Source organism: Sabethes cyaneus, chromosome 3, assembly GCF_943734655.1.
Source record: "Sabethes cyaneus chromosome 3, idSabCyanKW18_F2, whole genome shotgun sequence".
NCBI lineage: Eukaryota > Metazoa > Arthropoda > Insecta > Diptera > Culicidae > Sabethes > Sabethes cyaneus.
Window position 1 is genome coordinate 7781101 of NC_071355.1, and position 72089 is coordinate 7853189.

General features: G+C 38.9%; 1 protein-coding gene across 1 annotated transcript; it reads right to left on the reverse strand.

Moving 5' to 3' along the window:
* Positions 1-9851: 9851 nt before the first annotated feature.
* Positions 9852-32436, reverse strand: LOC128744451 (uncharacterized). Its single transcript, XM_053841480.1, has 3 exons — positions 28414-32436; positions 27749-28042; positions 9852-10073 (listed from the first exon to the last, which is right to left on the reverse strand). Exons 1-3 carry the CDS (start codon positions 32434-32436, stop codon positions 9852-9854), a joined length of 4539 nt encoding a protein of 1512 aa, XP_053697455.1.
* Positions 32437-72089: the final 39653 nt, after the last annotated feature.

The window sequence follows — 72089 nt, forward strand, 5'->3', positions numbered from 1 at the left end:
TTAATTGAATATAATAATTTTGAATATACAATAATCTGGTTGCCTGTATAATTGTGCGTCTCATTACGCATAATTGTTTCGCACGGATCTTTCCGCGCCTACATTGTTCTTTTGTTAGTTTCCGGCCATGCCATCCGGTATCCTGTTGATTTTCCCCTCCCCTAAATTCATTTTTTTTCCATATTCTATATTGGTCAATGATGTTTAATTCTTGTTACATTAATTCACCCGAACCATTATTTTCCAGTTCGTCGGTTGTCGTTAATTCTAGTGCTACGACCCGAGTTACCAATATGTGTTTTGTCAAGTCAGCGGTCGTTGCCCCTGTATAATATTGATCGGAACGAATTTACTTTCCATACTTTGTACATTGTCTGGTACTCATATTACCGTGGGCACTTCGTTCTGATTTTCTTCAACCATATTTCCCACGTTCCAGCGTTAGTATAGTGGCTATAATTGATTAATTGGCAACTTTTTAGTTGGCGATTTTAAGTTCTCGATTTGTAGCTTACCTCGAGCCATTCAGTTCGAATTCGGACACCTTGCTGCTTGGACGTTTCCTTTTGGTAAGTAGCGCCGTTATATTATTAATCTCCCCTCTTTCATATTATGTATATTGTTAATTTTTTTTTTTTTTTTTTTTTTTTTGTTTCCAGAGCCGTTTTTTTTTCTTCGCCCAACCATGTACGCTACCCTTAGTGCTTCCAACATCCCGCTGTCCGACGCTACAGTGAGCGTACCCCTAAATACCCGCTGGCTGGAGCGCGTGGAATCCAGCATCTGGCTTGTCAACAGCCAGAGGCGCGGGGCGATGACGCTGGCGCACATGAATCTTGCCGCGCCTTCGTCTTATATGGCGAGTTATCGCCTCCTGGTTCTAACCCTTTTGGGTTATCTTCGTGGGTTCGTCCCAGATATCCAGGAAGAATTATTTTCGTGGCACCTACTATAAGATCGATAGAGTGGTCTCGTTCTAACCTAAGATAGCTAGCAGGAGTGTATTACATAAAACGAGTCAATCAGCCGCAGTTTGGCTTCATAGCATTTTGCCATATGGACTTTTCGTGCGCGTACCGTTGCGTGTTTAACAAATAGCATAACGGTCTGAAGTCAGAGAGAAACAAAGTCCATGCGCTATAGCGGCAGCACGGCCAGCAAGCGGCATCGCGGCTAGCAGAAGGTCAAAAACAAAACAAGGAAGGAGTAGGTCGCTTATGCAACCTGAGACAGTTTGGGTCTAAACCAAACAATAAATATTAATGCAGTGTGAATAATCTAGGTTAACCCAGAAGTGGTTCACTCAAGAATGTGACATGGTTTTGGAAATGTTCTGTTTAGTTTCAAATGTTGATCGTGGGAAATCTTCGTTCGAAGTTTGAGAACGAAAACTAACTAATGTGAAACATCTGTGCGTATGTTTGCAAGTGTCATTTGCGATTACTGCTTTGAGCGTGGGAGATTGCTCTAGCGTGGGATATTATGTGAAGATGACAACTTTCGTATTACGCTTGATAATTCAATGAATCGAACGCATTTTAATTAGTGAAGGTAGGATATACTACATCCTCCTCCTAAAGGGAGAATGATATAACGGAGTTGTAACGTAGTGAAATCATTCTTACTCTTTCCAGCTATCTTTTATAATTATCACTATAAATTTGTCAATATAATGTGAATAAAATTGTTTGATTATGATTTTTCTTGTTATGTGTTATGCAATGATCCGATTTTTGTGCACTAATAAGGTGTTATCCGTTTGTATGTCTTTGATATTGCAATTTGGATCTTGTATTTCTATTATCTGGTAAGGTCCATTGTATATTTGATCTAGCTTTTTTCGGTTTTCGTTTGTAGACAGTGTCTCCTATTTGAATTTGAATTGGGTTACTTTTTGTTACACTTGTCTGATTTCGGTTTGTTTTGTGCCTTATTAGATCTCATTTGTCCTCTGAATTTTGTGCTTTAGTTCGTAGACGTAATCATCGAAGTTGTATACTGGTTCTATTCCTTTTTGACAAATTTCCTGTAGTAATTGAGATTTTCGTCCAAAGATTAATTCATATGGTGTAAAGCCATGTTCTGTGTGTGTGGTTGTGTTGTCTGTGAAACTGTAAAATTTCATCCACTCGTCCCAATCAGACTTCTGATCATTAACGAATGATCTCAGATATTCATTTAAACATCTGTGATTTCTCTCCAATGATCCGATAGTTTGTGGGTGGTAGGCTGTAGCAAATGATTGTCTTATTCCTAATAGTTTACATATTTGATCTAACACTTCATTTTTGTATTCCGTGCCTTGATCAGATCTTAATTCTACAAAAGTTCCATAAGTGAGTATAAAATTTTCAACTAATGCTTTGGCTATAGTTGTTGCATCCTTAGATTTAATTGGGATTAAGATTATATACTTTGTTAGGTCACATTGTATACTTATCGCATACCTGTTACCATTGGCACTGATTGGTAATGGTCCAACAGTGTCTATTGAGATTATCTCAAAAGGTGAGGATGGTGTTGATGTAACTACCATACTCTCCTTTGTGTGTCTTATTACTTTGTTCTTTTTGCACGTTTCGCAGGTCTTTACAAAACGGGAAATTGAACCTTTCATATCTTTCCATGTATATATCTCGCGGAGTTTCAGGTACAAACGATGTTGTCCGATGTGTCCTCCGGTTGGTGTATTATGGTAATCTTTTAATATTTGTTGTATTTCGTCTTTGTTTGTTAGGAATTTTGGTTGCCGATATATAATTATTTGCATGTTTGTTGCTGTATTGTTAACTGTCCTCTTGAACTGGTTCAAGGGTACTATATCGCGATTTTTTTGGCATTAAATTTTTCTACTTGATTTTCAATTATTGGAAGAGCAAACTCTAATATTTGACTTCCATTTTCGTTTCTCTGTTGCACTTGTGCTACGATTACCTCTTTGTTTCCTTTATTTAGTGTAAAAGTCCATAGTTTCTTTTCAATATTCGTGCGTAATTTCCATAGTTTTCTCGTTTCAGAAGGATTCTCGGTTACGTAAGTAAAGAGGTGATCAATCTCTAAGTTACTTGTGTTACCGTTATTCTCTTCTTTTACTTCCATTGTATGGGTTTTTTCTTGTGGTCGTTGATTTGCTTTGTTTCTAGTTATGGATCTTGTGTTTACTATTAGCATGTCGTTTGATTTTAGCTCATCTGATGTTATCGTGATGCGTGATAATGCATCAGCTCCAGTGTTGCTTTTACCACTGATAAATTCTATAGTAAAATCAAATTCTTCCAGATCGAGACGCATTCTTGTTAACTTGGAGCTTGGATTTTTCATTCCAAACAAGTAAACAAGCGGTCGGGGATCTGTTCTCACTTTAAATTTTCTACCATATAAATATGGTTTAAAATATTGTATTGCCCAATGTATGGCTGTTAGTTCCTTCAGTATAATGGCTTTGTTTTTTTCTCCGGGTGTAAATGATTTACTAGCATATGCTATAGGCAAGTCGTTCCCGTCTATTTTCTGTGATAGTACAGCGCCACATCCGACGTTTGATGCGTCTGTAGTTAATATGAATTCGCTAGTAAAGTCTGGGTACTGTAAGATTGCGGGTGACATTAGTAGTTGTCGTAGTGTATCGAATGCTTTCTGACATTCGCGTGTCCAGATGAATTGTGTATTTTTCCTCAATGTTTGATTCAACGGGTGTGCGAGTGTGGCAAAGTTCGGTACAAACTTGCGGTAATAATTACAAAATGCGACGAACCTTCGCGCTTCGTCAGCATTGGTTGCCAGCATTAATCGCGATCCCGTGCTAATTGTCCATTGATAACATTTGTTGTAAACTGTTATTTGTTCAAGTTCATTGTTTACACTATGTGGAAACCTCTGTGGCTTCGGAATTTTTATAAAAACAAACGATTTTTGACTTGTCGCTTCTGCGACTAAAATCTGAATCTTTATTACTAAAACAAATCCCTAATGGAGAAGGCTCTAATTCTTAATCATTACATCATAAGTGGGGGAAGCCTGAGTGTTCTAAACTCTATTACCTAATCATATGATTTTAGTACGATCGGCGAACAGCTGATCAAAACAAGCAAAGAAATATTTGGCCCTAACACCAATGTACCGCATCGATCGGGACTCTACCGAACGCATCGACTAGGCGACATAAAAAATTAATGACGTCGTCACTTGCTCGCAGTGCATTCATGCAAGCATATGGGAATGTTGTCGACGCACATTGATTGTATCGAATGGGCGCCGATCATGAATCGAACAATTGTTCACATTGAAAATACTTATTGCTGTTGATGCAATTTCGGATATGGGAAAATTTATGAGTTTGAAGTGTGGGAAAGGAATTTGGATATACTTTTAATTCGGAATGTCAACTCGAAATTCGGGACACGATCAGCATGATCAGCGTCTATCAAATAATAGAATACTTTGTGTGACAAAGTTGTTTGTTCACTGGAAGGTTTTATGAATTTAGGGTTTTATGATATGGCCTGAAACTTTGTAACCCTTTTGGGATAAATTATGGATGATTATTAAGTCTAATTATTGTTCATACTACAACTTGACCCAGTGAGGCAACTGACATTCTAGCCTTTTTGAATGCCTTTATGGTAGCCGCGTGTTGCCATTTGAAAAGAACACACTCGCGTGAACCGAGTAGACTTACTTCGAGGTTGGAGTACTGGTTATTTGTGATATCGATATGAATCAAAATTAGACGAAATATAGATATACATGTAGCTGATTATTAAAGGTCCGATGGGGGATTTCTCTCTGGTGTCCGGGGTGTCTGCGTGCAGATCCCAGATCAAATCGAAGTGTCCGCCCTGGTCGGTTCTATAATTCTGCTCGATTTATTGGTTGAAAGTTGCCCTTTTATACGGGATTTTCCCTTAGCTAGCACAATCGGTCAAATACCAATACTTAATACTATTGCCTCCAAAATATTCAATGTTTATCAACATTGGCAGCTATTGTACTGAATCGTACTTTGTTTTTGTTTTGGGCCGCGCCTCGCCTGTGTGATGCCAGCGGCGCGTGCCGGTTCGGAGCTGGAGCAAATGCGCACCAGCAGCGATGAGTCACATCGTCATCGCTGCGAGTGGCGTCGTTCACTCCGCATCATAAGCGCACATGCAGCATAACGCGGCTACATGCATCACACAGCAGCGGGCGTAAACCACTCGTAAATAAATAGCGGTTTACTGTGTACTGTTTATAGTACACGGAGAGTGCGTATAGCACACCTCCCCTCTTAAAAAGAATGATGTATAGAATAGGAATCATTCCAATAGCTGTCCATGTTTTACAATTTTGATTGATCTCTATTGTGTTGTATGTAATGTTTCTATTTCTTTTCTTCTTGTTTAGTAAATATGATAGTAATACATAGTTTTACAAAATTTGAATTCTCTTCCAATAGTATTTGTAACATCTAACACTTCATAACAAAAAAACTTTTTTTTTCTTCACTTCTTAGCTTAACACTTCTTAGTCTACTTGTAACTTTCATTTCACAAATTATTACTGTATTTTTAGCTTAATTTGGTTTCAAATAACTTGATGGGAAAACAATTTTTTTTTGTTTTGTAACTATTTAATCTATCGAATCATATACATATCTCAAAGGAATTTTTGTAAAATTTAGCTGTAATATAATTTCTTCCATCTTGTTGAAATTTTTTTTTTATATATATATTCTCTTATTTCATTTGTTCTTATGGATTTCTATAAAATTTGTGTTTTGGTTTTTTCGTTTTCCTTAATATATATTTGGTATTTTGTTGGTCTCTTAAAAAAAAATTTCTTGATTATTAGATTTTGCTCTTAATGATACTTTGAAAGGGATGCTTTTAAAGGGCTACTTTAGAGGATGCTTTCAAAGGATTACTTTTGAAGGATGACTTGTAAAGGATGCTTCCAAAGGATTGCTTTTGAAGGTTGATTTGTAGAGGATTACTTTTAAAGGATTGAGCAGTCCTTCTGCTTCTTTTGCTATAAATTTATTTGCTGTTTGTTATTTGCTATAAAAGATTGAAAAATTGAAGTTATATTTTCTCTCGTCATTAATATTTCTGACGGATTCGAACCATTAAAACATTTTTACTTATTATTCTTGAATTCATTATTCTTAACTCAATATACATTGTAATTCTGTAATATTTATTGTCGAGTATAATTATGCTACATGGAAAATAATTTTAGTAACATATGGTGTTAACTATAGTTTCGAACTGTGATTAAGGTAACTGTCTGTTTGTATTCTCTTTTTTTTTTGTAATATATGCAAAATTCTATATATATATTTTTTTTGTATTTTAGTAATTGTCTATTGAATGGAAATGTTCATTTGGTTAGGTTGGTTAGGTATTGGTTGAAATAATTAATGAGTTATGGTTAGTTGACTGATTTTTGATTGTTGGATTATTGATCAGGGTATGTTTTAAATATGGCAGTAATGTGTTTTGTAATGTGTTAGAAAATTGTAGTTGTTTCTTTAAACTGAAAAAGTGTTATTTTATGATTTTTGTTATGGTTGTTATGGATGAATGTTGTTTTATGGGTTTAATTTAATTGGTAATAATTCGTTAAAATATGAGAAAATATGGTGATAATTCGTTAAAATATGAGAATAGTAGGAAAAATTTGTATCGAAATTTTTTTTTTTTTGTTATTTATCTATGGTAGATATATTTCTTAGAGTAGTACTCGCAATATATCGTAAGTTCATACTTTTTAAATGTCTATTTTTAGTACAGGTAAAAATATACATTTTCAAACTGAAATCAAAATATTGATTTGTATTTTAATCAAAGTTTTGTGTGTGAAATCTTGTTTATACCTTATTTGGTAAAAAAAAATTTTTTTTCTGTACTTAATTTTTAAAACTTCATTGAGTTTCATAAGGCTTTATTCATAGCTAACTTTACTAGACTAAAAGTAGTCTACAATTCAATTCAATTCAGCATTTATAACATGCTATGATATCTAGAAGAGCAAACGGTTTAATGTTTGACTTCCATTTTTATTGTATGAAGTGATACATTCTCACATTCACACCGTACATTATCTCTCTTTCATACTGTAACATCTGGAAGAGCAAAACTTTTTAGATTTTGACTTCCACTATATTGTCACTTTACATCATACATTCGTTCTCGTATTAAATTTCATGCATATAGTTTAAAATGATATGCACATATAAAAAATTTCTGCGTATACTGATAAAAAAATACGCTTTTGAGAAAAATTGTGCATACTTATTGTACACATCTCTTTAACGTGACACAACAATGCGTTGTTAAATGTTGTGTGTAACTTTTATGTGGTGGGATTTCTTCTTTTCATATTACTTCTCTTTTCATTTTTATTCACTTTATTTTGTGTTTATTGACGTCCTTCTGGTCTTCTTATGAGCAGGCAACCGGGTAAAATATAATATTCAGCTAATAGATTCTAGTATCTATGCCTACTTCTTGTACTGCTTCGATCCAGACGCTTGAGTCTGCGCAGACAACTTACACCTCCCGGGCATCCGATAACCTTTATTTTGGTTCGGGCATCTGGGGCTAATATAACATATATATATATAACTTTTAATAGGTGCAGGCCTGCTTTCCTAATTTCAAAATAAAATGCTCCCAGGAATATAATTATTTCATTTTTCTTCTTTATCTTTCTTCTTATATTCTATACCTTACTACGAATTTCAAGTATGTGAAAGACTTATGACTAAGGCCTCACAAGACAAGCCTAGCTTAACGCTATGCTCTTTATTATTTGTCAGCAGATGGGATAAATGGATAGGGGATAAAAATTTGTTGTATAGTAATTGTGACAAAATTTGGCATAGTTGGATAGTTTTGGAATATTGTTACTTCGAAGGTTTGGGAAAGTTATTACAAAGTAACTAGGAAAGTAGCACACCATGGTGATCAGTCATGTGTACTAAAGTAAGGAATTAATAGGATATTGGTGGTGTTTTGAGGATAATTGCTTCATTTTTATATTTTATCTTCACTTTCTCTTTTCATAAACAAGGTCAATTTGCCTTAAATTGTACGCGTTTTAAAAATTATATGTATTCTTTTTGGTAATTATAACAATGTTGATTTATTGTTAACACATATAGGTTTTTATGTGCTATAATTCAGAATTTTATTTAATGTATTTTCATTAAGAGTTATTTTAAATTAAGGTATATTAAGAGATATTTTAAAAATATTTTAGTTTATAAGTAAATTTAATTTTTAAATTAAGTTGTTGGTAAAAGAAAATTTAATATCAAAAGAAAATTCAACATGTATTCATAACCTTTGTCGAAAAATAATCGCTTTAGTATGCGAACGCAACTACTCTTCCTCCTACATTTAATTCTAACGCCTCCTCGTGCGTCAATATGCCTGTAATAATAATTGTGTTAAGCCTCTAATAATAAATGCGTCAAACATCCAAAGGCATATTGTAAATAATATGGATGTAATGGATTTTGATACTGCGCGCATCAATTGCACTATATCTTTAGCCCTCACATTAAAATTGTCCACAGTTTCAATATACTGTAGAACCTTATTTTTGATCGCATAATGATCACCTCTTTTACTTAAGATTGCAATCATCTGTCGGTTTTCTAAAATTTCCAGAACACTCTTTTCCACTGAATTTCTAACCTGCAATGTTATTGCTGGACTCTCTACTTTTTGACCAATTATCCGACGCAAATCGTCAGCCAATAAATTAGCCATGATTAATTGAACAATTTAGCTTCTGTTGTTCAAAAAATATAGTCGTTTAACTATAATTTATAAGTAATACTCTGGATTGGTTAGAGTACTCTTGATATCAGCATTCGTTCGTTCAATCTTCGTTCGATGATAAATTTTATATCATAAATGAGTTTTAAAATGACAGTAAAAAGTTATTTTAAGCTGTATGTTTTAAGTATGTATTAATTGAGTTATTATTATTTTAATATTGTTTAAGTGATTAATATTAGTTAATTAGTAAGGCAAAATTCGTGAAGTATTTAGTATTAGTGAATTTTTTAATATAAATGCTATTTAAGTTTGATTTTTATTTTAATTAGTAAAAAAAAATTGTTCAGTTATAAATTATTGGTACTGAAACTCAAATTAAATTTTAAGGAAAAAATGATTTTAATTGTAAGTATTTTTTTATATACAAATGGAAAATTTAAAATGGTAATTGTTTTTAGGTAAAATTTAAACTATGAAATGATGGTTTAGTTTTGTAATTTGATAGTAAAAAAATTAATCTAAAATTAAAAGGAATAACCTTAATTTGACTATTTAATTATTTTTGGTAGTGGTAACTTTAAAGGAAAGGTCACTATAGTTAATTCTAATTTTCGTTTGAAGTTAATATTTGAGGAAAAAAAAATTTTTTTTTTTTTGAACAAAATAGTAAAACGTTTTTCTTCTTTTCAATAAGTTTTGGTTTTACCTTGGAATTATTCCTGATATTCCTCCATAGCGGTTATTGTCGATAATCTCCAATGTCCCTTCGTCTGCTGGTTGTGGCTCCTCCTGCTGGATATAAGTTTGATATTCCCATTCCTCGTAGGCTTGTTGAAACAGGTCATTCGCCTCCTCCCTGGTCATTGGCGTGCCTTCCGTAGCTGGCTCTACTGGATTCCACTCTGACGGCTGGAATTCCTCCTCTTCTCGCGCTTCCTCTCTGGCGGTCTCGATAAGCTCTTTTCTGTAGTTGGCTTCTAAGCAAGGGTTACACTCGTGCCCTAGTTCATTGCATAATATGCATTTATAAATGACGAAATAGCTATCAATGGATCCCATTGTGTGGTGCTTACTACGTGTTTTCTACAGCTCCCATTCATTTACGTATCGTCGAGCAAACGTAGTGTGCCTTACTACCAGATCTCCTCTGTAGAAAAATGAGATCGGTACTCGTATATACTCTTGTTGTCCATGGAATTTTTCTGGCAGCAGTTCCTGATCCCGTCTTATAGCCGAGTCCCAGACTTGATAATACTCCAGGATGCTATCGAAATCATCCCACAAATCTGCCATTCCTTTGCGTAGCTGTAATTGTTATCTTCTCTCTTTTTTGTCACTGTTTACCGCTTCCATGGGCGAGGTAGTTGCCCTTCTTTATTTTACACTTAAAGTCACTTTTTGTTCATGCTATTGTCAATATTAACTTGTGGTATTAGCAGGTGTTTACTTCACTTGGTCCGCTTGGTTCACTTGGCATTGTTATTATTATATATATATTTTTCTTCTTATTGACGCTTCTTGAAATCGCGTGGATGGCTCACTGCACGTTGTTGTGCCACTGCCAATAGTTCCTATGATGTCTTGTAAAAGCCACTAACTATTCCCTTTTCATGGTAATATCATTTTGAATACTCTCCGGCGCACATAAGAAGGACTCCATATAAAGTAGCGGCCAAAATTGCCTAATGTAAAATTTCACATTTTAGCACATGCTTAAACGCGGTTTTGTAGTAAATTGTTTTTTCGCGAATTCTCCAAACACTGCACTGCACGGTATCGTGCCACTGTCAATAGGTCGCCATATGATATATGTTGGTTCCATATACCTGATTCACCCGTTTAAGGCAAATCGAAATTCGAGACACGATCAGCGTCTATCAAATAATAGAATGCTTTGTGCAACAAAGTGGTTTCTCCACTGGAAGGTTTTATGATTTTAGGGCTCTATGATATGGCTGTATGCTTTGTAACCTTTTTGGGATGATTATTAAATTTAATTATTGTTTATACCACATAGGGACTCGAATTGTGTCTTGCCATGGTTGATGGTGCTCAGATGGTGTAGGATATCATCTATGCATGGCAAGGGGAACTTGTCCGCTAAAATCTTTTTGTTTAGTTGTCTTAAAATCTACATATCAGCTATCTAAAAGCATACAGGTAGTGGCTCTAGTAAGAGGTGCTTGTAGACTCTATTCTCTATCTGTGGTATAAGAATGATTAGGTAAATTTTTGAACCTTTGTTTAAAGCTTTGATTCCTAAACAGTCGTATGCTTGGTCTGTGCTCAATAAAGTTAAGTTCTGCGCCTGGAGTCTTTCTGTAATAAAATTTAGTTCATTTGCTTCTAGAAAATGTTTTGGAATTATGTTGAGTTTTGCTAGCTGAACAGTTTCGAAAGTTGTGTCGAGGTGATTTTCAATGAATTCTTTATGATGACTCACTATTGGTGAGAGCGGTGAAATTTTGATTCGTCTGCATGTGAACTAGCATGTTCTCTCTAGCTTTGATTATTTGTTTGGCTATTAAGCTTTGCTTTTCATTCATGTGTCTTATGATTATGTTCATTCTTTCTTGAAGTTGCATGTTAATTTGGACTTGTTGGTTGTTCTGTCTAACTAGTTTTCAATTACTTGCTGTTAGGTGGATCTGTATGAGATCTTGTTCGTCTAAGTTGCCTGTAATAAACTTTATCCCAGAACCTAAGAAATTTAGCAATCCTCTTCTCTACCTCTTTTTTGGATAAAGGTTATTATACAGATTAGTTTCTGTTGTGAGTTTTTCTTGTAGGAGGTCTGTCATGTCTTTGAAGTTCTGGCATATTTTCAGTTCGTCAATGATTGTTTTACCGGTATTGGGTAGTATTTATCTAGGTCAACTTCATGGTAGATTTTGTGATGTCCGTTTTTGATTAGACTGTTTCCGGTTTGGAGTGTGAGTAGACCAGGGTTTCGGGCCAGGTCATGAATTTGAATGTTTTGGGCATTGGATAGCGCAATGAATAGGGTGACGAATGGTAGAATCGCTGCCATGGTCCTGTGAAACAAAAATAAGAATGTTTAAATCTTTTAATGTTTTCTTTGTGTAAATATCGGTCTCTGTTTCCGATGGCTGTAACCGGCAGATATTATTCTTTTGTTTTCTTTTTGATTCCTTGTACTCTGTTGAAGACAGTTTGATCCTCTTCTATAATTGGTGGGATTGTCTATTTTTATTACGCTACTTCAAATCTCTCTTTTTGAATTTCTCAAGTTGAAGTATTATTTCGTCGTAAAATTTGTTTCGGTCTTCTAGCATTTTTACGACGTCCAGGTTTCTTTCGGTCCCGTCTTTAAGACCATTAAATATTTCGCGTGATTTTAACTTCGTAGCGGAGTGAATGGTATTATTATACAGCGAGCAAGCTATTCGAAATTTTTCTTTTTTACTTAACCCTGAATAGTTATCTTGAATGCATCGAAAGATTTCTGCTACTGTAGAGTGGAATCTTGAGAACTGTCCCGTTCCTTTCACTGTGGTTTGGAGGATGGTAATGTACCTCGATGTTCAAATTCTGCAGAAGACCTCTTATTTCTAATGATTCCAGTGCCGGTTCGTTATAGCACACTATAAGACTTGAAGTGCCGTGCAAGGAATAATTTTAGTAAGTCCTTTTCGAATGTTGTTTATCGTTCTAGGTTTTGTAGGAACGAGAATTCCAAATTTTGAAAACTTATCGACTGCTGATAGAAACAAATCGAAAGCGATTGGTTTGTCGCTACCAATTTGTCCCTGTGATAAAACGGCGCCAACGGCATAGTTTGATGCATCCGTTGTCAAGATGAAAGGCTTTGCGAAATCGGGATATTGAAGGATATCGCTTCCTGTTAAAATATTTATACATTTTACATACACATTACAGATATACATCTACAAACTCTTTAGAGTGGCTAATTTTTTCTCCTTTCCCAAATGCTTTAGTTAAGGGTTTGGCAATCGTTGCAAAATCTCTAATAAATTTTCGATAATAGCCAACCAGGTACCAAGGAACCCTCGTAATTCTTTCTCACGCCGGTGGCTTTCGTAATTTGATTATATCAATGATGATCGACTCTTTATATTTGTTGCCTATTTAATTCAGCCTAGGACTGCATCTCGTGTTTTTCCTATCGTGTCGTTCCTCTGATATACTAGCTTTAAGTCACGAGTAAAAGCGCGAAAAAAAAACAAAAAAGTTTCACAGACTTGTTTGATGACTCTCATACTATAATAATAATAATCCAAAGTCGTAGGTCGACTTTATAAACATATTTTAAATCCTTATGAAAAGAAAAAAAAACATTTATAGCAAAGCAGTAAGAATAATACAAGAGATTATATTCACTTATAAACACCAATTTATGTCGTTTTTTCAAACTGTCTGACTGTCTGTTAGTAATAGGTTATTGTAATAAGCTATTTCTAAATTAATACGAAAAATGCAAACTAAATGCGTCGAAACAATTTCCATCAAGAAGTTACTTTAGAGAATTTTTATCCTTAATTTAAGTACAAAAGCGTCAAATTAAACTAAAATAAAAATAATTAGAATGATATATCTTAAGGAGTATTGTCATTGATGAAAATATAAACGAAATTTCATGAAAGAGTAAAAATATATTAGATATTTGTAACTGTCGGCAACTTATTTTTTACTGAAAGAAACCACTTATTATTTTAAAATCCACCTATTGAGGTGTTAAAATACCATTGACTGTTTCTAATGATTTATGTGTATCGAAGCATAAAAATATCACAGTTTTTATTCGAGGTCTCTTGAATAATACAGAAGATGACGGCCCGGAAAACAGCAAATATCCGAAAGAATAGTGTTTAGTTATTTGCGATAATCTTGTTGCTTATTTGGTGTCATGTGTCTTGTATGCTGTCCAATCATGTCAGATGACCATTTAAAACCAAATAAAAATCGAGAGACAATACGCAATTGGTACAAACCCAATATTTGTTTATTATTACCGATACAGTTTTGAACCGGCAGATACAGAATACAGTTTATGCATTTGTACAGAAAATTTCTCTTCCAAAAGTTCCAAATCCAAATCCAAAAGTTTAAAAGAAAAATTCTAAAACTGAACAAAAATAAATTGTTAAAAAACCCTGAAGTCCAACTGTCCAAACATCTACTAATCTAAACTGAAACTTTCAAAGGCCCAGAAACATAAAAGCTTAAAAATTCGAAAACCCAAAGGTTTAAGTCTAAATATATTTAGGTAGGTACCAATGTAAAAAAATGGAAAATCAAATAATTTTAATGGTCCAAAAGTTTAAAGTTTTGTTAAACTTGTTACAATCCATAACTACAATACTTTTGAAGTACAAAAATCCAGAATCCGAAAGTCCAACTTCAAGGTTCTAAAGTTCAAAAATGCTAGGATGAGGCCCTGCTTTTTTCCGAGGAGTTAGATTCTTCAAACCTCAATGATGACTGGAGCTGAATACTACAGAGACTATAGATTAGAGAAGCGACAAGGCACTCAAAAATCGCAAAATTTTTTATCATAACGGAGAGTTACTTTTGTTTGTGATGGTACTCTGCGTTTTCATTCAAAATTTGGCGATTTTTGAGTGCCTTGTCGCCTCTGTAACCTATAGTCTCTGTACTGAATATGCACGGCCATCGCTGTCGAAGAGTACTGGCAGCATTCTGCAGAGCCTCGGAGATTACAAAACGATTGGTTTGATGGGAAATGCCCACTAGCGGTGGAGAGAACGAAAATTGCTTGGAAAAATTATCTGAGTATTTACACTAAGGAGAACTTGGTCAATTACTGACGAGCAAGGAACCAGCTGACCACGATCTGCCAAAAGTGCCAAAAGGAGAACAAATATCAAGAAGAATTAGAACAACTATTTCGAGCTGAAGGTGAACCGGTCTTGTAAGAGTTATACACCGAAAGCTGGTCTGGGACGGGGGAAGGGAATCTAATCACAAATGAGCGCGAGGTAGTCGATAGAACTGCGTCCATTCTTCGAAGAACACCTCAATGGGGAAGTTGCAGAAGCAGGCGAAATCGAAGTTAACCTAGAGGTGCCCATGGAAGATATTAATGTGCCAACACCTGATCTCCATGATGCCAAACAAGAAATCCGTGGTTACTGAAGACCAACAAAGCCTACCGGCAAAATTTTATAAACATGACCGAGAAACGCTGGTAATGGCTCTAAACTGGGTATTTTCCAAGATTTGGGAGGAGGAGAAGCTACCAGAGGAATAGATGGAAGGAGTGGTCTGTCCCATGTACGAAAAGGGTGTTCGCCTCGACTGCGGCAACTAACGCGGTATAATGCTGGTAAACGCCACCTACAAGGCACTCTCCCAGGTCCTCTTACGCCAGCTGTCACCGCGGTAGCACAAGGTTTCGTAGGAAAATATTAGGATTCATGGAGGCTCGCGCCGCTACGGACCAAATTTTTACCAAAATTTCAGATCTTGCAGAAATGTCTGGAGTATATCGTGCACACGCATCACATTTTTATTGATTTCAAAGCAGCATACGATACAGTTGGTCGAGACCTGCTATGGCAGATAATGCACGAGCACGCTTTCTTTGATAAACTGACTGCTCAAGGCGGATCGAGTGATGTGTTCCGTGTGCATCTTGGGGATACTCTCGAGACCCTATGAGGCGGCGACGGTTGAGAAAAGGTAACGGCTTATTCTGCGGAATCTAGGAGGATTGGGCTAAAAAAAATACGTCGAAGACCAAATACATAAAAGGAAGAGGCTCAAATGAAACAAACCCGTGGGATCGCGGACAACAACAATACTTTGCCCTTCGCAAAACGTTACGATCTAGAAGCACCAAACGCTGTCGTACCTGCGCAAAACCCTTATCAGATTGGTAGTTCTTTATGGACTGTGCGGTGAAGCTGTATGTTATTTAATATCGCTATTGAAGGTGTGATCCAGCGAGCGGGCATCGAAACGAGAGGAACAATCTTCAGCAACAATAGCTAACTCCTAGCCTTTGCAGACGACCTCGACATCATTACTAGAAACCGTGGGACGGCGGAGGCAATCTATGCCAGACTAAAAGCGGAGGCTAGGAGGATAGGGTTACAAATTAATGAGTCGAAAACCAAATATATTGTAGGAAGAGGCTCCCGAGAAAGTAACGTTTACCTCCCATGGACAGTGACTATTGACGGCGATGAACTCGAAGTGGTTGATGAGTTCGTATATGGGTCATTCCATCTCAAACGTACACAAGGTTTGGATTCGACCATCAGCGATTTTAACCAAAGTCGGCATAATTGTTCATTCCGACCCCACAACCAATTTCCCAAAGTATTATGCCGATTGATCAATCCCCCTAGCAGTGGCGCTACTTCCTTTTTTACAGATTTTCAAAAAAAATCATTTTTCTGATTTAAATATCGCGGAAACAGTTTGATGTGAAGACATGCCAATATACTTTTTCTATGGGTTTTTGGCCGCGCAATCGAATGATGTAATCAGTTTTATTTTATCAGCTGGCAGGCCGTTTCTGAATTCCATTCGTTTTTGGGCTAGTTTTTCCCGTCGACATAACAATGCATTATATTGCTCAAATAACTAGCACACTTAAATAATAAAACTATAAAAATTTGTTCGAAATTGTTACTTTTATTTAAATATATACAAAAGTATCCAGAACATCAAAATTTATTACGCCGATTCTATGTTGAAAATGCATCTTTTTCATTAAAGTACATTATTTAGTCATGAAAATGTCCGGAAACTTCAGGTAGACGAGCTTAAAAGTTCTTTCACTAACAATTCAGATAGAATTACGCATGCCCCAGATATTAAAAACGCCATATCTCCCAAACTACCAATATTGTTTTTTTCTAGTTAAGTGATTCTTATGTAGAATTTTCTGGCGAAATTTTGAGCATTTTTATTTGAAAATAAAATTGGGGGTGTTTTGAGATACTCGCATTTTTTATTTTAAATTGCAATAAAATGAATGATGTTAGCAATTTAAATATAAACTGATAACATCATTCGATTGCGCGGCCAAAAACCCATAGAAAAAGTATATTGGCATGTCTTCACATCAAACCGTTTCAGAGATATTTAAATCAGAAAAATGACTTCTGTAGTCTGTAAAAAAAAAGGAAGTAGCGTCACTGCTAGGGGGATTGATCAATCGGCATAATACTTTGGGAAATTGGTTGTGGGGTTGTAATGAACAGTTATGCCGACTTTGGTTAAAATCGCTGATGGTCGGATCCAATTTTTCCGATTTTTGTGTACGTTTGAGTTGGAATGACCCATATTTGCGATCTCTGATCACCGCCGACAATAACACAAGTAACGAGATCCAACGACGCATTCAAGCTGGAAATCGAGCCTACTTTTCCCTCCGCAAGTCGTTTCGATCTAGGAGCATACGCCGCCGCACAAAGCTGACGATGTACAAAACTAGCTAATAAGGTCGGTAGTCCTCTACGGACTTGAAACGGTAACTTTGCTTACGGAAGACATACATGCACTTGCCGTTTTTGAACGAAAGCTGTTGCGGACTATTTCTGGCGGAGTGCAAACAGAAAGCGGAGAGTGGCGGAGACGTATGAATCACGAGCTACAGGCACTGCTTGGAGGGATTCCCATCGTACACCTGGCGAAAGTTGGGAGACTACGGCTGGCCGGCCACGTCGTAAGGATACCGGACGACTGTGTAGTGAAATCCGTTCTCTTCAAGAACCCCACCGGCACCAGGAATAGAGGGGCTCAACGTGCACGATGGCTCGACCAGGTTGAAACCGACTTGCGTATGTCGAGACGCGCAGCGAATTGGCGACGAGTAGCCCAGGACCGAGTACAATGGAGAGGAATTCTTGATACGGCAAGAGCCAGCCCGGCTCTCGGCTGAATAAGTAAGTAATAAGTAAGGTGAAGCTGCAATGCTGAGCATACGCGCCCTTGCCGTGTTTGAGCGAAAGGTGCTGCGGACGATATTTGGTGGAGCACAAACTGAAAGCGGAGAGTGACGGAGGCATATAAACCACGAGCTGCAGGTACTGCTTGGCGATAATCGCATCCTACATCTGGCGAAAGTCGGTATTTCTTTTGCGTGGATATTATCATTACGACCAGCATTTTGATCTATTGTGATCTTATCCAGGGGTTGTCCCGCACTTCGTTATTATATGTTATTGCAGTATCGGTATAGAGTGAGCGAACTGCTTATTATCCGTGCTTAAGGTTTCGGTGTGTTTTTACCCCTTTTTCCCTCTACGCTTCTTACTACTTTTCAACCAATCTAGCTCTAGAGCCAGGAAGTGCGGAGACTAGTTACAATTTGTCCTTGGACAAGAGGCTTCGTTCGCACCTCGAGCAAGTATCATTCTTATAACCAGTCCCGGCTAAAGGCTTCAAAGGTCGGTAAAGCAGAGTTAAGCACAGAGTGAGGGTGTGTATGTGTGAATGTATGTGTTCCTTATGCATTACCAATCTCGTTCCTAGAACCAGGAAGCGGAATAAGCTATAATTTGCCCTTGAACAAGAAGCTTCATTCGCACCTCAAGCAAGTATCACTCTTACAATAACTTGCCCTGGCAAGAGGCTTTCATTGTTAGTAAATGCAGAATACAGTAGAAAGGATGTGGAGGGGCCTGAGAATAAACCCATGCTAAAGTCACTTAACATCGAATGGCCTGATTCTACTAAGAGTCGAACCCACGACCATTCGCTTGTCATGGCAACTCGGTAACCTTGCGGCTACAGGGCTACAGGGCGAAAGTCGTAGGCTACGGTGAGCCAGATTCGTCGAAAGGCTGCCGAATGACAGTGCGACGAAAACAGTTCTCTTCAACAACCCCCCCGGCACCCAGAACAGAGAGCCTCAACGTGCAAGATGGCTCGCCCAGGTCGAAAGTAATTTGCGCTTTCTGAGACGACCGACAAATTGGCGACGAGTGCCCCAAAATCGAATTGAATGAAGAGGACTGTTTGAAACAGCACGAGCCACCCTGGCTCTAAATGGCTGACGACGATGATAACGTGGTAATTATTTTTTTAGTGTGTCAAAAATATGAAAAAAGGTTTTTGGTTTATCAAACTGGCGAAATATGACTGCAATCCTCTACTCTATTTGTTTCTTATTAAATCCATCCATTGTTAAATCAATGTTTTTATTTGCAGGAGAATCACTTTTTTTCTCGGAGTGTTGTTCGAGTTTCACTTATGATCCAACAATAACGTTACAATACTTAATATTTTTACAGATACTCAACAATTAACAATTAGCTTACTTTTGAATTTTAACTTGAACAAAACCACATTATATTTTATATCATAATACGTTATAAAATAAAACACCGTTCACAATCACCGGCGCACACTTCGTTTTTCTTCTGGCTTGCAAGCAATAATAAAGTTTTATATTACGGATTAGCCTTTCTAAAACTTTTTAAGTTTAAAAGCTTCCCGATTATAAACAGCCCTCTAAGCGACCGCTCCTTCTGTGAACGTGGAGTGCTATCACCCATACAGATGACGGTATGCCGTCTCGATAAAGCCATCCCGCATGCGTGACCGCTTCGTCCAAAAGATTTGGAGTATTATCACTCACACAGTTGATAGCTTATCCGGAGCTGGTTGCTAGCAATGAACGATGTCCATTTCAGTGAAAACTTTCCTTGTAAGTCCAAAGTTTCCTGAGTCCAAAGAAGACAGCTTACTCAGAGGTGGAATAAGGGTTTTAGGATTAAGGAAATTCGAGCAGATTGAGATCTTAGATTTTTTTGTTAGATTATAGTCACTTTAACAGCTTATGTCATTCGTGACTTCTGCGGGGCTGGGATTTAAACCCGAGTCCGCGGCGTGAGAGGTGTGAATGCTAACCACTTCGCCGGGACTGACACCCAGATCTTAAATTGGCAAAGCTAATTGCAAATAATATTTGTAACCAAAAGGCTACACATGTTTTGTTTATTTAATTTTTTTTGAAAACTAAGAATTTTTTACATTAAATATTAACAATTCTGTAATACATTACTTTTATTTTCTAAGATATATTTTTTAAAGAAATAAAGCTGCTTGCTATGTAGACGCATGGTGTTTTGTTTCCATTGGCGTAGCTAGAGGGGGTGCCTGGGGTACCAGGCCCCCTCCAGAATTCTGCAGGCCCCCTCCAGAAATTTTCCTCATTAGAATCGGAAACCTGGAAAATACTCAGTGTATATGTTCCCGCTTTAGATATTTTCTTTTTCACTAGGCATCGTAAAAGCGTAGTTGTCGTCGTCGTGAGTAGCTTAGTAGCCACTCCGGCTCTAGCTGTTTCAAGCGTTCTTCTCCATTGAACTACATCTTGGACCACTCGTATCAAATTTCCCAGTCACAGAAGTCGCAAATCACTTTCAACCTGGTCGAGCCATCTTGCACGTTGAGCATCCCTGTTCCTGATACTGGTCCAGTTGTTAAAGAGAACTGTTTTCGTCGCACTGTAGTCTACTGACTTTCGCCAGATGACGATGACAATCTCTCCAAACAGTGCTTGTAACTTTCAGTTTGTACTCCGCCAAATATCGTCCGAGTATCTCCCGCTCGAACATAGCGTATGCTTAGCGTATGCAAAGGAAGCCTAATTTCCCGCTTAAATGCCCAACACGATCCCCTTACTAGTATTGTTGTCCGTGTGCACCAGCAATCCCAAATACACGAACCCATCTGCCACTTCTAGTTCGTCGCCATCAACAGTTACCGTCCGCGAGAGACACGCGTTTGTTTCCTTTGAGTATTTGGTCTTGGCCGCATTTATGTTTGGAACACTCGTCCTAGATTCTGATTTCGTCGGATCACCCCTTCAAGTGCAATGTTGAATAATATGCAAAATAAGCCGTCACCTTGTCCCAACTTTCGCCGCGTCTCAAAGTAACTCGAAAGTATCCCCGAGATGCACACGAAACACAACACTCTCTCCAATGCAGCTCCGCTCAGTTGCGCCAGTTTATTCGGAAAACCGTGTTCGTGCATTATCTGCCATATAGTTGGTCTCGATCGACTGCATCGTATATTGCTTTGAAATCAATAAAGATGTGATGTGCGGACAGGTTGTACTCCCAACATTTCTGGTAATTGCGCGGACCCTCATCAAGCCCGCCTGGTATTTACCTGCAAAACCTTGTGCTATCGGTGACAGCCAGAGTAACAAGATCATAATCAAAATTTTTTTTGGAAGGCACCCCCTAGGCCCCCTCCAGGGAAATTTCTAAGCTACGCCAATGTTTGTTTCTACTTTTTAGTGCAACGGAAACGGTTTGTCTAATGCTCAAAAGTTCAAACGACAATAATCCAATAGTTCAAAACGTTAGAAGTTCAACAATGTTGAAAGATTTCTAGATTTTTGTACATTTGACGCTTGGTATTTTTGGATTTCTGACGTTTTGATTTTTGACGTTTTCTAACTGAGCCTTATTGTTAGTCAAACCAGACAAACTAAAAATATTCAAGTGTTCAAAATTCCGAAACTCCAATAGTCCATAAGTTTACGTTCGCAAAGGTCTCAATGCCCAAAAGTCAAAAAGTTTAAAAATCTAAATTGAACAGCTCTTAAACTGAAAACAGCTAAAAAATACAAAACAGTTTAGAAACCCAAAAATCTGGAAACACAAAAGTTCGTCGAAAATCCACAAGACCTGAAGTTTAAAAATACAAAATTCCGTTAAAATGGTAAATTAAATTAACATATTGTAATGCATTAATTACCAATGAATTGAACTTGACAGTTTAAAAAATTTTATCAAAATACTTGAGCAATTGTTTATAGGTTTCGAAGTGTGGTTAATATTTTTTCAAAGCATTGGAATATTTTTTAAATAGCGCTTCTGTGTCCTTGGCATAACAGCCCTTTCAACGGCAGGCAAATTATGCCGATGTCAGCTCATCAAAACAACCCCAAGTCTCTTAATTTCCCTTCAGATTCCTAAACCTGCAGTGATTGTTTTGTCTAAAAAAGGAGCACGAAATACCATCGAACCTTTACTTGGAAATTTAATATTGATGCATCCTGTGCTCGCCGGCCGCAGGCCGTGAGTGTTCGCAGGCATTTTTTGTTTAGATCAGCCGTCTTCTAATTGGTGCAGAACGTTCTCCTGGTGTGTGTTGTTTACATAAATATGCGGAATTCGCGCGTGTCGCAGTCATGGTCCGGAGTATATTAAAAATACAAGAAAAAAATCCATTCGCTAGGACATAACGGGGTTGATCGTTGGTCACTGTAGCTCGAACTTATACAAGTAGGAGTGGAGACATGATCTTGTGTTTAGTATTTACTTTCAGCCCGGGCCCTTACGATTGCCGATGACCGTACGAGCCGGTAGGTTCATTCAAGTCCCAGACGTGAACAGTTATGGTCGAGGTGGTCCGAAACGTGTCCGGTGGTGTTTCCAGAATTTTGTTTTAATGTGTTAAAATCAATCGTTTGTTCCTAAATGAAAAATTGTTCTGAAATATTGTACTGTCTAATTGTTGGATAAGTTTTATAGTTCGGATGGAGTGAAGATCGAATTATGGCGCATAACAAGTGGAAAGAATACAAATGACTATCGTTATCGGTAAGTTCCAAATTTCTTTCGCTCTAAAACCTCTTCTTTGGATTTCTTGCCTTTAACTAATAATTTATAATTGAAAAATGATTTTGCGATACGGACTATGTGGCTTTAGTTTTTCCACTTAAACAAGACAAACCAGATTGTTGTTTTAAAGTGTGCATTAAAGCATGTTTTTATGGTGATTTAGTTTTAAGACTTGCTTTGTGTTAGTTTTTGGTGTTAGGCGTAGATGAACTTTTTCACATTTAGTTGAATTGTTATTGAGTCGGAGACCTCTTGCTGTACAGATATTTAACGATTTTGGCAGTAAGGTGTAAAACTAATTTTTGTCACAACGAGCTTTGGCAAATATAAACAAGATAATAAGTCTGTATCAAGTATGTTTATTTGTAAATGTATCAAAAATAGGTATAGCCATCAACGGATGTTTCCAAAATCGGAAAGACGGGAAAATTCCTCAATGAATTTGCTCAATCCGTTGCAGATTGTATTTTAAACTCTATACTTTCATTATATTGTCTATATTTTATGCATAACATATTTATTACCGCGAACTCCCATTTCCAAACACCCATTTTCAGGATATTTCTACGGCAATTTCCCCGTACATTACTGGAATGGAGGAAAACAAGTAGAAAACTGGGCACAATATAACTTTGAATCCAGGTTTCGCGGTAAGGAAAAGCAGAATCGCTGGCTTGAGAACTGGAATATCCGTTAAAGTATGTGCTTTTGAAATAATTACCTTTTTAAGTCCCTTAAACAGTAGATTGCAAGAAACACACACGACATATTTGTTTCAAATTGAGCGATTTAGAAGATGTCAGCTAAATTATTTCCTTTTATTTAAAAAGGTATTTTTGGGAATTTATTATTCCACTCCACAAGTTTAAACTTGGGTGTTTATTTCACAGAGCAGTTGAGAGGAACAAAGCCCTGAGGCAATTTCCGATGCTCTGCGGATGAAAAAAGAGTTCAAAATGTTCAACGTCTATTCAGGATTTGCTGCAAAACTGATTACCAAAAGATAAGAATCTGCGTGATGTTGAGAAAAATACTGTATGCAGTCAATGCTGAAAACAGATGTAAGTACAAATTATAAAAGATTAGAATTATATCTAACTTTTGTTCGTTTCCCTTAAAGGCTATTTTTGCTTGCTTCAACAATTGTTCCTGCTGTTGGCTGCTGCTTATCGCGCGAGAAATTGGAAGCTGCCAGAAATTGGAATTTGCATACAAATACAAGTAACTCTAGTTATAAGATATGGTGGTAAGAGCAAAGTCGTGGTTTCGGATTTCTGCTTAAATGCAATTTCGATTTTGAGTTCGATAAAAAAGCGCTGACAATGTTTATTTAAGATTTCCTAGCATGTTTAGAAGCATAAATAAGAATTAGGTAGCTATAATGTAAACAATGAAATGGTTTACACTGCCCAGTATTGAACCAATGAACCAATCATGATATTGATTTACAGTTTATGCAGTGGATAGTAGATAAAAAGTTTAAGTTTATCGCTTTGAATATTAACTATTTGAGCATGAGTTAACTATTAGTATATGCTTTTTTGCGAATTTATAAGCATCACACGAGTAAATCTAATATATAATCACCCTAATGGCATCAGTAGCGAAACAAAAACGGAAGTTGAAAAATGGTCTGGAACAAAACCGTTTACCCAAAAAAAAACCTGAACACTTAATCTTTCCGGGTTGCAACTTGCAACATGGTCGCATTGTCAGCGGAGTAATTAGCAGCAGTTATTTATCATGAATCGTTGCTTCTTAGTGACCGAAATTATCATAAATTTTTGTTGTATTTTACAATATTTTGACAAAATTTTACCGTGAAATCTCGTTTGCTCCGTATTAAGAACTATTTTCCGCTACTCGTGACTTAACTAGTTCTTAGAATTAGGCACAGTTGTGGCCGGGTCACCCTTTGGAGGACCTTCACTTGGTTTAATTCACTCAGTCTGATGATTCCTGCTAATGGAAGGTAGTTAAGGAGCAATCAGAGCCGGCGTTACAACGCGCGAGGCCCTGTGCAAATTACGCAGCGAGGCTTTTTTGTATGCTACAAGGGCATTGAATTAAAAGGCCACTGTGATAGTCTTAAGGATCATCTTTTGGGGCAGGCTCCGATTGCTCTACACAGTGCTCATACCCACTGAAGAACTTAATATAGATAGTTATAATCTTGTACCCCAATTCTACATCTGTTATTAAAATGACCTTTTGGGATTTGGACTCTAGGAAGGAAACTTCCGAAGAATGTTATGCCTAGCTAAAGCAAGAGCCCCGTAGTTGCAGAGCAGATGCGCTGAACTTTCTAGTTCAGAAAGCGCCAGTTTTCGGCTTCTCTCGATATTCTTTAAATGATAAAGAGCAGTGTTCAGTTTGGAGTCCCGTGATTCCCATGAAGTTGAATCAACCCTTTATTTGATTCCAACGGGATGCTTTCTTAGCAACATAATCTAGGCGGGCAGCCCAGTTAAGTTTTTCATCCAGAATTACTCCGAGAAGTTTGACTTCATTGGTGAAGTTCAACCTGCAACCTGTAGGGAGGAAGTAATGGCATGTTTTCTTCACCGAATGAATAATATAACGACTGCTCTTATGGGGTTTATATTAAGTTCGTCTTGTAAGCATCACAATATGGTAGTGTTTATAGCTCCTAACAAACAACTTGATATACAGTACTGCGTCGACGATAAGTTCTATGTCGACGGCTTATGCAATGGCTTCATAAGCAAGCTGCGATATTTTGTGAGGGAGTGCGTCGACTACCAGTGTCCAAGGCAAGGAGGAGAGAACTCCCTGTGGACATTCTTTGATCGTGACCGATGTATCTCCCAATGATTCTATGGGTTTCTCTGCTTGAAAACATTGCTTGAATCTAGTTCATTGTATTGTAGTTGATTCCGTTTTGAAAAAAAGCCATAATAATTAAAACGAAAGACGTGTAATCGAAAGCTTCTTCAATGTCATGGAAAGCACAAAGTGTCGTCTCCTGATATTTTTTTTTGCTGGGCTTTTTGAACTTTTCAAAAGAAAATTTGACCGCCATCCACATTTTTTAGAAATCTAAAAAAATTATATTATTTATACAAAAAAATGCTCTTGAAAACTTTTTCGTTTTTTTACTGTGATATTCGCATCACAGGAAGGAATAAACTGCGAAAAATGAAATTCACTCTAGACGCCATTATTGATTCAACATGGCGTCTAATGATCTGAAAATTTGCCAAAATGTTCCCCAGGCCAAGTACTTTGTTTGAATCATTCCATAATGTAATTAGGTTCGGGGGCATTTTTTGTATGGAAAACTGGCTAGTCCCTTTATTATGAAAATCTAAATTTAAATCTTCCATCTTTGACCCTATCTATCTATTTTTAACTCATATTAATTCTCTAATATTCTTAACAAATTTTAAACTTTTGCTGAAACTGCTAGGCAGCGTGGAAAAGTATCAAAAGTTTGCTGAAAAGAAAACAAAGAAGCCAGTTATCAGGTCCTGTTCTAGGTCTTAACTAGTTGTTCTAAAGCCTTAGGCCTAGAGGCACCTTCGATAGATGAAACATTTAGTTTTCCTGTGCTGGATTTGTTAGTACTGTAGGTTATGCTGCCTTGATAAAGCAATCATGATAGCATTAGCACTACTTACGTCTTTGATCAGGACTTTAAAAGTCCACTCCCAAGGTGTTTTTGTCACACATTCTTGTCAGCCTTTCTGTTTTAAGTAAGGAATAGCTTAAAGGTCTTCTGGTATATTTGCTTGATAACGTTTACATTTGTAACACTTTGTGTGCCTATAATGACACAAACAGCTGCTACATCTGCACGAGACTCCAGCAAGAACTGCCCTCCATTCTGAGCACTACAATTGATGATTCTGCTTATGTCTTCTTTGCTCCATCCCTTTAAAGCGAACTCTTGCATATGCTTGTTGTCAGTTTCTCCAGGGAAAATTGCTCCCCCAACGGGTTGAAAACGACAATGTCCATTATATACAAGGGATATGATGGCTGTGCCTACTTCACTGTGAGGCTAATGAGCCCATCTGCAAAGACTGGTTGTGTCATAGGTGATGTTGAGCTTTTGTAAGTGCTGATGTGGAAAGTGCCGATCATTTGATACACATCTGCTAATGCTTCATGGCTTTTTATATAAGACAGAGTGTAATCCAAACGACTTTTAATGTGCGTAGATAAGCTTGCCTCTATTTGACTAACTTTCACAGTACTTACTGGGTCATGACATCGTAGAAGCCATTTGTCGGAGCCGTGCCAGGCTCACGGGGGATGAAACAAAATCGCTTCCTAGCCTTGTTGCGGCATAAGCAACATGTCTTGACAAGACCGAACAGGAACGTTGCCGCTCAAGCTAGGAGCCGTCAGGAAAACGAGTGTTCTGTTCAAGCACTTGCGGATAACAATTTACTCTTCTTTCTAATCCTGAATAGGACGGGTTTGGTCCGCAAGTCCATCGACAGCTAGCACTCAACCAGTGGGGGGCTGCATTTGTGTTCTGCATAGGCACCGGCGGATAACAGGATGGAGAAAATAAACCTTTCTTGTCCTTAAAAGGACGATTTGGTCCGCAAGCCTGCTGCAGCAACACTAAGCCAGTGGAGTGGACTGTATATACATCTGCTACTTCCCAGGACGTCTTCAGAGGATGTGAAGGAAGCACTAGTTTACTCTAAAAACTACTCCATTTATTCTTCTTGATGTTAACAGATTGAAATGTGGAAAAATACTGAATGCCGCGCTAGTGCGCGGACTGGTTATATAGCGTAAAAATCTTCTTCTTCCCTGTTGCTGCTGCTGCTGCTCGCCTCGTACGTAACATGTGAAATGGCAGAACGCGAAAAAAAGGTGTGGCTAATTTCGCAGCGGTGGTTCGATGTCTTGATGCTGTTGTTGTTATTGTTGGTGCCTGTGGTGATTCGCGCTTGCGCGTGAACATTCTCCCTCGGGCTGAGAAGCATTCTCGGAACAATTCTCGAATAGTTGAATATTATCCTCGATGGGAAGCACTGCAATCCTTGATACTGGTCGCTTGTAAACAGTGTTACCCACCATGACGTCGACTGTACGAACCAGTCCATCGGAACCTGGATATGTCCGCATAATCCTTCCCAATTTCCAGCTCATTGGTGGCAAATTTTGGTCTTCCAGAAGCACTATCATTCCTGGCTGTAGATTATTCTTCCTTATTTGGTCCTTGGTTCGTTGTTGTAAAGTTTGCAAGTAGTTATTTTTCCATTTCTTCCAAAATTCGTCTCGTAGTCTTTGTACAAACTGCCAACGATCAAGACGGTTGACAGGAACATTCTGGTAACTTGGTTCCGGGATGGCGGTAATCGCTCGTCCAAGTAAAATGTGTCCAGGTGTACATACCTCGGGGGCGTCAGCATCAGGTGACGTAGCATAAAGTGGTCGGGAATTCAATATAGCCTCAACCTGTGTCAAAACTGTCACGTATTCCTCGAAAGTCAAATGAGTATCTTTCAAAGTTCGCTTCAAGTGATATTTAGCACTCTTTACGGCCGCCTCCCAAAGACCACCAAAGTTCGTAGCCTCAGGAGGAATAAAATACCAAGCTATCTCCTTTGGTTGACAAAAACCCTCAATTTTATCGACACTATGAGATCGAAACATTCTGTACAGCTCGTTCAGTTCCGCTTTAGCACCCTGAAAATTGGAACCATCGACTTCCGTTGGCCTTTCTTGACATATATGGGGCCTGCGTAATCCACTCCAGTCACTTCAAATGGAAATGCAGGTGTCACGCGACAAGATGGCAAATTCCCCATTTGTTGGCTTGCCTTTGTTGGTTTGGCACGAAAACAGGTGACGCAACTCCTGGTGATTTTCCTTACAGCAGATCTACCTTCCAGTAACCAATACCGTCCTCGAATTATTACTAGTAGACTCGATGGTCCAACGTGTAAGTTTTCAATATGGTAAGCGCGTATTAACAGATCGACAATCGGGTGCCTCGGCAAAATGTATGGATGTTTGGCCATGATTGATATAGACGATTTTTTTAGTCTACCACCTACTCTGAGCAGTCCGTCCTGGTACACTGGGTTCAGCGAACCAATTCTTTTACACGGTTCGTTGTTTTCAATACGGCTAATTTCGTCTCCTAAGATTTCATGCTGCACCACCTTGATGATCACAATCATCGATTCTCGGAATTCAGAAACAGTGAGGTGACGTTTCAGATTGCGGAGATTACAATTCTTAATTTTGCAGTTAGAGATGAAACGTAGAACATATGCGATTACCCTTTGCAGTTTACGAAAGGAGCTAAATTTGGCGAAAACGGGAAGATCATCAACATTATAGGTGACTGCAGAAATAAAGGCAGTCGTTTTCATCTCAGGCAATTCATCATCCGATATCGGATCAGGAGATTCAATTTCGTAGTTTATTGATTGCAAGAAAAGAGGACCCTTCCACCACAAATCATTGGATAGTAAGGCTTTAGGCAACGATCCTCTTGACACAATATCCGCGGGATTTTCCTTAGTCGGAACATATTTCCAAGTGTAATTCTGTGTTTCATTGATAATCTCAGTCACTCGGTTGCGAACAAACACTTGGAGGGTTGGTAATGGTTTGCGTAACCAAGCTAGCACAATCTGGCTATCAGACCAGAGAACAACGTCGTCGAAATTTACCTTTATGGTATCGATTACCTTCACCATCAGTCTGGATAACAGGCGAGCTGCTAACAACTCTTTGCGAGGAATACTTAATTCTGCTATTGGGGCGACTTTCGATTTACTACATAACAGTCGCAATGCGGCGCTTCCATCGGAAAAAATACTTCGAACATATAAAACCGCTCCGCACGCAGCAATCGAGGCATCCGAAAATCCATGGATCTCCATAGTAACGAAGTTGGGAAAAATAACACGTCGAGGGACCGTCATTTCATTCATTTGTGGCAGAGTATCTCGAAACTTCAACCAGGAAACAAGCAGTTCTCCTTCAAGATTCTTATCCCAGGATAGGCCAGCGGTCCACAATTTTTGCATAAGAATCTTTGCCACTACTACGATGGGAGAGACTAAACCCAACGGATCGAACAACCTTCCAATTTCCGAAAATACCTTTCTCTTGGTGAATAATTCATGTGGGTCGGCCGAGGTCTTCGTAACGAAAAGAAATTCATCTGATTGTGGACTCCAGGTGAGTCCCAGGGTTTTGATTACTTCGCTGTTGGTTGGACAATCCAGTCGTACTAATTTCTCCCTATTTTCTTCAGGGACTTGGCTCAGCAATTTCGAACAATTTGAACTCCACTTGTGGATGGGAAATCCACCAAGCTGAAGCATCTCTTGCAACTGACGCTGTGCTTCTACGGCTTCTTCGACGCTCGTGGATCCAGAAAGGATATCGTCGACATAACAATCTTCTAAGATAATTTTGGACGCAAGCGGAAATCGATCACCCTCATCGTTGCACAACTGGACCAGGCTTCTGGTGGCAAGAAAGGGGGCTGAAGCTGTCCCGTACGTCACAGTCTGCAGCTCCAAAACTCGTAATCGCTGGTTGGATTCCGTGCGCCAAAAAATCCTTTGGAATGGAGTATGACATGCAGCAACTAATACCTGCCGATACATTTTGGCTATGTCAGCGGTAAACACGACGACATGTAAGCGAAATCGGAGAAGGATACTGAATATATCGCTTTGAACAACACCACCGACATGAAGGACCTCATTTAAAGACTTGGCTGCTTGATAGGGCTTGGCTGAAGCATTAAACACTACCCTTAACTTCGTTGTCGAACTGGTTGGTCGCAGTACTGCATGGTGAGGCAAATAATAACGCCCTTGAGAAGGATCATCATTGGCTTCATCTACTTCTTGACAATGACCTAATGCCTCGTACTCAGCAATAAACTCTGAATAAAGTTTTTTCAAGGTAGAATCCCTTTTGAATCGTCTTTCAAGCATCAGAAAACGGCGAAGAGCGACAGATCGGTTGTCCTGCAGCATGGAAATATCTTCATGGAAAGGGAGCGTGACTATGTATCGTCCGGTTGACGTACGCCGATGGGTAGACCGAAAAATTTCCTCACACGTATCTAATTCATCTTTCTCCTTTGTAGGCAGCGAAATATCCTCAACTTCCCAAAAACGACTAATTGTATCATTAAGAGTACCTAGTGATGCAGTGTGAGCTAAAACAGCATTGGAGGTTTCTGTGTGGAATTCGCCAGAGAAAACCCAACCCAGATGAGTTTCATGGAGCTCGGGAAGACCATCATCAAGAAAAATTTGACCGGATTTCAACAGTGTGAAAAACTTCGAAGCACCGATCAACATGTCGATTTTACTAGGCACATGGAAGGTGGGATCTGCCAACTGCAATCCAGCGGGAATTGGCCACGACGAAACATCTATCTTAACGGAAGGAATAATACTGGTTACTTTTGGTACCACAAGGCATTCCACATCAGTAGAAAAATTGGAACACCGAGAGTAGATTTTTACTGTTAGCTTTTCCCTTGCATAAATCTTCGCTCCACCAATTCCGGTAATAGGCACGTACACCGGCTCACGGGAAATCATCAATCGGTTGGCAATCGCTTCAGACAGAAAGGAGACTTGAGAGCCGCTATCTAACATCACTCGACAAGGAATTGATTGACTATCGGCACTCTCGAGGCTCACAACGGCAGTTAACAGCATCGCGGTTTTTACAGTATGTGAATGATTGCAGGAACATGGCGTGGCGCTTGTTGAAGGAAAAACATTGGGACTTGCACTAGCTTCGGCGACGATACTACAAGATTCCTTTTCAGAAAGGGTTTCCGTCTCGGAGGGTTTTGCTTGGAAATCTTCGTGAAGGAGGGTATGGTGTCGTCTTTGACATTTCGAACAAGTACGCTTGGAAGAACAATCTTTGGCACAGTGGCCCGGTCGGAGGCAATTAAAACAAATTCTTAATTGCTTTACTTTGGTTTTGCGGTCTGAAACATGCATCTTGGCAAAAACGGGGCACTCAAAATGACGATGCATTTCACCACAAATCTTACATTGACTTTCAGAATTAGAGGACGTGACAGTATGGACCTTTTGATTCACAGGCTTCATTGGCTTAGAAGAAGGCTCCTTCGCCGCCACAGGATGACGAGAATTTTGAAAACGCTCAAGAATTTGGCACTCACCTTTTAAAAACAGCAACGTATCGTCATACTTTGGTAACTCACCATGGGCTTGGTTCCGTTCCCACAGCTGTAGAGTGCGATCGTCCAAACGGGAGATTAGCAGCTTCGTAATGATAACACCAGACAATTCATCCACTGCCAGACCCTGGTACTGCAACGCTGCAACATGCCGTTCACATGACTTTGTTAACTCCAACAGGTCCTTGAAGTTGCCTTTCGCCATCGGTTTCAGCTGGATCAAACCTTCAACGTGTGTATCCACAATGACACGTTTGTTCTCAAACTGCTCTTTTAACTGTTTCCAAACTTGGCTGAAGTTGTTATCTTGTATCATCTTGGCGTTAATTAAGCCGGCCGCATCACCTACCAGAGCTTTGTCAAGGTAATGCAGTTTGACGGCATCTGAATCGCCACTTTTCATCACAAGATCCTCAAACATGGCCTTGAATTTCGGCCAATTTTCCACTCGACCGTCGAAAGAAGGTACCGGTGGTCGCAAAGGATGATTTTGCACGATCACCGGGGCAGCACCACTAGTGAGAGCAACCGTAGGAACAGGTTTGGCAAAACTCTCCACTAGACGCTCTAGCCGATCGAGCGCTTCGGTATGAAGAACATCAAACTCATCCAGCTTTTCGTCTTGTTCTTCTATTCTAGTTGGTGGGATTTTTTCCATCACTTCACGATGGACTACTGTGTACTCGGCATAATGTGTTTCCAATTTCTTGCCGTACACTTTTAGTAGCGATACACTAATTAACGACGGATCATCTTCCGCGTTTTCCAAATTGTTGTTAATTTTTGTCACTTTGCCTTTTATCTGGCCGCGCTGGTGAATGAGCAGCTGCAGCTCATCGCTGTCCGTGTTGGACCTCTTGGGTGTACGGGAGACAGACATTATGGCGAATTAACCTTTCACTATGCACTTTCTTCTTTACTTTCCACTCAAATGTCTAATTTAAATTGTTCGATTCACACAAATTTGTTTAACTTTTCGGTTTTCACTAATCACTATCAACTTTTGCTACTAGCCTTCCCTCCACATCCTCATCATACTCCGTTTTTAGTAGCGCGCAAACGGTCCCTTCGATCCGGCTCGAAGGACCATGTCGGAGCCGTGCCAGGCTCACGGGGGATGAAACAAAATCGCTTCCTAGCCTTGTTGCGGCATAAGCAACATGTCTTGACAAGACCGAACAGGAACGTTGCCGCTCAAGCTAGGAGCCGTCAGGAAAACGAGTGTTCTGTTCAAGCACTTGCGGATAACAATTTACTCTTCTTTCTAATCCTGAATAGGACGGGTTTGGTCCGCAAGTCCATCGACAGCTAGCACTCAACCAGTGGGGGGCTGCATTTGTGTTCTGCATAGGCACCGGCGGATAACAGGATGGAGAAAATAAACCTTTCTTGTCCTTAAAAGGACGATTTGGTCCGCAAGCCTGCTGCAGCAACACTAAGCCAGTGGAGTGGACTGTATATACATCTGCTACTTCCCAGGACGTCTTCAGAGGATGTGAAGGAAGCACTAGTTTACTCTAAAAACTACTCCATTTATTCTTCTTGATGTTAACAGATTGAAATGTGGAAAAATACTGAATGCCGCGCTAGTGCGCGGACTGGTTATATAGCGTAAAAATCTTCTTCTTCCCTGTTGCTGCTGCTGCTGCTCGCCTCGTACGTAACATGTGAAATGGCAGAACGCGAAAAAAAGGTGTGGCTAATTTCGCAGCGGTGGTTCGATGTCTTGATGCTGTTGTTGTTATTTTTGGTGCCTGTGGTGATTCGCGCTTGCGCGTGAACACCATTGCCAATGCCATTGTCTTTCTGTGCTTGTAGTTGTAATTTTCTCTACTTAGCATCTCTAGATTTACCACTAGTAAATTGTACATCACGGATGCACCGCATTTAGGCACTCTACAGAATTAAACTCCAGCCAAAAACTGAAGCTGAAAAATTTTATGAAGTTTTCAAATTATCGGGGAATGAAATAATTCGATTATCGGTAAATTTTATTGATAGTAACATGCTGGCACGGAGCTGCTTCTTCTGTGTAACATTTAGTAGCGCATCTAAGCATCTGGAGATAGTTAGTTTGTCGGCTGACCCATCATAACCAAGGCCGTTGCCATTTTGAGGTCGTTTTAAAGTCCCCTCGTTTGCCATTGTTGTTGCGTTCTGAATTTATCGCAATCGCAATATTGGATATTTAGTTAATGGTTGACCAGTTCGGTGGTTGATTATCAGCAACAGGGAATAAATCACCCGAAATGGATTTGACTTCCTTAGCTAATCTTTCCCAAGCCCCTCCAAAATGAGGAACTACTGAACCGCTTGAATTGCAATCGATCCAATTGTGCTATTCTCCTTTTGATGATTAAAAACGCTTTAGTGCTTTATTTACAACCAAATTACCTGTTTTTTGGTAATTTAATAGAACACCGTGCTACAACAATTTATAAACCTCAGAATTCCGTCTGAAGGAAAAAAGGAGATAAATTTAAAATGTGACTATTCCTTCCACCAAATTGACTGATAATATTCGAGAATAATCTCCTGTAGCTAAAATTAGAATAGCGCGTTCATAGAACAATGTTCATTGTGGCATCGGTGCATTCTGCCAACCTATGAGCAACCAATTTTTCATCTCTTCCAGTAGACTCCAGGAACTCCTGCTTTAGGTGGCACATTTGCTCTGATATCAAGTTCCTTAACGGAGTGACTTTCTCCTCCTCTTGTCTCTACCTTTTCAATTTTCTCTACGTTAAACAGCTGTACTGCTGTACTGTGACGCGGGCGTACGCTAGTTCGACTATTTCTGCTGCATTAATGCATTACTTTGGCGGGATATATACTCATAATCATCACCTTGATGTTCGTCGTCCTCCATCTTCTCACTATAATTTTTTAAATGTCTTCCGTGAAGAAATAATTTGGCTATTGTCTCGAAGAGGCTTAGTACAAAGGCCCAGCAAAAATCGATCACTCGGGATGTGACTCGAATGAATGTAAAGATAAGATTTCCAGATTAATGCGACGCAAAAAACGAATTCGACCCTACTCCAGGGTCTGAGAGCAAACTTGGAGAATCAATCCCACTATCCGGAGACCCTTTGGGGCCGTGCACTAATTACGTAAGGCATAATGGCGGGAGGGGGTGTTCCGCGAAATCTTACAAAATCTTATTGGGGGGGAGGGGGGTTTAATCATTTCTTACGAAAGATTTTCACACTCAAAAAAATTATGCAAAATTCACATTTTCAATAGCAACCCATATTACTTGTTACTAAAAATTTCAAATAGATAAGTTTTGAAGTGTCGAAATCCTTCATACTGCAAGGAAAGGCACAGCAACCTGCTGAGTATTTTAGCCTTGCCCACTCAGGGAAAAACAGTTGGGCTACTTGTTCTTGAGCCATCTGATGTCATCGGTTTATGCTATCCAGCTTTCCACGAGCGATGAGGGTGGCTGATGGGTACAACTTTCTGAAGGGCACAGCTCGGTTTTGACATTCAATGCAGGAGCGGTTACTGCGGTTACTATGGAAACCACTACGGTTGTTTGCTGGTTGAGTGGAAAAATGTAAACATTGTTTAGTTTTCGCAGACCAGCCGAAAAGGAATTTAGTTATACGGAAGCGCAGTTTTGTAACTATTCTTTGCTGAAATATTGTCACATTGACCCAATGCCATTGCAATGCAAGACTATTTCACAAAATGATAGCCAAGAAAGTACAAAAATTCGATTCTCTTCAACTAAATTCCTAAACAATGTTTACCAATCACCAAACAACCGTAGTGGCTTGCATAGTAACCGAAATAACCGCTCCTGCATTGAATGTCATAACCTAACTACGCCCTTCAGAAAGTTGTACCCATCAGCCGTCATTATCGCTCGTGGAAAGCTGGATTATTCCAACATATTTCGTTGCAATTGCTTATCTCAATTCCGCAAGGCAGTCGCAAAATCCCTTATGCTATCACGAGAAACATTTTTGTTTAAAAGTAGCTTATTCAACTAATGTATAGCTGTACCAATGGAACTAGTGCTAAGCGACTATAAAACAAAAATGTTTCTTGGGATGTATTGTTCTTCTGCTCCTATAGATCTTGAATGCCGCATGTGACCAGAGTAGGGTCAGTATTTTGCTTCAAAGGAAACCGCGGGTGATCATTACAGATCTGTGCACGGAGACGCAACGGAGTGCCAATTCCAACATAAGACCATGCCGCGTGTCATCTAGAAGAGGCAAAGAAGTTCTTTGTACGCTACTTGACGAGGACACGTGTTTAGACGATTTAGAGTGGATCAATGCGAATTAAGTGAACGCTAGTGAGTTTTTGAGCATACACCAACATTTATTGACAACCTCAATGCTGAAATACGTTCTGTTCGTGAGTGGCCCATAAAGGGATTTACAACAGATAAGGGGCCGTGCACTAATTACGTAAGGCATAATGGGGGGAGGGGGGGTTCCGCGAAATCTTACAAAATCTTATTTGGGGGGGAGGGGGGTTTAATCATTTCTTACGTAAGATTTTCACACGCGAAAAAATTATGAAAAAGTCACATTTTTAATAGCAGCTCATGTTATTTGTTACAAATTTTTTTAAATTGATGAGTTAAGTTGTGAAGTATCGAAATCTTTCATGCTGCAAGGAAATGCGTAGCAACCTGCTGAGTACTTTAGGCTTGCCCACTCAAGGAAACAGCAGTTGGCCTACTTGTTCCAGAGCCTCTGTCATCGGTTTATGCAATTATTCCAACATATTTCGTTGCAATTGCCTATCCCAATCCCGCAAGGCAGTCGCAATCCCTTATGATATCATGATTTTGTTTAAAAGTAGCTTACTCAACTAATGTATAGCTGCACCAATGGAACAAGTGCTTGATAAGCTACTATACAACAAAAATATTTCTTGGGATGTATTGTTCTTCTGTTCCCAAAGATCTTGCCTGCCGCATCTGACCAGAGTGGGGTCAGTATTTTGCTTCAAAGGAAATCGCGGATGGGCATTACAGATCTATATATTAGACGCAACGCAGTGCCAATTCCAACATAAGACCATGTCGCGTGTCATCTAGAAGAGGCAAAGAAGTTCACTACTTGACGAGGACACGTGTTCAGACGATTTAGATTGGATCAATGCGAATTAAGTGAACGCTAGTGAGTTTCTGAGCATTCACCAACATTTATTGACAACCTCAATGCTGAAATACGCTCTGTTCGTGAGTGAGCCATAAAGGGATTTACAACAGATAATTGATATTGTTTGTTTTTTTATGAATATGTTTGAATTTTGGATTTTATGAACTTGTTTGAACTTTGTTAGCTGTTTCAATATTCTTTCAATGTCTAGCTTTTTAAATAAAACTTGAATTTTGATGTTTCAAAAAATCTTACTAAGATTTTTAAGGGGGGGAGGGGGGATTGGCCAAAATCTTACAAAATCTTATATAGGGGGGAGGGGGGGTTCAAAAATGAGGAAAAAGACCTTACGTAATTATTGCACGGACCCTATGACTAAATAAAATCATCGTTCATGTGATTTTTTTCTCCAACTGAAACTCTACTATCGTGTTTTGTTGCTACTTTACGTTATGCCTCTCTGTTTTTCTTATAACAAAATTTAGGCGGTTTATTATAATTCTCTAATGCACTGTATCAAGCATTTGGAGCTGTCCAGCTTAAAAGTAATAATAGTAAGCAAAATCCTCGTCGAACATCCCACCGCTGTCACCATAAATGTAACGTTACTAATCGATTATGAAGCGAAACGTAACCAACTGTGCAGTTATCGGGAACAAGGAACAAACGAAGTCATTCCACCAAAAGCTAAACCCGGACTCCCAGAATCTTTATCACGTTAATTATTTCTAACCTAACATAGCAAAAGCCTACAAAATGCTTTGAACTCTACGAAAATCCAATCTCTTTTTGGCATTTGACAAAATTGATGCTGTATGTTTCTGCTAATTCCAGTGTAACGTGTAACAAGACCGGGCATCTGAGAGCCATGTAACTATTCCGCATTACTATTCGTCTCGTTTCACCGTGTCTCAATTGGTGCGTGTCTCTCGGACAACCGTTACTTAGAGGACTCGGGTACTTGTGATAAAGTAAGAGTGATAACAAGCGCTTATGGCTTGGCTGGTTAGTCGAGTGTGCTAATGTTAAGCTTATGTGGGGAGTCGGTAGCGCATGTACACTGCTTAGTCAGTGCCAGTGGTTTGCTTCCCATCAGATATGCACATCCCAAGCAACACAGCTTGCTATAGAACAGTATAATATTACATATATCAGATCTTTTCTATTACCTGAAAAGCGCAAAAAATTGAGTCTAATGAAACAAGCATTGAAAGAAGTATGTATAAGGTTATTTCATGCCAATTTAAAATGTTATTATAACAACTACAACTTGTTCTTCCAGTAGTTTAAATTTAGTAACGGAGACATAATAAAAACTTCGTGTTGACATGTTGACAAAACAAACATTATTTATTTGATGTGATCTATCAAATAAATTCATGTTATCCCAAAACATCTCAAAACCTTAATGATAACGACATATGTTCTCAAAGTACGTTTATAGTACTCTTAAACGACCACTTTCCACGAATATTATTATTTTCTAATTTGTGTTGTGTGTTACTTGGGATGCATCATAAGGTATTTACATGGAAGCGGACGTAAGGCACTGCTTGAACCAGTGATTTAGCGTGCATTCAATATTTTCTTACGGACGCAAGTGCGTATAGCACACCTCCCCCCTTGAAACGAATGATGTAGAGAATCGAAATTATTCCGATAGCTGTCCTTATTTTTACCATATGTATCTTATTTTTATTTTCTAATGATTTTGATTCTATTGTTTGATTTTTCGCAAATAAATACGTACTATGGAAATGTGCTTTGTGTTTTATCTTGTTTTCTTTGTTTATATATTGTGTTGCATTTTTGTAGTATTCCATAGAGTTTATTCTAACACTTCTTAATCTATTAATGAATTTGTTTACCATAGTCATAACACTTCTTAATCTAAGTTTTGTATGATTTGAATTTTAAGCTTCGATTAATCTGTTTTTTTGAACACTAATTGGATTGGTATTGGAATTGCATTGTTTTATTTTACAATTTGGGTTGCAAAGTTCTTTCTTTTTTTTAACTCAACGTATTTCGTATTTTTTTCTCGAAACAGGAAATTTCTTTTCTCTATGTTATGGAAAGGAGCAGAAAGCAAAAATTCGATATAGAATTTTATTAGCACCTATTTGTTAGCACCTTTAGCACAAGTAGCATTTTTTATAGTGATTTCTTTTGCAACATCTTGCACTCATATTGATTAAAGAACGTGTTTCCTCTACATGCGAACTTACTGTTCATGATAGATGAACATGTCTATTTTTTTACTGATTTAATATTTCTAGAAAAAATGGTTTACTTTTTTACAACTTTGTGAATAAGATTGGTATCTCATTGGTAATAATTAACCTAAATATTATGTCACCTCTCTTAATAGGGTATATGACACTATGTGTCCTGTTGCTTTTTGTTTCTATTCGAGTTCAGCCCTAAATTTCCAGCAAGTGTTACCACCTCCTGAATCCATTCACCCTTGGTCTTTCTACTTGCAGAGATATCCTTCTATTAGATTCACTAAAGCTGTATCTTTATCCACTGATGTCTTGTAATCAAATAACGTTAAGACGAACAGCCTAACAATAGCCATCTCTAACGGCAATTTTTGTGGTAGCAAAAAGTAACGCTTCGTCTGAAAAATCTATTTCTGCCCCTTGGTCCGGTGTAATCTTTTAACTACTGTGGGGGGATGGGGGGGGATTTGGTAACATGTGGTTTCGTGTGCCACACCATCTCCCTACGAAGAATGTTCATAAAATGGCTCCAAGGACATCTCACAGCGTTTTCTTTGTACATGTCTATGATAAGTCTTTTGTAATACGTTATGCTCCTATTCCCTAAAAAAGTTTAGTTTTTAAATTGTACAAGTCCTGATTTGTGCGTTTTTACTTTGTTTGTTGACTATTGTAACATTGGATGTATCCACGTTGATCACTTCATAAGGTCGTTGGAAGCTATTAAGGCTTACCTGATCTAACCTGATCAGAAGTCTATTGAATTCGTAGTGTCCACTTTCTGCGATGAACGCTGTAAACCTTTTCCATTGCCATTGTAATGAGATTTGGTGAAATTCGGACATCAGATCTAGTGTTGAAAATTTTTTCGCTCAACCTAACTAGTCCAGTATTTTATCAATTCTGGGTAGGGGAAATTTTTCGGGTACGATTTGTTTGTTTAGCTGTCGGAAATCGATTAGCAATCTCCATTTTTTGTCTCCGTTATTATTCTATTTCGCTCATCAGGCACGTGAGGGGTAACCCTCTAGCGCCTAGAACGTGTCTCGTCGGTTCGCAATATACACCGAAACTTGATCACGTTGTGCAATCCTTCGTGTATAATTTCGTGTATAATTTCGATTTTTGTTCACGCGAAATGTTCGCATTCTTGGAAATGTTTTTCATAATAATATGTACCGATGTTGACCGTTCTACATTCGGTTGAATGCGGCTAGAAAGCTTGCCGTAATTTTATCTTCCGGATTCAGGTAAGATCTGCATAAGGTTGAGTAACGTGCAGGGTCGCTACACTACTGTCTAATAATGACAAAACAAGAAACACTCGACTGAAGTAGTCATCAAGGAGTCTGCCAAGGGTTATGTCTCTATAATCATCCATCAATTTGACCTCTACGTTGCAACATAACCAACCATCAGCAATCGAAGATCCCCTTCGATCGGTACTGGGTCAATGAGTGCGTGGTCACGGTGGGTACATTCACCACATGCCCTGTCTTATTAAAATAAAAAAATTACTCTACTGTAAAATTACTCAAAGTTCATTTGTTACTATATGTAGCGGGTGTTCCATACCCACCCCTTATTCTGTTAGATAAATCTTCTTACCCTACGTTTTTCGTACAATATCCTTCTAATTTTTGGTATTGATTTTGACATTCTCTTCATATCTGTCCCGACCTTAAATAGTCCTTTATACATAGTTTCTAATTTGCAAGCCGCTTTCGTTCTTTACCGGTATCAAATCGCTTGGTTCAAGTACGATTTTTGTCACACGTCTAACAACCTTTCTTTTGCCTCTTAGTGGGCAATTTGTAAGTTTACCTGCAGTCTTCTGCGTAATCGTCCAGATTATACATATTATATTCTCCTACTTGTTTCAAATGTGACTGCACATTGTACAATTCTCCATATAAAAGCTGAAATGACTTAAATTCAGCAGGAAAATTATATTCTCTTGCATTGTATGCGTGGATAGTTTCCCAGTACTTTACGCAAATTCTCTAGTATTCCTGTTTAACCATGTTAAAGCTTAACTTTTAGATTTTCAAAAAAAGCAAATGTTATAAAGAGGTCAGAGGCTGACTCGGGCTATGCGCTATGCTTGCGAAGTCAAGCATGGCACGGCCAAAGTACCTTTGTGCTTTTGGGAAGAACTTGCACTATGCTTGCATTTATATAAGTAATCCAATGCTGGAATCACTTGCAAGTGATTTATGAGGCGAATCGGCTTGGATCTTTTTCTATGTAGAACGTGTCTTCCGACTCTACCCGATCTCGTTTGTTCATAGGTACTCGAACCGTTAATTCAAAATGTTGCTTTTGACCTTATGAATGAGGTTACCGACACTCCTCTTGAGATCATGTCTGCCGGATAGTCTTTTACTGCTCTGGTTCTGTGTATTCGCGAATTCTCTGTAAACGAACTTTCGATAGGGTGACCGTTGAGTCGCACTAGTGATCCGCGATCCTCAAATACGATTTTTACTCTTTGAGTAAGTTCGGCTAGTAGTAATGCTTCCGTCAGCTCTAAGCGTTGTTAGAAAGTCTTCTTTGAATGCGCCATCCTGGTTTTGACGCACAGTTGCGTGTTTTCGTCTACTTCAACGTGCCGGAAGTGGTCGATTGAATGAAGAAACCAGGATTAGTAGACAAAAATGTATTGCTACGCTCCTCCACGACACGGGCCAAATCGCAAACAGACAGAGCGCTTATTCCATCTATGAAATCTTTTACTGCTATCGGCTCTACTATATTTGCTGCAGCTGCTTCATTTGGGAAAGTATCCATTAAAACATGAGCCGCAGCCAGCTTAGCCGACAACTATTCCATGTCCGATATGAATGGCATTAATTTTATTGCAAATTTTACTCTTTAACGTTCGAAACCCTACGCCATGGATGCAGTACCATCGATTGCTCCATGGGTGGCTGCAACCAATGTTGTTCTTACATATTTGAGGATGTCTGCCTCGGGCATTCTCTCAGCATAGTCCTTTAAGAGTTCCACACTCTCGATATAAGATAATAATTGTGGTGCAGACCCGTCGAAGGGCTGGTAGGATCGCCATGCGATGTTTTATTAATCCTTAATAGCAGTTCTTCAAGGTGCCAAATCATGACGTTTAATCCCAAGGGCTGTCTTGTCATTTGGTACAGCCCGGATGGTGCTGAAAATGCTGTTACGGGTCTATCTTAATGGTCTTAATTGTGACTGATATCCCTGTGAGAGATTTAGATGTGAAAACTATTTTGCACCTGCTAATGCATCTATTATATCATCAATATTCGATAGAGGGAATTTATCGTCCTCAATTACCGTATTGAGATTTCTATAGTCAACAGTCTTCTCTTCTTGCTGGGTCCCGAACTATCTTCTTTTAGGGACTGTTTCAAGCTTTGTTTTCTCAATAAGTTTATCTAATTTTAAATTTTTTATCTGATTTTGTGCCATATTTATATTATTTGAATTATTGTTTAAATTTAATAAATTGAACAATTCCACGAGATTATCTAGATTCACTTATTTAAATAGTTTCACTTAATATTTAACACTTTTCACTTTGTTGTTTTAATATGAATTCATTTTATTTATTACCTTTCTGTATATTCTGGAATTAATTTTTTGTTAATGCACTTACAAATAAATTCCAAACATCCTGGGGGGATTCCTCAAGACTGCGCGATACGTGATGTCCAGTTCCTGGCCCTCTAACGGCTGGAAATACTTGGAGCTCGTGTTTGGGTTGTTACCGGATCCTATTATCTCCGAGCTCAACCAATCGCCGGGTTGCAGCGTGTGACTTTCCGTCGTCCCAGTACGACCGGTAGTTTCTTTTTTTTTCAGATACGACTTGTTAGCTGTCCTGTATACTAAGGGACCTGACTTGTACGGCTGCTTTGTTGCGGTAAGAATGGATTTCGTTAAAGGTGACAGATGCGGAAAACCTCTAACAGTTCCGCTATCGGGTGCAAGATGGATTTTATTCCAAGCGGTCATGAAACTCTAACGTTGTGACTCTACTTGGTGGTTTCACTAAGCACTTTTCACGCTTTAAGTTACTTTCACACTGCTGGTTCCTATTCGGGCGCCAGTTAAGAATTCTCTTAAGGAGAAATTCAAAAATATATATTTTTGGGAGCTTGCTCCGCTTTTATAGAATGATCGATTAAGACTAAAGTACAATTCGTTCTTAAGCTAAGAGGTTAGTTCTTGATTAGTAATTCTGATCGTGGGAACAATGCCGGCGTTTATGTTGGCTTTCTGCTGATGCTGCTTCTGAGTGGTCCGACGGATGTTAGTGTTTATGTCTGGAAATGGTAATTTAATTTCTTCAATCGAACTTTCACTAGTTCTTCCAAGATTCCAGTGCCTAACTGTTATGGCACAGCATCACCTGAAATGGTCTCTAAAAGATCTCGGAATTTTCCGCACAACTCAGTCTTATAATCAGACCTGGATACCAAGTTCGCTCAATAAGCACCTGACAATACCACCATACAACGTGTTTCACCTTCCCGGTCTGCGTAGGACAACCCAGGTCTCACGTGTTTTCTTGTCGATTTTGTTCGATTTCACGGAAAGCTGACAATTTCAGCTTCCTTTAGATTACTATTTGTTGTTTTCTTTCCACGCTGCTTTGTTCATTTGTCTTGTTGTTTTACATGGAGTAATGTCAGTCTTGTTCTCATTACTATTTCTTTGGGGTTTGTCTTTTTCTACTAATTCCGTCATACATGGTAATGCACTTGTGGCTTGTGAAGCAACTGTCGTTTTACGTGCGCAACAGGATAATTTTGCTTTGCCTCGTAAGAGGAAAACCACTGTGATTCCTATAATTCTTAAGACTCCAGCGTAATCCGTTACCCTTGCCTTCTTCTTTTGAATAAAAAACAAATTTGTAAAGCAAATTTTAAGGAGGAGCAAATTAGAAGGTAGACAGTTCTGCAATATATTAATATATTTTCTACAATATATGTTTTTCTACAACGTCCTTATGGTTTGCCAGGCAACTGTGGAACAAAATATTATTTAATTACGGTTACAGGACGCTAGAGTCTGTGACTTATAATTCTTCGTAATAGCTTCATAATTCTTCATAATATCTGCTGCTAGGCTCTAGAGTCTGTGCATTTTAACATCCCGGGTGCCATTTTTGGTTCGCAATACGTGGCTCTTTGAAGGAAAGAATTCATTCCTTTACATTCTTTCAGGGTGGAAAAGTTATAGCCCAAAAGAGCGAAGTGGCACATCAAGCTGTTACACTACAGCCGCTTTGTTGTCGCTTCCAACTCCTTGATTCTTCCAGCACTCACCGTGGATGATGTGGATAAAACTCAATTTTGGAAGTTTTGTCCCATTTTTTTCCACTATACATCACCACCCTGTCACGGTCGCCATGAGGAGGTCATCGAGGCTACGAAGTCATTGCGTGGTGAAATGTAGCAGACTGATTTTGTATTCGTTTTAATACTGATTTTATTCGAACAGATTTTTACTTTCGCACACTAGTTCGGTACGGTAATGCGATTAAGTGATCATCTCCATTTAGATCACTTACAGTTTCACACAAAAAATAATACAATCCTGTCTGTCTGCCTCGATAATAGAAGATAACCAGTAGATAAGTCACGTTCGACAAGGAAAAAAAAGTTACGAAACATGTTACTTCAGCTTCCTTGGAGGAAGAATTTCTTTACACACCAAATGCAGTTCTAAATTAAGATTGTTAGCAGGTGATTTTAGTGTGACACAAAGAAATTCCCCATTCGAAGGTACGAGGTTTTGGACCTAGGTTAAAGGGCCGGCTCTGCACGAACTGCAGGTTATCTCTAATTTTTGGCATAGGGTATTTGTCATGCACTGTTTTTTTTAATTAAATTTTTCTAACTGGAGCCTAGGGATTGTTTTTGGGAACCACCCATACGAGTGAATTGTATAAAGGGACAGATTTCTTGATTATTAATTGGTCTGTATGCATTTTGTTTATCGGTACCGGACCCATATCTACCGTATTACTAGCTATATCGATAAAATTTATATAATTTGCAATTTTTTCAAAACTTCTACTTTATTTCTACAGTTGATTCCTCACAACGCTGGCTTCATGATATCACGAAATCGGAGGCGTCTGTGTCCTAGATGAAACGGTGCGATCGAATCCTGCAGCAGGTCCCATGTGGCTGTTACACGGATGCATTCTTTGAATTTGTGCTCGAGTGTTTCGATTCGAGTGTTGTTTTGTGTAATGCTCGCTTTATAGAAAGGGATTGAGTCTAGCTCAGTGATATGCCTATTGATGAGCAACGTTTTGCACTTGAGCGCGGGCAGTTGCAATCCGAGTCCGCCTTGAACGGCCTTGGAACGCGGGCTGGAATTCCCTGCCAGAGAAATGTTCCCATTGCTGAGGTTATTCTAGCCTTGTGCGTACTTGTCGGGGCTACGTTTGATGCTAAGTACCACAACTTGGATGTAGCGAACGTATTGAGGAATGTGACCCTTTGTAACAGCGTTAGAGATCGAAATGACTGCACATATAGTAATTGTGTAAACTGTCCTACCGCTTTATCCCAGTTTAATTGCATAATTTGCCGCAGTGAATTGGCAAATATCACTCCCAAGATTTTCACTATTTCTGTGGTTTGCAACCAGCCCACATTCTACGGGTTACCATTAGTGAACACTACATCAATGGATTGTGTTTTTGCTGGATTTAGTTTCGCTCCCGAAACACCAGAGAAACGGGAGAACAGTTCGTAGATTCTGTTTATGTTTTCGATGCCATCTGTTTCAACACAAAAAACGACACAGTAATTTTTAATCACAAGTTTTCTGAGAACACGTTTTTGCTCATCATCTGTAAAAGCATGATTTATAGGGTCGAACGGATCTTTCTCGATTTCTTTGTCATTCGGAAATGTGAATTCATTTATCTTAGTTTCCATTGATACGGTCTTGACATCCTCGATCTACCTAAATCGACGGCCGAAGTAAAATCGCAAGATTCGCTTCCACCAGGGCACGAACCGACCAACGGTCGGCAGTGATAGACAACTCCCATCCCAGGGAGTCCTCAATGAGCCGGAAGTCCTAGACGAGCCGCCATCGCCTTTGAATCCAGTTTTTCTTTGCACATAGAAACCCATTGACATCGGCCCAGAGAAATAGGTGCATCCGCCACGCTATCCACCTACATCGGCGAAACAACTACCTCCTGACAAGAGTGTATTTAATCTAGTTCCTCGTCTTGCTTCAACAGGCGTTTCAAGTATTCATTAAGACCTCTTTGAGCCAAATCCACATGATCAATTCTGCGTGACTCGCGCAACAATTTCACCCCATTCAGAATTTTTTTCGGACTCACTGTATCCCACCTCTGTCACCAATAATGGATTTGACCATAAAGAACAACAGTTCCACCAAACTGCCTATATGCTTATACTATTCCACAGTCTATGTGCCTTTCATACACTTTCAGACTGAAATATACTTCCAGATTGGCCCTAACTGTAACTTTTAACTTTTATAAACGCTTTGGTTCGCGGATTTGTTTCTCTTTTTCAACATTTTCAGTTACTCCTCTAGCGTTAAAGACTTCTTTTGTAGTTCACGACTGTGATTGTCCGACTATTTACTATAGTAATGTTAATTATTTCCTATCTTTAAAGAGGATTTGAAACAAATTTCGATTTTAATTTCCTTGTTTTAAAAGTCCTTGGTATAGTTATAAAAGATCAGGTAATTCTTTTTACCACCTACCTGGCTGTACCGTGAACAGCCATCTCACCATTACAATGCTTGTAAATATTTTTCCTTTGACATCAAAAAGATCGCGATTGCGACCAGCAGCGGCAAGACGCCATTGCATTGCAAGTGGAAAAATAACCACGCGCCTCCATTTTCTTGTTGATGTTGACTATGATGGAACTGCATGCGCCAGTTCCATTGTAAAGCTTTATTGCTTATTCTAACTCGACAAAATAAGAAACTTCGAGAACTTTTCTAGAACTAGATTCAATCAGTGAATCTAAAAAACTTTACATTTCCATTGATGTGGGATTCGATTTGTGTATAAGAACTGAATTAGCTATTACCCAATTACTATTGCTGGATCCGTCATCATCGTACACAGTTGGTTCAACCTTCAGGTGCAAAGTACGCTACGGAGCAACCTGGTGCTGATCTGGTGCGGAGCATCGCTGTTGCTTCGGCACGTAAGATACTGTCAGCAGGTAACAACTTTCCTTTTCTCTGGTGAAATATGGCTCCTTTAAAGAAAGTGACAAAGATATCAACCCTAAAAAACCTCTACCGTCGTCGTACCAACATTATCAATTCAGCGGAGCTAATTCGGAATTTTGATACCAGCTTTGATCCATCTCAAATAAATCAATTATGGATTAGAATTCATCATTTGGACGAGTAACGGCGCGATTTCCAAACGATCCAAGATCAAATTGAGGATCTAGATGAACCGGATGAAGATTTCTGTGTGGAGCAGAGGGATTTTCAAAATCTTTATTATTTGTTGAAAGCATCGCTTACTAGCAAGATCCCCCCGATACCTTCGCCATCCTCATCAGAATCGAGCAGAAGCCTCACCTCCGTCCCATCGAGTCCAAATTTCCGTCTTCCTGAAATAAAACTTAAGGAATTTTCTGGTGATTTTAATGAGTGGGAATCATTTAGCGATTTATTTATTTCAATGATCGATACGAACCCGCAGTTGACGATGGTACAAAAACTATATTATTTGCGAGCATCTGTCACTGATGAAGCTGCTCGTATAATTTCGGCGCTTGATCTTACCGCTAACAATTATTCGGTCGCCTGGAATCTGTTAAAAGGCCGATTCGAAAACAAGCATATGTTAATTAAGCGTCATATGGCAGCATTGCTTAGTATTACCCAACTGAAAAAGAAATCTTCATCTGGTCTGCTGGACCTGGCAGATGAATTCAATCGCCACGTTCAGCTTCTGGATAAACTCGAGGAACCAGAAAATCATTGGAATTCGTTCTTAGCGGAGCGATTGAGTAGCTATCTAGACTCCAACACACTCCGTGAATGGGAGACTCAATCAGCAAATATGGCAAGCGTCACATATAAGCATATCTTCGAATTTATCCAAAAGAGATTTCGCATTTTACAAATGTTAGTGCTCTCCCAGCTAGTAGCTGGCTGCAACTAGAAAGCAAGCAGAGAAAACATATATCGTTAGCACATGTAAGCACTTCGAGCACTGCCAAATGCATTTATTGTAAACAACCACATCTACTGTTCCAGTGCGAGAATTCCCAAAGCCTCGCACCACATGAGCGGTTCGATCTAGTGAAAAGGCATAGTTTGTGCATAAATTGCCTTAAAGGATATCATTTGGCTAGAGATTGTACCAGTGGCGTATGTAAATTTTGCGGTAGAAAACATCACTCGTTGTTGCATTTGCCACCATTATCAACGCCTATCGCTAGCAACGGTCAACTTACACAGCAAAGCTCATTCGCTCAATCGAACCGTTCGCAACTATGTCAATTGTCGCATCACGATTCGGTCGATAGCTCTCGGTCGGTTGAGCTTACGACTGCCTCACCACTCGACCGTCGGTTCGCGCATTTCCGTCTTCGGTCGAATAGATACCTCCCTCGTCGTCGGTTGTTTCGTTCGATATCAATTCACCTTCTGCAGCCTGTCAAAGTGCTAAAGTGGTCCCTAACAAACAGACAATGGTTCTACTCTCCACTGCAGTCATAAAGGTACGAGATTCAGACATCAATTTCCAATTCGCAAGAGCACTTTTAGATAGTGGGTCCCAGCCAAGCTTCATTTGAGAAGCACTGTGTCAGAGACTCAACCTGCGCAGGACCAAACTTAATTCGCCCATCAGTGGAATCGGCCAATCAACGGTTAAAGTTGGATAGATTTACTCCAATCCATCGCCTCTCGCTTCGGAGGGTTTGAGGCTAATTTAGAGTGTTTTGTCTTGCCAAAATTAACTGTTGCCCTGCCCAGCCAGCACATTGATGTGACACGTTGGCGGATTCCACGTCATCATCATCATAGGTGCAGAACTGTTTTACTCACTACTGGAATCATTTTTGTCAAACCGTGTCAAGGGATAGCGACGGGCGGTACATTGTTCGCCTTCCGCTGCGACAGGAACTACTTTCAATGATCGGAGACTCGTACACTTTTGCCCTGCGTCGTTTCTTGTCCATCGAAAAGAAGCTGGCGACCAATGAGAATCTACGACAGGAATATTTGAATTTCATGCGCGAATATGAGCAGCTGGAGCATATGGAGGTGATTCCGCGCGCGCTGAACGGTCCACAGTTCTTTCTCCCGCATCATGCTATACACCGTCCAGAGAGTACCACGACAAAGACTCGGGTCGTCTTTGACCAATCTGTCGATTAATGAAGCACTGTTTAGCGGACCCACAGTGCAACCAGTTTTATATTCCACTGTTATCAATTTCCGGATGCCCCGCTTTGTTGTAACTGCTGATGTAGAAAAAATGTTTCGACAGATCTGGGTTCATCCAGACGATCGTCGATACCAACAAATTTTATGGAGGTGTGACCCATCAGAGCCAATCCAGGTTTACCAATTAAAAACCGTGACGTACGGCCTCGCAAGCTCACCGTTTCATGCCGCTCGGGTCCTTAATCAGTTAGCCTTAGAGGATGGAGATCGCTACCCTTTAGCAGTGCCAGTCATCCGTCAAGGCACATATGTCGACGATATCCTAACTGGTCATGACGACTTGCAAACTCTCCAACAAACTTGTGAACAATTGATTGGCTTACTAGCAAGCGCCAAACTCGTGCTGCGGAAATGGGCCACCAACGATGTTGCCGTATTGAAAGGTGTATCTCCAGAACTGTGGGACAATTCAAAACCATTGGAAATAGATCGCACAGCCGCCGTTAAAACTCTTGGTCTTTTATGGTTTCCCAATTCCCAAAAGCCCAAAAGGCTACGGATGCTGCGTGTACGTCGTATCATCGGATGAAGAGGGTAACTTTCACAGCCACCTACTTACCTCGAAGTCACGTGTGGCTCCTCTACGCGGACAATCCGTTCCACGACTAGAACTCTCCGCCGCACGACTTGGTAGTCAGCTTATCGATAAACTTAAAGGCACAACTAATTTCTCCAAACCAGCTACTATGTGGACTGATTCTACAATCGTGCTACACTGGATTCGGTCAAAATCAAATAATTGGAAGGTTTTTGTTTCGAACCGCGAGGCCGAAATACAACGACTCACCTTGGGACTCGAATGGAAACACGTCCCAACCAACGTGAATCCCGCTGACCGAATTTCCCGTGGTATGCTTGTCAGCCATATCATTGACGACGAATTGTGGTGGCATGGGCCAACATTCTAGCGATCTTCTCCAGAGAATTGGCCTGAACAAGCGATTTCGGTTGCAGAAAACTTACCGTTTAACGACGAAGTCGAATGCATGGTTGGATTACATGTTACTGAAGGCGAACAAATGCTATTTAACCGGTTTTCTGACTTTGCAAAGCTGCTTAAATGCGTGGCTTATTGTTATCGATTTTATTATAATTGTAAAGCTTCGAAGGAAGAACGCTCGGTTGGTATACTCACTCCGGAGGAATGTGACTTTGCAGCAAAAATTCTCGTTCGTATCGCACAACGTTCCTTGTTTCCTGCGGAAGTTAAGAGATTCTCTTTGGACAATAGTTTATCAAGTTTACCAAACAGTGACTCCAAATCACCGCTTCGAAACCTCAACTTATTTATGGACCAGTTTGGATTATTAAGAATCGAAAGCCGACTGCGATATTCAAATACGCCGTTTGACACTCGATTTCCTATCATCCTACCGTCTAAGCAGAACCTTAGTTTCTTGATCGCGTGAGCAACACATCTCAAAACATTACATGGTGGTCCATCGCTCCTGCTTTCTATCATGCGCATCACACCAGCACGAGCGTTCTTATATACGGGAATGGATTACTGTCGACCGTTCTTCGTTCGTCCGTTACAAGGAAGGGGAGCGTCGGTGAAAATGTACGTGGCGTTGTTCGTATGCTTGGTGGTGAAGGCCGCGCATTTAGAAATCGTCGCCGATCTCTCCGCCGTGTCGTTGCGCGGCATGGCCGTATCGTTGAAGTACATTGCGACAACGCGACCACATTCGTCGGGCGGATCGCGAACTGAGTTAATGCAGCAGTTAAAAACAGAAAACTGGCATCATTACTGTGTGGACAATGGGATTAAGTTCAGTCTTATTCCTGCCCGCTCGCCGCACTTTGGCGGACTATGGGAGGCAGGAATCAAGTCCTTTAAACACCACTTTCGTCGTATAATGGGACTGAAAGCTTTCTCGGTGGACCAGTTCCATACCGTCGTCACTCAAGTAGAAGCCGTGCTGAATTCCCGTCCCCTATCACCCCTCTCCGATTCGCCAGATGATTTGAGCGTCATTACACCTGGTCATTTCCTGGTCGGGGAGCCACTAGTCTCAATTGCTTTTGGTGCCGAAACCCGAGATTACACAAACGAAATGACAAACATATTTTTTGAGATGCAGGCCACAGCACGGCAAAATCTAATTTTATCCAAGGAAAACCTTAAAGAACTCTTTGACAAAAACACTAATGACTGACAACCCATGTGGAGCGATTTATTTCTAGTTTCGCCTTCGTCATAGATTTCATCTTCTCATTCACGTGACTATTCGCCCGTCTGACTTTGGGCTTGTTAGCGCCGTGCACGGAGCGTCATCGTCTCATCGTTGCTCATCGTCTAGAGTTGTCGCCGTCGTTGTATTTTTCCTTCCAGTTTTCTTTTTCATGGATTTATGGATATCGATCTATAACACTTGATAGTTTGCAATCACACATATTTCTAATTTTTCACATTTCCTTAGTTCTATTTGCTCTATATTTCTCCAGTCTCTTGGTTCTTCGTAAATTGTGTGGGTTCTAATAATGTCACTTTTCGTGATTCCTTCTCGATGTATATTCTTTCGCGCCATATTATTTTGCATGAAAGGGTCAATTTTCATATACCCATTTTTTGTGGACAATGTCTGTGTCTTTGTTATTTTTAATTAAGAATTTTACATTCGAAACCATAACTTCCAGGATTTCATATGGGCCTTCCTACTTAGTCTTTAATTTGGACCCTTTTTCCTCTTTTATCAAGACTAATTTTCCTTTCGTCAAACTTATCAAAAGATTACGGGTTGCACTCCTGGCAGGATCGCCATGAATCGTTATGATAATTGTTCGCGTACGAATCGTGATATTAAGGAGAGCATCCTCTTCTATGTACGGTACTGAGCAAAGTAGAGTAAGTACAACGGAACCACCTCCCAGCAAACACCAACTCGTATATCAATGTACGAAAATTATCGTTATTGACTTTTGATAAATTCAGGATCGTAAAAATAGCCTAATGAAACGGACACAAGTTTATATTCTGTCGTATTTGACGATAACGAGTGATTGACTTACGACTTTCTGTGCAGAATTGTATATCATTATACAACTAATCGCTTTGAGTCGGATCTTATCGCATATAAAGACTCATAAAGTGGAATTGTTAACGTATATTTTGTAGTACGTATATGGCCTCCAAATTAGTACGCATATGCTAGTTTTGTGCATCAGATACGATTTTTCAGGGTATATATAAGTACATATAACTCATTTGTTACTCTGATATGCATATGAAAATGTTTACTGGGCTAACGCCCGGTTGCTTGTTTGCACCGAACGTGATCGTCGGAAAGCTAGATCACGAAGCTGATTTGAAGTTTTTATTAGTATGGATTGATGTTGGAATTAGTGTCCGTGGAAGTGAGAATGAGCTACACCCGACTGTAGTTGAGTATGATCTATTTTATTTCGTTGTTTCTTAAGCTACACAGGCCCCTTTTGCGGTGCTCAGCATGAACCCTCAGCATGTCACCCGTTCAACGTCTTAGCACACTGGAAGAATTTCTGGGTTCTGTGGAAAAGTGGTTTTTGAAACTTCGAACTTCCGTACCTCTGAGATTGTCTACCTGAATAGAATATTGAAATTCCTATTAAATTCGGGAATCATTCCATTTGGATCCAAATTATCTTTTACTACTCTCCTTAAATTGTCTTACAGGTAAGATAAGTTCTAACACATTCATTGCTTAGACTCGAAGACGTTGTTCCATTGTGGTTCCAGACCTCGATGTTCCCTCACGAATGTTTCCAGATACAACCATACTCACTTCTGGTGGCATAAAAGCTATCCTCTTCCGGCTGCCAGTTAAAGTAAGATACTTAAGGTGTAGGGTTTCAGAAAGTAATACAATCTTTCAGTTACAACTCGCGCCAATAAATGGCGCTCTATTTCTTGGAGGAAATCTCGTTGATTGACCTGGTCGAAAATTGTTTGACTTCGATGAACTAACACTCGTAGCCAGTAGAAAGTATCTGCCGTTTGCCTGGAAGATGGACCTGAATGGCATGATCCATAGGATTGATATTGGAGTGTTTAGTTTGCTCTTTTCCATGATCAATTGAAAAAGTCGATTCAATTTGGCTGATAGAAACCACAAAATGTGACTCTTTCAAGCAGAAGTAGTTTTTTAAAATTATTTTGCTATTTCTAGTCTTCTGGATCTGTTTTTTTCGCTTTTACTGTTTGCACTTGTGAGAGTCTATATTGTTTGCTAAAAAAGGCTGGGTTCGCTTTGTGTCGTTAAACGTTCTTAGCGAATTCTTAACTTAACACGACACTTGCCCCTGACTGACCAATTGGTATATATTTTGTTATTTCCGTTCGTCCTGGAAATATAAACGCAAACTCTTGTTCTAACACAGTCTAAGCTAGTCCAACGACCCTGATTAAGTAATCTATTACGCACATAATATGCCATCAATATTAGGTAGAGGGAATTTATCGCCTTCAATTACCGTATTGAGTTTACTGTAATCCACTCCACTTACTGTCTCCTGAACTATTCTTAGGGACCAGTAAAATGGGATAGTTCCACGCTGAATTTGTGCTATTTTTAAAAACTGCTTTTCCACCTCTTCTTTTTGAATATGACGCAATCTGTAAGGCTTGCTCTAAATTGATTGTCTACCATTCTTGACCTTTGCTGTAGGACTATAAATATTAGTCACAGTCAAGTTGTCATTCTCCATGAATGACTTTTTAAGTAATTGAACTTGTTTCACTGCTGGTCAGTACTGAACTGATTTTATTCTGGTTATTATGATACTACAGAGGACTTGCTATACCTACAAACCTAACGGTTCTGCTAAGGTGGCATTCCTCCGTGTCGACGAGCCCGGGATGAAACGCGATCCAATAGCTGCAAACGATGTTCCACGTGGTGTTGCCACATGAACGTTCATTGGTCGAGTTTTTGGTGCCTCATCTCGATCGCCCTATGAGTCAATGCGTTGTTAAACGTTTGTGCGGTTTTCTTCAAATTGCCTGAACCATGGCGGCTCATTCTGCAGTCTGAATTAAATTAATTTTATTATATCGATTTAGCAGTACAGAGGCCTCACACTTAACAATTTCGGGTGGCCTACGTGACACTTTATGCTGACCTCAGCGCGTCACCATTCGGGTGTCCGATGATATGTGATCGTTTATGTTATGAATTAAACGATCGTCAGCAATCACACCGTTCAATGACCGACGCCCGTTCAACATATGCACGGAGGGTGCATCCACCACATGCCCTATCTTATTATAGTTAAAAACTAATCTAATAGTGTAATTTTTAATGGTTGATTCAATTTTATATAAAAATGTAAATGTTGATTTATTTGATTGTCAAAATTTAATCCTTTATACTAGGTGATTGACATCCACCACATGTCTTATTTTACGTATTTCCTTATTCTATCCTTGTTTTTGTTATCCTCTTTATTTTTAGTTTTGATTTTCACATTTTTCTGCATTTTGTCTGCTATGACCTCAAAAAGGCCAATAAATTTGCTGTCTAGTTTTTTACCTGTCTCATTCCTTACTAGCACTAAATCATCTGGTTTCTAGTTCTAGCTCTTTTGCATTCTTATCATAAATTTTCTTTCTTTTCTCTTTTGTTTTTATAAGCTTCTCTCTTGCCTCTTCGTGGGCTACTTGTGATTTTATCTGCAATCTTTTGCAGTAATCTTCTAAATTGTAAATGCTTGTTTGTTCTAAATCTGTTAAATTCGAAGGCATATTCGCTAGTCTCCCATATAAAAGTTGGGAAGGTGTAAATCCAGCCGATGAATGTACTGAATTATTGTACACGAATTCGTAAAATGGTAGCTGTTTCGGCCATTCGAATAATGTTCCCTCGTATCGTAGAATTTAATTTCTCCTGGCAGGATCGCCATTCGTTGTTCTAAGAGAAACGTTTGTGGGTTTTTCTTCAAATTGCTTAAATCATAGCGACTCATTCGGCAGTCCGAATTGAATTAATTTTATTATATCGATTGGAGCCCATGGGCCCATGGATACATGGGCTGCAACTAGCTTAGCCGATAGCTTTTCCGTCTCAGCTCCAAAGTCTCATATGGCTTTACCGTATTGCTTTTTCGAAGTCATCTTTTTTATTCTTGATTGCTTTCGGTGTTTACATGAAAATTCAGCGCCCTAGCGTATAGTTGGCCAGGCTGGCCCCCGTCAAGTGCGCTAGCTCTAGTGTCATGCATGACAGTCTAATTCTAAAAATTAACTTCGTAGGAACACTGATTAAAGAAACGAGCGGCCGCTGTTCGGTGAAAATCCCAAGTGAGGGTACTTCCTCAAAGAGATTATGTGTGCCTTCGTTGATAGCAGCGTCAAAATCCTGTTGCGGTTCAATAGCTGTGACCGATACATCCACGCCGAAAATGGCTTCGGATATTATCGTTTCATTACGTTGTGGCGTTGGATTCTTATTTGCATCTAAATGAGTTGGTGGTGCCAACTCTGAACTCTTAGGTCCATTCTTCCGTGGCGGAGGCTTATTTTTCGTTTTCCGCGTCTTTGGGTCTGGATTGAAGTTCTCCGGTTTCCCTTTGTAATTGAGAGCCAGTTTTTGTACATCCTTGCGGCTGTACTTAACCTCTACAGGTTTTGGATTATCATCTTCTCTACTATTAACCTTTATTTCTTCAAAGACAAATCTCCTACTATCAGCGGTTGCTGTCACTTTTGCACTTGAGCGGGTTGCTATGTACGTTAAGTAAGTTAAGTGAGCTAAGTAAATTAAGTAACAGTGTTGTCAGTAACAGTGTTCCGGAATATCGTCCCCAACACATCACTCACCCGTAACTTTGGTCGGATCTAAAACAGGCCCAGTGTTACTGTCATCTATCTCCATCACTGCTAGTTTCACCGTTGCTCGCTTAAATACTCCACTGTTAGTACGCACCCATGCTTGACGAATTCTTCTATCGCGCGATACAATCGTCTCTTCAACAACTCCGCGAACTCAACCGTAAACCAAGTCTCCAACTTTTAGCGGTCTTGGTTCATCTATTTACTTGGCGCGCTGGTTAATCGATGGCAAATATTCTCTTATCCACATGTTTCCACATGTCGTCCGCCAATTGTTGTGATCGTTTATCGCCATCACGCAAAGCTTCCGCAGAATGCGGAGAAGGAGAAGTGAAACACGGTTCGTTTGGCGCTACGCCCCTTAGAAAATGATTCGGAGGGAGTGCTTGAGCCTCAGCAGAGTGCTGCGATACATAGATAAGAGGGCGAGAATTTATCATATCTTCTGCTTCAAGAATAGCGGTGTGCAACATTTCATCCGTCAGTTTTCTCCCGTCATTTAGTGCCACCAGTGCCTGTTTGATTGAGCGCACTAATCATTCCCAAACCCGATTAACCTTCCTAACGCATTAGAAAAAAGCTACATATTATGCATTGGGATCGAAAACGACCCAAGTTTTGAAATTGCTTTAATTCATCCACTTTTAATCCGAATTTCGTTTTCTTTACCTCATTTGAAATCTATGGCCAAAAACGGGCACCCATGGTATGTTAGGGAATATTCGTTGACTAATGGCCACTTCTGCGTCGGTTCCGGAACCCCCACTACCAGGTCTCGGGGGACATTTTTATATTTTGAGATAATTCATTTTCCGGTACATCAAATCATATTGGCTTGATATATTGCATTGGCTTGCATTGATATTTACTACAACTTTGCCCGAAAGTACCAAATCTGTATCTCGAATGTACGAGAAAATAAATTCTCACGTATCTCACTTTTAAGGGAATTAATTACTTAATGATTTCTCTCACAAGAAGGGGCTTGTTATACGTGACGTTGGGTTTAATCCAAATTTTGGATTGACACCCTGCGTAGTTCTACGTCAAAAAAATCTGCTCAATAGTTATGTTTAAAGTTGTCTAGCAATACGAGAATTCTCTAGCATGTAATAAGTATGGTTCATATGAATAATTTCACTTTTAAATCATAAACTAGTTAAAACAGGTTGCTTAAAATGGAAATATATTCCACGATTATCTATTGTAAGTTAAAGTTAGTTTATTCAGGTTTACAAAATCTTTAGGTGTTAAGCTGTATTTGTAGTAAAAGATTCTGTCTTGAAGAAATAAATTATTTGAGGAATTATTTTTTTTCTAAAACACCCGAAAATCAGGTTTCATCTTGGCGTCAAACAAGGTTTTTGACCTTGAAATGCGGTCAGACATTGTTATTAATATTTTTTGAAACGATGGTTTTACAATTGATGGAGGGACGGTAGGGGAAAGGAATGCAATTTTTTTGGGAAAGGAGGGGAAAGAGTGGAAAGGAAGGGGGCGGGGCAATAGGTAGTTACGCTTAACAAGTTGTCGTTGTGACTCCTATCTTTTGTCCAATGCTGGATGGTGCATGGGTCGAACCAAGCTATAATCAGAGATTATAACCGGTTTTGAAGCCACAACACCTGCCAGGGCGTGTGGCTCGCTGGTATCCGTGTACCTTATTAATGCAGCGACCTATCTAGTTTTGACGTAGGACTACGTCTTTGTTTACTATCTGCGACTGGGTAGCACTTTGTGAAAACGGAAATAGAAGTGTAACGTTGGAATGAAAGATTTCAAATTCTAATAACTACTAAACTCCTGAACGAAACTAAACAATTTATATGTCGCTGGAAAGATAAAATGATCAGCAATTTTATGGAGGGGCGAGAGAGCAATTTTATGCCCGGCGTAAGAGGGGGGGCTCCTATACAAATGAAACACAAATTTTCTCATAACTCGAGAACTAATTAAGCAAATTCCAAATTTGGCATGTGGGTGTTAATGAAGACATGAATTTATTTGAATTTATTTGATATGATGGTTTGAGACCCCTCACTCCTGTGATAGGAGGATAAGGATCCTCATACAAATAAAACAAAGATTCTTGCGTATGTGCCATATTTTCTGCTATGTAACAAGCGGTAAGCTGTGAAAGTAAACTAGTAAAACCTTCTCGGAGCAAAAGACAGTGAATCGACGCCGCAAACTTACGTGCCTGTTGCCATTCATGTCAAAAGAGAAGGACATTCGAATGACATGTCATATATGCGTTGAACGTGCTTTGGCTTTAATGTTATTTGTAACCAATGGCCTTTTTAAAGGTCACAAACGAGTAACAGTAAGTTCATTTAAACATGCTAATACAATAATCTGTGGGCTGGTCATTTATTACTATTCCAACCTTTATGATGCACACAAGTTATTTTTAAAAGAAATCTATATCAGGCGTTGTACTTATGAACCCTCGTCCACGTATTTTCAAAGCCACCATTAATGCAATGAAGAATTGTATCTAAATATTTCGCTCTTCTCTTTTAAACATTCACTTAAACAACGGCACTCACAGATTCTTATAAACATGCACATGCCAGAAATGCAGTGTACTGTAGTCTTTGATCTAATGATCTGATATAGTCCTACGTCACCCATTCGTACAATCTTTAGGGCTGTATACCTTGTAGTTTTTGAGTATTTTTAGACACATAGATTGTGCCTCTTCATCCGTCAACTGTAGAAACCACCGACCGAAAAGTTTTGATCTAAGTTGTTTTTACTTTCAGGACGACGACACTATGCAGGTCCTTACGACTTGTAAGGTACTGCGTGTGACATTGTTCGTCCGTAAGCGTGTTAGTCCGCGTTTTTCAGCGCGGTTCTTCGGAGAAAGGCTCCGTTCCTATGTAATGGACCAAACTCGTGTTTTAGTATAAAGTATATAAACAATGTACAGGATTCGTGGTATCTGTGGTCATGGTTCTACCGCAAAAAAAAAAAATGGAAACAAATTGAAAGACAATTAGACTAGTGGCCCTGAATATTTCTTTCATGTTTGTTATTTCTGGATTGTTTCTTACCAAGAACATTCCTAGGAGAGTGTGTTAATTTTGGGAAGAAGGCTCGTTAATTTCTAGTCCTTGTATTTCCTCCACGTAACTCTCGTCTGGTTCTTCATCGGATCAAACTTCCTCCTGGTCGGGGTCCTCTTCAGGCCACTCAAGCTGATCGCGGTTCGCGAACTCGTCTTCTACGCGAGCTTGTTGTTCCAGGAGTTCGCGCGACCATGTGTTGATTTCCACTTCCCCTGATACCTGGTCGTAAGCTTGGCTCAGGTCGCGAATCAGGCTTTCATTTCTTACCGTGTGACACGCTACCACTCCGACGTTGTAGATTGCCGTCAATATATTTTTCTTGGCTCTTACTTCGATGTCGGATAACAGCTTGTAGTTTTCGTTCAACTGTGACCAATATGCATATTCTCGTTGAAGGAACTTAATAAATTGATTCGTTTGTTCAATAGCGTAATCCGAGTAACCCATGGTTTATTTGTTAGCTTAAAAAAAATTTGACGTAGGACTACGTCTATCAGGAAGGTAGCTGGTATAGGGGGTAATTCCAAAAAATCTTTCTCGAAAAGTGGAAAGGTTTCGAACGCTAAGCTTAGAAACCATCCCGAACGATTTTCAATATTCTAACAATCAATTGGAAAATCTTCTAAGAATTGGCCCAAATGAAGAAAAGTATGGATTCTTGATGTTGAACTATTGAAAAATTGAAAACAATGAACCTATGTTTTACCAGAATTCTCGCTTCGTGATTGGTTGGAAGATTCTTTACGATGATCTAAATCTATACCAATTTGATATCTGTGCTTGGGAAATAAGCCAAAACAAATGACGAAGTTTCCTCATTTCAACAAGATTTCTTAACACCGCGATTAAACCTAGACCATTTTGATGTCCTTGCTTGGGAAGTACGCCAGAAAGAGTGACAAGCCCTCTCATGCCAACAGATTTCTTACGAACGCGATTAAATCTAGACCATTTTGATGTCTATGTTAGGGAAGTGTGCCAGAAAAAAATGACACAAGTTCCTTTTTCCAACAGATCACAAATTCTTTACTGTGAGATGATTAAACTTAGGCGAATTTGATATCTGTGTTGGAAAAATGTGCTACAACTGTAGTGTTCGGTTATAATATGACTCTGTATGAATACGCATGCTTGCCGTTTCATTAGAAGTGTAGTGAACAGATGTGCTGTTGATAAAATAGGATTGAATTGGTAAAATTCCTTTAACGTAGGGAATCATGGGTAATAAAAACAATCTTTAATTTCTGTAAGGTAGCAGAAAAGCAATAGTTTGTGTTCTTGATTTTGTTAAATTGCTTCCAAATGCACATAGAAATAACTCTGAAATCTTTTGAGAATTGAACGTATGCAATGTTACTACTTTGATAAATGTTACGTACAACGCATGTATATTAGAGTGTCCCAAAATAGCACTATGTCAGAAAACCCGAGGGCTCACCCCTCAAATGATTGCTTAGGGTGTCACAACAAAACTTTTATATGACGTCAACATTGGTTGGCGCGATTTGGGGGTCGCACATTTGAGTTTTATGAAAAATTGGCATTTTTCAGGAGTTAATTCAAAAAAATATTACTTTTAGAAATGTTAAAGTAGGTGAAACTAGGTACTTAACTATTTTTTTCACAATCATTGAGATCTGATACATTCATAAAAAAGTTATGGTGGCATGTCTGGAGTCATATTTGGTTACAAAAATTTATTGAATTCGGCAAAAATTTAAAATTTTCGAAATTTTATTTAACCTTCCTAATGCATTAGAAAAAAGTTACATATTATGCATTAAGGGTCGAAAACGACCCAAGTTTTGAAATTGCTCTCATTCATCCATTTTCAATCCGAATTTCGTTTTCTTTACCTCGTTTGAAAGCTATGGCCAAAAACTAGCACCCAAGGTATGTTGGGGAATATTTGTTGACTGATGGCCGCTTCTGCGTCGGTTCCGGAACACCCACTACCAGGTCCCGGGGAACATTTTTACGTTTTGAGATAATTCATTTTGCGGCACATCAAATCACATTGGCTTGACAAAATAAGATTAATGGAAGTGCAATGGGAACATTTTGGACCCAAGCGGCCATTTCCTCATTGGTTCTGGAACATACGGTACCCGGTTTATGAGGACAATTTTAAATTTTAGGATGATTTATCTTGCAACACGTCAAATTACATCAGCTTGATAACGTAAGACTATTGAAAGTATAATAAAGACATTTTGAAGGCAAATGGCTACATCAGCATTGGTCCCGGAACATCCGGTACCCGGGTTTTGGGGCCATTTTTGTATTTTAGGATAACCCATCTTGCGACACATCAAATCACATCGGCTTGATTAAATATGACTGATGAAAATAAAATAAGGTCATTTAGAAGCCAAATGGCCATTTTACCATCGGTTCCGCAACATCCGGTACCTGGTTCCGCGGGATATTTTTGGATTATGAAATAATTCATCTTGCGGCACATCAAATCACAACGCCTTGATCAAATAAAACAGTTCCAAGAGCTATGGGGACCATTTGAAGACAAATGGCCATTTCATCATCGGTTCCGGAACATCGGGTGCACGGTTTATGAGAACATTTTTGGATAGGATAATTCATCATGCGCCACATCAAATCACATTGGCTTGATGAAATAACACTAATGGAAGTACAATGGAAAAATTTTGGAGCCAAAATTACCATTTCATCATCGGTTCCGGACTATCCGGTATCCGGGTTTTGGGGACATTTTTGGATTACAGGGTAATTCATCTGCCCCGAGTTACCCCGTTTTACGGTTCATTATAAATACCGGGTACCGGATTATATGCGACTGACGCCCCATTATACTTCCATTGTTGTTATTTTATCAACGCGATGTGATTTGAGGTGCCGCATGGTGAATTATCTCAAAAGCCAAAAATGTCCCCCGAAACTGGTACCGGATGACCCAGTACCGATGGTAAAGTGGCCATTTGGCTTCTAAATGACATTGTTTTACTTCCATCAGTCTTATTTTATCAAACCGATGTGATTTGATATGTCGCATTATGAGTTATCCTAAAATACAAAAATGTCCCCAAAAATCGGGTACCGGATGTTCCAGGACCGATGCTGATGTGGCCATTTGCCTTCAACATGTGTTTATTATACTTCCAATAGTCTTATGTTATCAATGTGATGAAATTTGACGTGCCGCAATAGAAATCATCCTAAAATTCAAAAATGGCCTCAAAAACCAGGTACCGGATGTTCCGTAACTGATGGGGAAGTGGCCATTCGGGTCCAAAATGTCCCCATTGTACTTCCACTAATCTTATTTTATCAAGCCAATGTGGTTTGATGTGCCGCAAAATGAATTATCTCAAAATATAAAAATGTTCCCCGGGAGCTGGTAGGAGGTGTTCCGGAACCGACGCAGAAGTGGCCATCAGTCAACAAATATTCCCCAACATACCTTGGGTGCTAGTTTTTGGCCATAGCTTTCAAACGAGGTAAAGAAAACGAAATTCGGATTGAAAATGGATGAATGAGAGCAATTTCAAAACTTGGGTCGTTTTCGACCCTTAATGCATAATATGTAACTTTTTTTGCTGTGGCTCTTCTAGATGTCGCTGAAAGCTGAAACTCCCCCACAATGCTAATTTTCCAAAGTTAGGAAAAGTCAGAAACTTTCAAGTCTCTAGCTCGTACCGTTACTGAGTATCAAGCTTTGTAAGTATGCCGATGGGTCGAAAACGACCCCAATGCACTAGGAAGGTTAAATAAACGTCAAAACAGGGTATCGAACAGTATTTCAGAGTAACGTACGTATACTGTATAGATAGAAAATTTTATGACGAACAACTTTGCACATGAGAACTATTACAATCAGATACAAAATGACATTAAGTCGAACTCTAGATCATTTTTTAGCTTTGTTAAAGACAACCAAAAGTCAAATAGTTTTCCATCAAAAATGCAATTCAACAATCGAGTCGGCAAAAATCCCAACGAAATCAGTAGCTTGTTCGCTGATTTCTTTCAAGATGTTTATACAACTTATAACGACAGTGACCGTGACTATCAATACTTCTCGTTTCCCCCAGAAGCATTGAACGATGTTAGAGTTGATAATATAGCACTCGATTGTTAATCAAAATATTTTCTTACAAATTAAAAACTTAATTTCTAGCAAACAACATGGATTTGTCAAAGGGCGATCTACTACTTCTAATTCATTGAACTTTGTAACATTTACTATTAACGCAATGGATAATGGAAATTATGTTGAAGCACTATATACCGACTTAAGTAAGGCATTTGTTAGAGTTGATATACCTCTTTTACTTTTTAAATTATCTAAGATTGGCTTCAATCATAAACTATTAACATGGGTTCAACAAGTAAGATTTGAAGGATGTTTATCATCAGTAGTGAACGTTACATCTGGTATACCACGTGGTTCCCACCTTGGCCCACTTCTGTTTATTTTGTTTGCTAACGATGTAGAATATATTTTAAATCGTCTTAATGTTTTAATTTACGCAGACGATATGAAACTGTTTTTAGAAATATGTAAAGCATCGCATCTTGAACTATTTCAATGCGAAATCGACTGCTTTTACATCTGGTGTAAAAAAAGCTTGTTGGAACTGAATATGAAGAAATGCAACTCTATTTTATTCACAAGAAAGCGCGTTACTAGACAAGAGGAAATAACTATAGATCATAAGGTAGTGGCAAGACACAATCAAGTTAGAGACTTAGGCGTTATACTTGACTCTAAATTAACTTTTGCTGATCATTATAACAACATCTATACCTACAAAGAAGGATTTCTGTCTGTCTGTCTGTCTGTCTGTCTGTCCGTATGTTCCTTATAGAATCGAAAACTACTGAACCAATCGGCATGAAAATATGCATGTAGAGGTTTTTTGGGGCCAGGAAAGGTTTTAGTGATGGTTAGAAACCCCTCCCCCCACTAAGAGGGGGGGCTTCCATACAAATGAGACACAAATTTCTGCATAACTCGACAACTAATCAAGCAAATGGAACCAAATTTGGCATGTGAAAGTTTTCGAGGGCAAGAATATTTTCTATAGTAAATTAGGACCCCTCCCCACTTTAAGAGGGGGGGCTCCTGTACCAAAGAAACACAATTTTCCTCATAACTCGAGAACTAATCAAGCAAATGGAACAAAATTTGGCACGTGGGTGTTTTTGGAGACAAAAAGCACGATGTTCATTAATTAGGTTAGATGTGCTTAAAAAACGAAGGGAGTTTGCAATGATAGCTTTTATAAACGACGTCATTGCCCAAAGAGTAAATGACGCAGATATACTACGCAATCTGAACTGTTATGCTCCTACCACTTCACTTAGAAAAAGGAATTTATTTTGTATTAATGATCAAAGAACAAATTATGCTAAAAATAGTCCTTTAAATAGAATGATGTCATGCTGTGCACTTATACTGTGAAAATATTGATGTTACCATGAATAAAAGAAATATTTATTTTCTAGATTTAGTTTATTTTCTGTTCCAAATTGCTAGTTTATAATTGTAATTTTATTATTGTAATGCATTATATACATGTGGTCTACTTTGTTTGACGACTAATAAATAAATAAATAAATGCTCCCTCATGAGAAGAGGCTTCCCGTAGCTGCTTTATATCTCCGACTACTCGTACTCACTGACCTCCGATAACTAGTACTCATTGATTTGTAGTCCTTGGATTTCCTCTACGTAACCCTCGTCTGGTTCTCCATCAGACCAAACCTCCTCCTGGTCAGAGTCCTCTTCAGGCCACTCAAGCTGATCGCGGTTCGCGAGCTCGTCTTCTATGCGAGCTTGTTGTTCTAGGAGTTCTCGCGACCACGTGTTTATTTCTATTTCCCCTAATACCTGGCCGTAGGCTTGGCTCAGGTCGCGAATCAGGATTTCATTTCTTACCGTGTGACACGCTACCACTCCGATGTTGTAGATTGCCGTCAATATATTCTTCTTGGCTCTTACCTCAATGTCCGATAACAGCTCGAAGTTTGCGTTTAATTGTGACCAATAAGCGTTCTCTCGTTGAAGGAACTCAATGCATTGGCTCGTTTGTTCAGTAGCGTAATCCAAGTTATCCATGTTTTGTTTTGAGGCTTACTAAAGCAATTACTTACTATTGTGCCGGTTTCCCTTTTTTACGTTTCGTAGATTGGAACGGAACCTCCAAATTTCGTCCTTAATAACGAAAAGATGCCGATAGCACTTGGAATTTGCGAGTTCGAATTTTCCGGGTGGACAGAGTGAAAACAGGGTTATTGAATCAAAAGAGAAATAACACAGCTTGAGTGGAATCAAATTTAAAACTAATTTATTAAACCGAAGTCTTCATCTTAAATACAAACTTACAGGTAAAATAGTTATAGAGGTAAGACCAATGTTTTACCTACTTTCCCAATTCAAAATTATCCTACTATCCTTTTCATTCAAGCAAAGATAGCCTATAGCTTTACCGACAAGCGGGTAAAATAAAATATACTGCCTGATTTCCCACACTGAAACCTGGGATTTTCCATTTCATTATATTCTTTTCCAGAAGGCGTAGATATTTCTACCTAATAAATTATATCCTGCCTGGCTTCTACACTGTTTATCAGATAATTCTTTCCTAAATTCAAATCTAAAGAAATACATGATTTTAATAAAATATAAATTTAACTTGGAATCTAATCTGCATGACAAAAAGTAAATATCAAAATTTGTCTTGTTCTAAGACCTAATTCTATGTAAAGAAAAACTAGAGGTGAAAGTATATGTCATTTGATATGGGCATTTCCAGCTCAAATATTATTTTTGATTTGTATTTGAATTTGTAATTTTTATAAAACTGAGAGTGAAATTTTGTCAGATTATTCATTATAGGCAAGAAAGCAAAAATCTTAAACTTGGTACCGATTGATAATCCCCCCCCCCCAGATTAGTGGTAGTACCTCCTTTTAAACAAAACTGTTTTGTCAAACCTTTTTAGTTTTGACGTAGGACTAAGTCTTTCAGGAAGGTAGTAGGTGTAGGGGGTAAATTCCAAAAAATCTTTCTCGAAAAGTGGTCAGGTTTTGAACGCTAATAGCTTAGTGGTTTCCTGAATGATTTTCAATATTCATACACCAATCGATTGGAAAATCTAAAAATTGGCCCAAATAAAGAAAAGTATGAATTCTTGATGTTGAACTATTGAAAAATTGAAAATAATGAACCTTTGTTTTACTAGAATTCTCGCTACGTGATTGGTTGGAAGATTCTTTACGGTGATCTAAACCTATACCAATTTGATATCTGTGCTTGGGAAGTAAGCCAAAACAATTAACTAAGTCGCCTCATTTCAACAAAATTTCTTAACACAGCGATTAAACCTAGACCATTTTGATGTCCTTGGTTGGAAAGTACGTCAGAAAGAGTGACAAAACCTAATCGTGCCAACAGATTTCTTACGAACGCGATTAAACCAAGTCCAATTTGATGTCTGTGTTAGGGAAGTGTGCCAGAAAAAATGACACCAGTTCGTTGCCCCAACAGATTGAACGATTAAACCTAGGCGAATTTGATATCTGTGTTGGAAAAATGTGCTACAGCTGTAGTGTTCGGTTATAATATGACTCTGTATGAATACGCATGCTTGCCGTTACATTATAGAAGTGTAGTGAAAAGATGTGCCGTTGATAAAATAGGATTGAATTGGTAAAATTCCTTTAACGTGGGGAATCTTGGGTAATAAAAGTAGCAAGGTAGCAGAAAACAATAGTTTGTGTTCTTGATTTTGTTAAATTGTTTCCAAATGCACATAGAAATAACTCGGAAATCTTTTGAGGCTACCAATACCCCCCTGCCCGCCCCCCTTCCTTTCAGCTCTTCCCCTCCTTCACCAAAGATTTTCATTTCTTTCCCCTACCGTCCCTTCATCAATTGTAGAACCATCATTTCAAAAAATATTAATATATATGTATGACCGCATTTCAAGATTAAGACTAAAAACTTAAGATTAGTCTATCTTTTGAGGATTGAATGTATACAATGTTACTACGTTGATAAATGTTACATAATACTTCCTTCACTTTTTTTCTCACGCAAAAACCAAACAAATATTAGCAACTTCGTAGTCGCGAATGTGGATATAATCTGGCAAAATGAAAGGCTTGCTGCTCACTTTTCTGTGACTTTTCACCTTCAGGACATCAATTTGAACTAGATTCAATGTTTAAAAATAAACTAGGATGAACGGAAGGGGTGGTTTTATGCTTTAACAAAATTGTTTACTTTCATAACATCAAACTGGACTAGGTTTGTCGCAGTCCTAAAAAATCTTGTTAGGACGAAAGGACTTTATCACTCTTTCTGGCATACTTCCCAAGCACAGATATGAAATTAGTATAAGTCAAAAGGTCGTAAATCTTCGACATTTTGGGACGAGGGGGTTATGTTGCTTTTTGTTCTAAACAAAGCAAATGAAATCACAGTGAACAGATGGTGTATTTAACTGTCTTCCCTGCCTGTGGAGCAAGGCGATCACAAAGAAAATGTATGGGATAATTTGACCTTGAAACTGTTCGGTTATTTTTACTAATTAGTGACTGGAAAAGAATGTTACAATAAAAATCACATAATTGCTACATCTTTTATGAATCGATCGGTATCTAAACCATGAAAATCCATTCATAATTGGCAGAGCTATTAGCGTTCAAAATCTTTCATTCTTTCGTGACGCTGGGTTGAATCCAAATTTTGGTTTGACAGCCTGCGGTAAGATGTAGTTCTACGTCAAAAAAATCTGTTCAATAGTTATGTTCAAGATTGTCTAGCAATACGAGAATTCTCTAGCATGTATCTGCAAAAATTGTATAAATAAGTATGATTCACATGAATAATTTCACTTTTAAATAATAAACTAGTTTAAACAGGTTCCTTAAAATGGAAATATATTCCACGATTAGCTATTGTTAGTTAAAGTTAGTTCTCGATTCAGGTTTACAAAACCTTTAGGTGTTAAGCTGTATTTGTAGTAAAAGATTCTGTCTTGAAGAAATAAAGTATTTGAGGAATTATTTTTCTTCTAAAACACCCGAAAATCAGGTTTCATCTTGGCGTCAAACATTTCAAACAGATTTTACACATAAAAGTTGACCAAACTCGTTTTTAGTCTTTGACCTTGAAATGTGGTCAGGCATTATTAATATTTTTTTAAACGATGGTTTTACAATTGATGGAGGGACGGTAGGGGAAAGGAATGAAAATTTTTTGGGAAAGGAGGAGAAAGAGTGGAAAGGAAGGGGGGGGGGGCAATAGGTAGCTACGCTTAACAAGTTGTCGTTGTGACTCCTATCTTTTGTCCAATGCTGGATGGTGCATGGGTCGAACCAAGCTATAATCAGAGATTATAACCGGTTTTGATCCCACAACACCTGCCAGGGCGTGTGGCTCGCTGGTACCCGTGTACCTTTGAACCATAGAGGCGCTGGACAAAAGAGGACTGCGCACCACCCTTATTAATGCAGCGACCTATCTGGTTTTTGGGTATTTTTAGACACATAGATTGTCCGTCAACTGTAGAAACTACCGACCAAGAAGTTTTGATCAAACTTGTTTTTACTCTCAGGACGACGACACTATGCAGACCCTTACGACTTGCAAGGTACTGCGTGTGACATTGTTCGTCCGTAAGCGTGCTAGTCCGCGTTTCTCAGTGCGGGCCTTCGGAGAAAGGCTCCGTTTCTATGAAATTGACCAAACTTGCTCCTGATCGGGGTCCTCTTCAGGCCACTCAATCTGATCGTGGTTCGCGAGCTCGTTTTCTATGCGAGCTTGTTGTTCCAGGAGTTCGCGCGACCATGTGTTGATTTCCACTTCCCCTAATACCTGGTCGTAAGCTTGGCTCAGGTCGTAAATCAGATTTCCATCTTTAACCGTTTCACACGCTACTATTCCGATTTTGTAGATTTGTCAATATATTCTTCTTGGCTCTTACTTCGATGTCCGGTAACAGCTTGTAGTTTTCGTTCAACTGTAACCAATATGCATACTCTCGTTGAAGGAACTTAATACATCGGTTCATTTGTTCAATATCGTAATCCATTGTTTGTTTATTGAGTCAGCTTTAAATTTTTTTTGGATTCCACTTATTCACTTTACTTTTTCATAAATTGGACTAAGTGTCCAATTCCAGGAGTTATTGGAAGAGGCTACTAACAGCAAATACTACTATGCCGGTGTTTTTGTCAAAGTTCAAGGGAGCGAAGGTTCTCCTTATTTTTACGTTTCGTAGATTGAAACGGAACTTCGAAATTTCCTCCTTAATAACGGGAATTTTCTAGGTGGACAGAGTGAAAACAGGGTTATTGAATCAAAAGAGAAATAACACTGCGTGAGTGGAATCGTGATCGTCGTTAGGGTAGGCCGATTACCAACAGGACTGGATTCTTCACAGTGAAATAAAACGCTAGATTGTCTGACGGCAACCAGCCGCCAGCGGCGGTGGCTACTACTGCACTGAATAATGACTGCTATTTATAGAACGCCTTTTATACACTTGCGGTAAATAGATTTATTACGTGCTTAGAATAGCCTTTGTGCATCACATTCGGTTGAACGGACAATAGCGTTTTGTGACAATATTCGGCTGCACAATAGAAGCTTACTGCGAAGGAATATTACAATGCGGCTTTCTGCCGCAACATATTCCACCACCAAAACCAACGGTTTTTCACTATGGAGTACGGATGAACAAATTTAAACGGAACAGATGATCACATTTAGACGTAACGGATAAACGATTATGTCAGTGGGTTAGTTGAATTCTGCTTCTGAGACGATACATCCTCGGATGCTGCAAGCTTCCGTGCTGTATAGCCCTATCCTACTACTACGCTGAATCCAAGAATCGGGGGCTCAGGACCTGAATGTATCTTGCTAAGCGGCTGTGATTCGCCCACACCGGCATAGCTCTGCTGAGGGAATTGATTGCTATGCGGCTGCGAAGTCACCCACCCAAACCGGCATAGCTGAAGCGTACGTATAAGATAACGATTACACGTCACACTTCATCTAGTACGACCAACACAATGAACGTCTAACAGGAACTACTAACTGTCCTGATATCAAATGTACCACCTCTAGCAGCTAATCAGCAACACGGTTGTCGGACTTGATGTCCCGCGAGTAAAACGATGCTGATGCAGTCACTAATCATGCGCCGAAAATATCACGTGCTCCAGAAGTATGCTAGCACGATCGTTGAAACTAAAGTCCCGCAAGTAAAACGTTGTCTGTGCCAGAGCAAATCCTGGTCACGGCACCAATTTTCGTGATCGTCTTAAGGTTAGGCCGTTTACCAACGGGACTGGCTTTGTCACACAATGAATAAGGCTTGTTTGCGACAAAATTTGGACACCCTAAACACACACAGCTTCGGAAATACATTGCCAATGAGTGAAATATTTTGTAGAGTGGTAGACGTATGTCTGTTCTTTCTGAAAATATAACACTTATTTATATCACAAGCGCTCAGCGTAAATGGACCCGGAAGGACTTCCTCCTTTATTTTTAAAATCAACGTCAAATGAAATAGTCAAACCATAGTTTTTACTCTTCAATGCTTCTTTAGAATCTTTTTCACTTCCACTAGTTTGGAAAGAAGACATCAAAAACTAAACTATGGATAATGGAAATTATGTTGAAGCACTATATACCGACTTAAGTAAGGCATTTGTTACAGTTGATATACCTCTTTTACTTTTTAAATTATCTATGATTGGCTTCAATCATAAACTATTAATATGGGTTCAATCATACTTGACTGATATAACAAAACAAGTAAGATTTGAAGGATGTTTATCATCAGTAGTGAACGTTACATCTGGTGTACCACAAGGTTCCCACCTTGGTCCACTTCTGTTTATTTTGTTTGCTAACGATGTAAAATAAATCGTCTTAATGTTTTAATTTACGCAGACGATATGAAACTGTTTTTAGAAATATGTAAAGCATCGCATCTTGAACTATTTCAATGCGCAATCGACTGCTTTCACATCTGGTGTAAAAAAGCTTGTTGGAACTGAATGTGAAGAAACGCAACTCTATTTCATTCACAAGAAAGTGCGTTACTAGACAAGAGGAAATAACTATAGATCATAAAGTAGTGGCAAGACACAATCAAGTTAGAGACTTAGGCGTTATACTTGACTCTAAATTAACTTTTGCTGATCATTATAACAACATTATATATAGAGCAACTAACATGCTAGCATTTATCAAAAGGTTTAGTTTACAATTCAATGATCCGCATACAATCAAAACATTATACGAAGCATATGTTAGGCCTCATCTAGAATATTGTAGCATAATTTGGGCTCCTTATCAGGATATACATGTAAATCATATCGAATCGGTTCAAAAGCAGTTTTTATTATTTTGAACTACGAAAACTTGGTTGGACGTCTTTACCGTTACCCTCTTAAGAAGCACGATGTTCATTATTTAGGTTAGAAGTGCTTAAAAAACGAAGGGAGTTTGCAATGGTAGCTTTTATAAACGACGTCATTGCTCAAAGAGTAAATGACGCAGATATACTACGCAATTTGAATTTTTATGCTCCTACCACTTCACTTAGAAAAAGGAATTTATTTTGTATTAATGATCAAAGAACAAATTATGCTAAAAGTAGTCCTTTAAATAGAATGATGTCATGCTGTGCACTTATACTGTGAAAATATTGATGTTACCATGAATAAAAGAAATATTTATTTTCCAGATTTAGTTTATTTTCTGTTCCAAATTGCTAGTTTATAATTGTAATTTTATTATTGTAATG

Bases quoted from the DNA above. Each gene is read 5' to 3' on its own strand.
- LOC128744451 (XM_053841480.1), bottom strand. From the start codon at position 32,436: ATGTCTGTCTCCCGTACACCCAAGAGGTCCAACACGGACAGCGATGAG. The intron at 28,043-28,413 runs GTAGGTGGTAGA...TCCAATTTTCAG, and splicing joins ACCAGGACGGACTGCTCAGA to GGTGCTAAAGCGGAACTGAA. The intron at 10,074-27,748 runs GTATGTACACCT...TAACAATTACAG, and splicing joins CTGATGCTGACGCCCCCGAG to CTACGCAAAGGAATGGCAGA.